Below are 72,089 nucleotides of genomic sequence, written 5' to 3'. Positions count from 1 at the left end.
ATTCCGACGCACGGAGGCCTGAAAAATGGCGCAGTGAAATTTACAACATTTCACTACGCCATTTTTACCGCCATTTTTAATGCCTGTTCAAAGCAGGCATTAAAATGGCACACACATCTTAATCAATGGGCTTTCCCAAGCTTTGCTGCACTAGAGTCAACATTTTTGACCCTGGTGCAGCAAAGCACCACAGTAGCATAAAAAATGTTGATGCTTTTGCCCTAATGACAACCATGGTGCACCCTATTGTAAACACGGTTCAACCATGGTGTCATCAGTTGGGGCAAGGACGAAGCAAGAAAAGTGGTGTATCGTGACCGATGGGCCACTTTGTTGTAAATATACCCCATAGTGCATGAAAGGGCAGCATTCCCCAGCACTTCCTTAATCCAAAGCCTCTTTATCAAAAGTCTGGAAATCGGGTAAGGTTGTGGGGGGATATAATGACTGGGTCGAGGACGAGAGGGACTAAAATTAATGACGATTACCGGTAACTAATTGAGGCATTATCTCTACGTCCCTCGTCCTCGACCCAGTTATTTACCTATGAGGTACACCAAAGCAAAAAGAACAGGTCATAGATAAGGAATAAAGGCCCATATTTATACTTTTTTAGCACCGCATTTGCGTCATTTTTTGACGCAAAAGCAGCACAAACTTCCAAAATATAATTGTATTTTGTAAGTTTGTGCCGATTTTGCGTAAAAAAACGTCACAAATGCGGCACTAAAAAAAAGTATAAATATGGGCCAAAGTGTAGTCCTGATCAAGATATAATGCAATATCACAGCAATTTATTTGCTGATAACATGATCAGAAATGAAATGGCAGGAAAACATAGTTTGTAACACCATTGAGTTCAACACTCCTTCACCAGAATTCTCCCGAGCAATTTCCTTAACCCGTAGGGGCATATTTATGGAAAAGTGTTGCATCATTCATGGTGTGTCACGCCCCATTGCGTCCCCCTAATGATGCCATGTGTGCGCTGCATTTACAAAACTGCGCGCCATGGCGGTCATATCCACATTAGTGTCATAATTTATGGTGCCAATGTGCCGCTTTGCTGATGCAGCAAAGCACAGGGAGGTCCACTGTTTTCAATGGGAGCGTCATCTTAACGCCTGCCTTAGGCAGGCATTAATAATGAGGCTAAAAATGGTGCAGTGAAATCTAGTCAATTTCACTGGGTCATTTTTCTGGGGCTCCCTACGTGGGAACACCCCCCCCTTGCATACGTTATGCTTATCTCAGGTATAATGTGGTACAAGCGTTTACAAAGTGGCGCGAAGCTTGCATTGTACCACTTTGTAAATATGATGCGTGGGAAATGCCACCTTAACGCCACATTTGCATTAAACAAATGACACAAATGTGGCACAAGGTGGCGCTAGGGGCATCATAAATATGTCATGTAGTGTCTTACAAGAGTGTGCTCCAAATCCCAAGTCTGTGCTCTGCATATTTCACCCAGCGCGACACCCTGCATCTCCGCCCAAGAGGCCAACACCCCTCTGGCTGAGCTACCCTTCAATCCCAAGGGCAGAGGGAGATCACAACTTGAACAAGCAAGTCGAATAGCCTCCTTTACCAATCGACTCAAGGTTATCCTGGATGCCTTTTTACATCTTCTGAAGGCCAAAAGAGATAAACAGAGTCTGTCTTTCTAAACTCGCTGGATCTGTCAAGATGAATGGATAGAGCGCTCTTAGCATCCAACAAGCTCAACATCTGTTCTTCAGAAGGAGAAGGAAAGAAAGTTGGAGGAATAGGTACCTGAGAAGAGTGAACCTTACAGTAGAATTGATTTTGGGAAGAAACGCAGGGTCTAATCTGAGCACTGCTGCGTCATCTAGAAGTGATAAGAATGGATGATGACAGAGTAAAGCAGCAGCTCCCCCAACCTTCTAGCAGAGGTGATAGCAACTAACAATAGAACTTTAAAGGAGAGACATTTGAAATCCACCACCTAAAGGGCACAAATGGAGGTCACTGGAAAGCTTTAAGGACCAGAGGCAAATCCAAAGGAGGAACCGAAGAGCAAGGAACGGGCCTAGAAATTGAAAATGTTTTAAGCATCCTAGACACCAAAAACTCTGCTTCTATAATAAAATTTTCACTGTTATGAAAAGCTTGGATGGCATACCATTGAGATTTCAAGGTGGGCAGAGATACATTATTTCCACAGCCATCCAAAAGAAACTGGAAGCTGGAGGGGGCAGAGCAGGGCGCAGAAGAGAGCACTCGTGCAGAATCCCATGTATTAAAATTCTTCCAATGTTTAGAATAAGCAGCCAAGGTAACTCTTATGGGTTTCAATTATTTGTGGAGCTAAACTTTGCTTCTCAGGATTCAGCCTCTCATCTTCCTGGTGAAAGGGCGAGATGAAGATGAAGAAGAGGGCTGCAAGATTTCAGAGGAGAAGGAGATAGAGGAAGAATCCAAGGAGGTTGAAGGGCTATTGTCTTCAGAAGAGGGAACCGGGTTGTCCTGGGTGAAAATGGAACTACCACCTGGGCCTTCTCTTGAAGAATCTTTCATAACAATGTTTGTGTCAAAGGGAAAGGAGGAGAGGCAAATATAAGCTTCCTTGGCATTTGATGGCCAAAGCACCCACTCCCCAAACTCTTCACTCTGGAAATATGGAGCGAAACCTCAGGAGAAGAGCATAGATCCTGGAAGCAAAAAGGCTGTGTAAGGATCCCCAACCCTCTTGCAAATCTCTCTGAAGGCCTTTTTGGACAGACGGAGGCTATGAGGGGAGGGGAAATATCCACCTCAGGAGATTTGCCTCTAAAATGTTGAGAAAAATTGCAAATCTTTAGAAAATTAGGAGACAAACACAAATATCTACATTTATAGAAACATATACAATTAAATCTCTTCTTGGCGCTGGGTACTGTCAACTCAATCTGGTTACTGGAAGATTTAAACGGTTATCTTCAATGTTGGAAATTGCAAACGACGGTAAGGAATCAGCAACAGGATTTGAGGTTTCAAAATCAGTTTTTCTTTCACCAGCGCAAGTCAAAGACCAATGAAACACAGGCCTGAAGTGAGAAGATTCTCTGGTAAGGGGCTTCTCGGGTCAGTGGCCAGTCACCATGTGTCCTTTAGTAGACACTACTTGAAAAGGTTCAGCATCGTAAAAAGCATCACATTTTCATTTCCTCAGCTGTCGAGCGATCACTAAATCTCCTTTTCCGAATGAGAGGTCTTTCTCATGTCACCTCTTGTCTGCATACAGCTTCACTTTCTCTTTTTGAACCGGGTCCCTCATACAAATCAAGTTTTCATTTGTATCTCTCTCAATGGTCCCTTTGGGTAGCTTGGTTGCCATTGCTTTTCCAAACATCAAAGCCACAGGACTTTCACTTGTGGTCGAGTGGGGTGTTGAACGATAAGCTCGTAAAGTAGAGTTCAATACTGTTTTTAGACTGAGCTTCTCAAGAGCTACATGGTGAACTGCTTTCTTTAGCGTACTCATAAAATGCTCAACAAGTCCATTGGCCTGTGGCCACAAGAGTGTGATTTCTTTTATTCTTTACATTTGGATGGTGTAGTATTGTATGTGTCAACTTAGGTTATATTTTATTGTAATGCTTATTTTATACTCAGGACATATGTTCATTTATATCAAATGTTGTAGTTGGTATGGTCTGGTTACCCCTGCACCAGCTTTTGTATTATCCGGAATGCTCCAGGGTTCTCTGCTGTTGGAGCTAGAGGAGCTGTGTGCATGCGTGGCTTGAGTTTCTGTTATCTTCATCTCTTCAAAAATAAAGAAGAACTATTCAGACTGCAACTTCTTACTTCGCTTAAAGGAATTACTACACTTTAGCGACGTTTTGGACTTTGAACTAACAATGGATTAGCAGGAAACTCCAACACGCTCATGGGTCTTGTCACACTATAAGGTACTGTGATTTTTAAACTGTGTGACGTTTATTTGTCTTACCTGCATTTTTTTCCTTATTTTTTTAAGAAAAATAAAAACTCAGTATCTTTTGATGTGGTTTTGTACGTGTTATTTTTCTTTACCGGCTCCCTTTCCATTGCCGGGACAACGTGTTTGTTTGCACGAGGATCTATGCGCCTTGTTTCCATGACAACGCATTTTCCTCTGCTGAAGCTTCATGTCCGCTTCTTAGCAACCTCAAGCGTCTCACGTTTTGTTGCCGCGCTCTTCGATCACAAGCTTTACTAGTGGCTGTCATTTCTAGGCAAGCGCATGATTTGAAACTTTCCTCGCGGCTTTGTTTCAATTCAGCACGCGCCACTAGAGATATTATCATGAAGCTTTCCTGGCAGATTTATTTCATTTGAGGATTTGCCGCTTACAATGCTTATAACAAAGCTTCCCTCACTACTTTATTTCGCAGCTGCACATGCAGTTTGTGATTTTAATCTCTCGTTTTCAGCATCGTAGAAGAGCACTTTTGAAGCATTTGAATTTTTCCCTGTGACTGTATGCTTTCTTTCAAAGCACCCTGCTGGCTTCAAATATTGTCCTTTGTTTGTTTGCAGATTTCTCCGGCTCCTCTGGACTTTACAATCCATATTACTAGACTCATGTTCATTCATTGTTTTTCCATTTTCATTTAATTTTTAATGCTACCATCTAAGATCTGAGTATACTTTTTTTTTTGTCTGTTCTTCTTCATCATCTGTTTTTGGAATTATGCAAAATATTACTCTGTCGCCGTTCTTTTTGTCATTACCAGGAGATCCACCTATTCCATGGAACAAGCGGAAAAAAGTATTCCTTACTTATATTCGTGTTTGTGGCAGCAATTTATCGGCGGACAGAAAGACCTCTGTTCTACAACATTGTTTAGGAGCGGAAAGACAGGAGTTTTTGGAGACTTTACCTTCGATCATTACTCCTGACGGCGCAGACGGAGACACTACTTTAAATGAATTTGAGATAACATTGCTTAAATTGGACAGACATTACTTACCTAAAGTGTCAATTATTCTTCAAAGGTATTATTTTGGGAAATGTAAACAGAACAATACTGAAACTGTTGAGGACTTCGTAACTAACCTAAGTAAATTAGCAGCTCCATACAAGTTTGGAGATACTTTAGATGAACGCATCGAGATCAATTCATGCTAGAGTGCAGAAGTGATAAAGTAAGGGAAGCTTTGTGGTCAAAGGGGGATCCCACTCTGGAGGACGTGTTGATTGTGGCTAAACAAATAGAGCCTTCTGAATCTTGTATTGCGGATCTAAGGAAATCAAAAAATGTATCTCATGCTATTCAATCCTTGGATGCTAAGTCTAAACCTAGGGGGAATACCAGTGCAAAATCAAAATTATTGTGTTTCAGATGCAATTCTCCATCACATTTAGCCAACAACAGAGATTGTCCTGCTTTTAATGTGGTGTGTAAGAAGTGTGGCAAGAAAAGTCATTTTGCCAGGTGTTGCAATCTTTAGAAAAAAAAATTGTGAAAGTGAATGAGGTTGAGTGTGATAAAGAGGATGATGATGGAAAAAGTTTTATTTTACAAATAGTTAATGATGTAAATTGTATCTCTAATGTTTGGTGTGAGTACCCTATCGATATTGTGGAGGTTGATGGTGTTAAAATACCAATGATGATGGACTCAGGGGCAAAGTTGACTTTAGTTTCGGATACTGATTATACTAAGTATTTTCGGAACAAAGTGATTCTTCATGCACCTGATGCTACACCTTTCAGTTACGGTGGGAAGCCTATAGAGTTAAAGGGCTACTTCGATGCTAGAATTGTTTTCAAAGGGAACACAATTGAAGGGAAGGTGTATGTTCCTGTTGTAGATGATACCATAGTGAGTTGGCCACATCAAAAAATTTTGAGAATTATACTAAACCCCAACTCTGTACCCCAAGTACAAGTGCAGAAGGTTTGTAGTTGGGGTGAAGAATTGATGAACTAATTTCCGGATGTTTTCAATAGTAAGGTGGGCTGCATTAAAGGGTATAAGCATCCCATTGTACTAAAAAAAGATGCTGCACCAGTCGCGTGTAGGGTCAGAAACATTCCCTTCAGTATTAGAGATAAAGTAAAAATGGAACTTCAGAGGCTGCTGTCTGAAGGCATAATTGAGAAAGTAGAGGCAGATGAATGGATCGCTCCGATTGTGGTTGCAACAAAAAGTAATGGAGACATTAGACTGTGTCTTGACTTAAGCAATCTAAACAAGGTAGTCATTGAGGATAGGTTTCCTCTACCTAATATAACTGAGATGGTTAGTTCTCTGGTGGATGCCAAGTACTTCACCACCTTAGATCTGAGTTCAGCATATCATCAAGTGCAGTTGTGCGAAGAGTCCAAGCTACTCACATCTTTTATTACACCCTTTGGGGTGTCCAAGTTCAATAGAATGCCTTTTGGACTCTGTTCAGCAGCATCGGTATTTCAAAGACTAATTAATGAAATTCTAGGTGACATTGTTGCTGTGAAATATTTTCAAGATGATGTTCTTATTTTCTCAAGTACCATTGAACAACATAAAGAATTGGTCAGGAAGGTGCTCAATACATTTCGATTAAAAGGAATTACATTAAAAGGCACCAAATGCAAGTTCTTCAAATCGGAAATTTCGTATTTAGGTCACATAATAACAGGTGATGGAGTTAGACCTAAGGAGGAGCTGGTGAAGTCTATTCTTGATTTGGCTGCTCCTGAAAATAAGGATGAGGTTCAAGTTTTTTTTGGGATGGTAGAATTTTACGCTAGGTTTATACCTGATTTGGCTAAAAGGAGTTGTTCTATTAGGAGTTTGCTCAAGAAAGGTATTGATTTTATTTGGGATTCGGAATGTCAAAAGGAGTTTGAAGACTTAAAATTTGGTTTGTCTTCAGCGCAATCGCTTAGCAGTTTTCAATCTGGTCTTCCCTGCTCTATCACTACAGATGCCTCAAAGAAAGGTTTAGGTTGTGTCTTGAAGCAATTGAATAATGGCAAAGTGAATATTATTGCTTTTGCTTCACGAGGTTTGCGAGGAGCGGAATGTAAGTACTCAACAATTGAAAAAGAAGCCTTAGCTATATTCTGGGCTGTCAAAAAATGTAAGCAGTTTTTTTGGGGTACTAGCTTTGAGGTACGAACTGATCATAAACCTCTACGTGAAATATTTGAGAAGAAAGGCTTGGACAATGTCTCTGGTCGTATATGTAAATGGATTGTTGGCCTTCAAGATTTTCATTTTAGTGTGAAGTATGTTCCTGGATGTGAGAACAGGACTGCAGATTATTTGTCCAGGATGAAGAAGAAAGAGTTGGATGAGTGTGAAAATGATAAGTCGTGGTGGGTGAATGAGGAAGTTAACGTTTGTATTGTCACAGATGGATGTGTTTCTGAGGAAGAGTGGAAACAAGAGTTGAATAATGATGAGGAATTACTAAAGGTCAAGGACTTGCTGTCTGCTGGATTATGACCTGGTCATACTGTGGAATTTAGTGAACAATTTAGGAAAATTTGACATGAGCTTTCTATACAAAATGGAGTGGTTGTAAGAGGGTGTAGATTGATTCCACTGTGTAAGCTACGTGAGCGTTTAATTGATCTGACACATAGTGGCCATCATGGTATATGTAAAACTAAAGAAAGAATGAGGTGTGTGTATTGGTGGCCGGGTATGGATCTAGCGGTTGAAATAAAAGTTCGTGATTGTGTGGAATGTAAAATGGCAGAGAAGACTTTAAAACTTAAGACACAACCTATGGTGTTGAAAGAAATCCCTAAGGAGGTGTGGGAGGAAGTATCAATTGATATTTTGGGTCCTATAAGTGGTGGAACACTTTCCAAGTATGTATTTCGTTCTCATGGATGGGTTGTCACGGTGGCCTGAAATATTGATTACTTCTGAAGTCACTTCTTTGAAGGTAGTAAGGTTTTTGGCGGTGTGTTTGGAAGGGAGGGTAATCCAAGATATATTTTATCTGATAATGGCATACAATTCACGTCTAAATTAATGTGTGAGTTTTTGAAGGAAAGGGGAATCATTCACAAAAAATTTGCTTTATATCACCCAGAAACCAATGGGATGGTGGAACGTGTTAACAGGACGTTGAAAGAAACCATTCAATTAGCAAAACAGTTAGGAGGTGATTGGGAGAGCATGGTTAAGCGTAAAGTTAAAGATTATAGGTTTACACCTCACACAAGCACCGGCCAGTCGCCTTTTGTCATCTTCAGAAAACGCGTTCCTCACACTAAAATAGATCCACCATGGATTAAAGATTATACTAAGGAGCAATTTGACTATGAGAAGCAAAAAGAAATTGCTGTGAGCAGAGATTTGAGTTGTCAAAAGAAAAGGAAACTTGTGTATGATGTACGCAAGTCTGTGAAAGAAATACATGTTAATGTGGGTGATTCCGTCAAAGTCAGGTTGCCAGGTAAAACGGACAGTGGACAGTCTCACTACAGTAACGTTTTTAAAGTTATCAAGCTGTTTAAGGGAGCTGTTAAGGTGGATGATGGACGTATTTGGAACCTTAATAGGGTTGTCAAGCTAAAATAATATGTTTTTTGGTTCATTCTCTCTTATATTTTACATTTTGTTTTGTGTGTCTTTTAAAGGGGAAGGGTGGTGTAGTATTGTATGTGTCAACTTAGGTTATATTTTATTGTAAAGCTTATTTTATACTCAGGACATCTGTTCATTTATATCAAATGTTGTAGTTGGTATGGTTACCCCTGCACCAGCTTTTGTATTATCCGGAATGCTCCAGGGTTCTGTGCTAGAGGAGCTGTGTGCAGGTGTGGCTTGAGTTTCTGTTACCTTCATCTCTTCAAAAATAAAGAAGAATTTTCTATAACTATTCAGACTGCAACTTCTTACATCACACAAAGGGATTACTACAGATGCCCCCAAAATTCTTTAAATTCTTTGCTGTTGAAGGGTGGACCATTGTCAGACTTCACAATGGCTGGCAAACGCCATGTTGCAAATATGCCATCAAGATTTTCAATTACTCGCTCGTGTGTCTAGATGAGAGGTCTTAAACCAAAGGAAAACGTGAATATTCATCTATTATCACCATTAAATGATGTCCATTGGCAAGTGGACCAAAAAAGCAATGGGTATTCTCTCCCAGGCATGTTTAGGAAGTTCTGACATGTTTAAATTATGCTAAGTGACTTTGGTTGGCAAGCAATTGCATTTGTGACAAGCCTTGAGTTCCTTTTCCACTCTTTCATCTCGGTATAGAATCCAAACTCGGTCTCGGAGCGCTCTCTTTTTAGCAACATTACCATGATGCCCTTCGTGAGCCACTTCTATCACCTTTTGTCGTTGAATCTACGATATAGTAGCTGGTGTACTTGACTTTACAATTAAATTGATGTAGGCCTCAGCTGTTTTGGATGCAGTGCCATGACCTTGAATGGGCACTCCCGAAAAGTAGTCAGCAGGATTGTGATCCTTTCCTGGTCGATGGACAATTGTATAATCATACTCTTGCAATCATATTCCCAATCATTCAATTTGAGGAGGCATCTTGGCTTTTGAATTGCCGAAGACAGTCAGCAAGACTTGATGTTGAGTCACAAGCGTAAAAGGCTTTCCGTACAGGAATACATGGAAATGTTCACAAGCCCATACTACAGCCAAACTTTCCTTTTCAGGCTGTGAGTGCATTCTGTTTGAGATAAACTTCTACTAGCATAGGCCATAATATGTCTTCTTGCATTTGGGCGTCCACTCTGCTGTGCAAGTATAGGCCTTAACCCAACGGGGCTAGCATCAACTCCAATCTCGGTATGGAACCTTGGACTGAAGTACGCCATTTCTGTTGCATTTTCTATGATATGTTTTATTCTCTTGAAACTCTTTTCACATCCTTGTGATTATTTAAAAGAAAAAAACATTCTTGGTTAGTTTTCGTAATGGAGCACTGATAGTGACAAAGTCCTTTATGTATCGTGAGCATTAGCTGGCCGATCCCAGAATCAGTCTTTCCCATATGGACATCCAGTAATTCTGTATAGTTGTGCAATCCCAGACTACATGAACAATATCACAACAGCTCCAACATGTCAAGGCCAGGCACATCCTGGCTCTTGGAAGGTACTCGGGGTCCAAATCCATTGATGTAGAATCCTAAAACACCCTTGGTCCAGCCTGGCTTCTTTTAAACCTCTGTCATAGTCTAATCAGAGGTGCTGGAAGTAGGGCTCCACTCACTCAGCACAATTTATATGCTCCGGCCATTTGAAGAGAATATCCACACCAACGCATTTCACACAGACCAGTCACAGAGGGACTGGTGCTAATTTATTAAGAGAGCGCCAAATTAAGCAGGGGTAGTTCCTTATGTTATGCCCCGTTTTTCACAAAATTAGAAATTCAATCAATCAATCAATAATTTCTAGAGTGCACTACTCACCCATAGGGTCTCAAGGTGCTAGGAAGGGTCCTCAGAGATCAGTTGAAGAGACAGGTCTTGGGGTCCTCCAAGAACTGAGGCAGCGATGGCGACTGTCTGAGGTGCGGTGGTAAGGTATTCCAACCTTTAGCTGCCAGGTACGAGAAAGATCTTCCTCCAGCCGAGGACTTCTTTATGCGGGGTATGTTGGCGAGCGATTATTGAGACGAGCGGAGAGGTCTGGAAGGGGAGTACCAGGTGATGCGGTGGTTGAGGTACATGGGTCCGCTGTTGTGGAGGGCTCTCTATGCGCGTGGAATTAGGAATAGTGCATAATTTGTGCCCACACATAGGTTGAGCATCAAGTACATAAGTGATGCATTTGCAAACTACAATGTTTTATGTGCACATAGTAGGACATACAGTTTGTTTTCCTTTTCCTTGGGTTCTTAATGAGCCCTGCATGATTTTTTTTAACATATGACTATAGGGTAAATTTTCCTCTTCAACCCCAGAGCCCCTCCCTTCAACCCAGGAACATTTACTTTTACTTTTCTGGCAGCCACTAGTTGTTTAGTTCAGCATTGCTGTTGTGAATGGCAAAAAAGACAATATAGTAAAACAGCCCTAGTATAAGAGAGAAGGGTGATTAGGACTCGGAGGGCTGAAGAAATTATATAATTTTAAGAAATAATGGTGAGTTAGGTTGATGGATACCTTGCTTCATTTCTTCTCATCTCGATCTGTTTGCATGTGAAAGGGACCAACAAATATTAATGCTCTGCTCCACTCGTACAGGATGTTTTGTTTGTTTGTGTTGAACATATTTCTTTATTTTGACAATTCATTTGAGCCAGCATTGTGCTCTCGGGTCTCCTTGGGGTCTGTGCGAGAAGGGGCAGTTGTTGTGGGTACACTAGTACATCCATAAGCTTGATTACAGTACTATGCTGTTCCTTGAAACATTCAGACTTATTGGGGAATATTCATTACATCCTTGACTATCAAGTTTGCAATAACCAATGCTTGTTAAATGTCTCATTTATTATAACCAATGCTTGTTGAATATGCACATTGTATTCCACCTATTCCAACTGTAACTGCCAAAACATGTGCTCTTCCCAATGTGATCTGTATTGAACATCTGTCACAAACAGGAGAATAATTGCTCATTTCCTTAACAAGCAATCAACTGCCAAAAGGCATATGTGCACATTTTATTATTTAAGGATGCTTGTGAGCCTGAGGCCTTGCTTGGCTTCGTACCTATTGCTCTACTCACCTGTTTCCAGTCAAGTTGAGGTCCTTGTCCTCCAGCCCACCTTCAGTCGAGTTCCAGTGCAAGTCAAGTTCCTTGTCCTCCAGCCCGCCTTCAGTCGAGTTCCAGTGAAAGTCAAATTCCTTGTTCTCCAGCCTCCCTCCAGTCGAGTTCCAGTGTTCCTCGTTCTCTGACCAGCTTTCAGTCGCGTTCCAGCATTTCTCTTCCTCCCGACAGCCTCCATTTGAGTTCCGGCAATCCTCTCCCTCGGTCAGCTCCCTGCGGAGTCCCAGCTCTCCTCTTCAGTCTTCTGCTGACAATCCTGTATTCCCTGTAAAAGAGAGAAAATAAGAAAGGTGAAAAAACCCAGTTTGGGATCTTCTGAAATTTTCAAGCAAGTAACTACATATCAAGGTAAAGTAAGATTAACCGCTTAAATGAAACAAAACAAAGCTCTGCCTTTTATATAATTTATGACAATAAGAACTAGCGTGATTTATTGTTGGCTTGGGAATCCAAGATACCGCTAACAGACATTAAGGAAAGACTTATTTCCTGTAACAAGCACTCTCCTGAGATTTAGGAGATTGGAAATAGAGCATTTCATCAGAACTATTATTGGCAAGAGATTACCCCAGAACACAAAGAAGCCCTTTAGTCAAGTTGATTGTTTTTGAGTTTAGACATTGCTTCAGAGACTTTGAAAGTATTGTAAAAAGAGGAAGAGACTTGTTCAGCCTTATAGAAACATATGCACAATGTGTGAACAATAACTGGCATTATGCAATGTACAATAATGTATGCAAATTCAATGTATCGATGAAGTAATTCTTTTGCAGCCCAGAATCCTACAAAACCAAGAACCCAGTATTTGGAGAAATCAGAAGTCCTGACGCCCAAGACGACATGCAGTCCAGGGTCCAGCAGTTCGATTCTGCAGTCCACAAAGCAGAAGCTGGTATTTTCTCTTCCCAAAACCCCCTTCCCCTTGAGGACTTGCGAGAGGTCAATGTACTCTTCATCGCAGTCATGTTAGTCCTCACTGGGATTGGGGCATTTTCATCACTCATCGGAATGCCTGGAATTCAGAGGAGTGGCTCGCATAGAACAGCAGTTCTGTGCAGTCAATTCCTTATTAATAATTCATGTTGCATGTGCAGTTGAAATAAGTTTATACAAACAACAGCATTGTGGGACAGCCCCTATTCAGGCACCTGCTGTTAGTGCGCCCCACTGTGTCTTCAGCCTTCTATAACTGCTGGTCAAAAAGGAAGTGTAGTTTGTAAGAGTGTAAAAGTTCTGACATGTTTTACGCTTTTGTGTTTTATGTGCATGCCAGCATGCGCATAAAACACAAAAGCATAAAACATGTCAGAACCTTTACATGCTTGCACACTATGTGATGCTGCACAACAGTAAGTGCAACACTGATAGTTACAAGGTCAACTGACATAAATAACCCCTATCTGCCCGGTACCAATTGCAGCACCAAGTCACGAGCCCTCTTTGAGTTATTAACCTTCTGAGACACAGGCAGTGTGTTTCGGATGTTTATATTTCTAGCATTGGGACTGGGGAAGGAAAAGTCCTTATGTAGGTCTGCGGATGATTTGAGTTGCCCCTCCATTAATAGGTCTTTGATTATCATTATACCCTTATCGCTCCCAGGGGCACATTTATAATCCCCCAGCAGCACAGTAACGTAATTATTTTTAACGTTAATGTGGCCCAACGAGGCTGAAATCCCTGCGCCGTATTTACAGAGAGGCACAATGGATGCATTGCGCTACTCTGTAACCCTTTGCGCTGCATTATGCCTGCGCCAGGCATCATGTATGCAAAGGGGGGCGTTCCCCCATTAGGCGGGGCGAAAAAATGGCGCAAGGAAATCTATGAGATTTCCAACCGCCATTTTTTATAGCACTTTTAACACCTGCTCAGAGCAGGCGTTAAAAGGGGGCTTCCATTCCTTAGAATGGGCCCCTATGCACTCTGCAGGAGTAGCGCCAACAGTTTGGCACTACTCCCACAGAGTACATCAATAGCGTCACATTGAATGACGCTATTGCCCCCTACCCTGCACCACGGTGTGCCGTATTTTAAATACAGCGCACACATGGTGGCAGTAGGGGGCGCTAAGGGGTGCAGGGAAAGTGGCTCTGCACTCGGTGCTGCACCACTTTCCATAAATCTGCCTCCAAGTGTTCTAGGATTTGTGTTCTGCCAATCAGTATAACCACACTTTCCAAGATAGGGGCCCAGTGGAGAATTCTACAGTGAGAACCCAATTCAGTGAGTGCGCTCTACCAGGCGTTTCAGTGTGTTATCAAACTCACTTTTTCCTTTTCTGCCTGTCCCTGGTATAGGGTGTATATACATACTGTCTGATGTACAACATCACCTTCTCAATTCCCACCAGCAGGGGTTTATCTCTACTTGTAGACAGCAGGTGTTTTAGGTGGAGAATAAATAGTTTTGATGCTTTCAATCTAGGTCTTGCTTCATCCCATATAAAGGAATTTATTTTCTTGTCTAGGGAGTGGAGTAAACCTATTGCTATTTTTAGAGGTATTATGGAAAATATGTAACTCAGACAGGGGGCCTATATTAATTTGTATTGTTTGTATCCTTCTCTGTAGAGAAAACTGCATCTTGGTTATGTCACCAAAATTAATGTCAATGTATCTAATAGGGATGTTAGATAGTCCCAACACATCATCCAGGCCCTTGTTTAGCTCTACTGCCAGGGATTTCAGCAGAGAGTGTTTCCATTGGAAAAGGGATAAGCCTAGATCTATTTACCATGCTGCTGTCAGCTTATAGCAACAATATCTGTTCTCCTGGCAGTGCTATAAAGCTCTATATATCTCTATTTTCTCTGATGGCTGTAGCAAGTGCTTCTAATGGTACCAAGAACATGAGTGGGGAAGAGTCTGAGAGCTCCTGGACACCCCCCTCCGTGTGACAAGTAGTGCTATATAAATCGATTTTTAGTTTGTTTTGTTTTGAGAGTGAACACGTGACCCTGTGTCTACCTGTAACTGGGTCATGTCATGGTCTGATATGTCATGTTGAAAAATGGATGGTTCCATCAGTCTTTGTAGGAGAGCAGCTGATACCAGAAGAAAGTCGGTACATGAGCCTGTTCCATGGATACACAAGGCAAATGTGTAGTCTCTTCCGTTGTGTGTAGCACCCTCTAGGGGTCTGGTAGGGTAGTGCAGGGTCAGTCTTGATATCTTGCAGAACATGTCTCTCTTTGGTCATGGGTAAGGCTGGCCTGTCTGATCCATCCTTAGAGGGCCCAGGGCCATATTCCTGTCTCCTCCTATCATCACCTTTGTTATACCTACAACATAGAAGTCCTCTGATAGAGCAGAGAGGAAATCCCCCTTGCCACCTATTGGCGCTTAAACAGACCCTATCACAAAATCCAGTCCATTAAGTGAGATCATCACCTGGTGTCTCTTGGGGTCTGACTCTGCTTTACACACATTCCCAGGCAGGGACTCGCTAACTATGGTAACCTCTACTGACCTGATTACATTTACAAGAATCACTGGCCACAACAGCAAATATAAATGTGATAAAGTTTATGTAGGAAAATAGCCTGTGAGTGTGTGTCAGTGTGTTTTTACTGTGTCACTGGGATCCTGCTAGCCAGGACCCCAGTGCTCATAGATAAAAACCTATATGTCAGTGTGTGTTGACTTTCTCACTGGGATCCTGCTAGCCAGGACCCCACTGCTCATAGTTTGTGGCCTAATGTGTATGCCAGTGTAGTGCCTAACTGTGTCACTGAGGCTCTGCTAAACAGGCCGTCAGTGCGTACGCTCTCTCTGCTTTTAAATTTGTCACTGTAGGCCAGTGACTTGATTTACCAATTTCAATTGGCATACTGGTCCCCCCTTATAAGTGCTTAGTATATGGTACTGAGGTACCCAGGGCATTGGGGTTCCAGGAGATCCATATGGGCTGCAGCATTTCTTTTGCCACCCATAGGGAGCTCAGAGAAACCCTTACACAGGACTGCCACTGCAGCCTGCGTGAAATAACGCACACGTTATTTCACAGCCATTTTAACTGCAATTAAGTAACTTATAAGTCACCTATATGTCTAACCTTCACTTGCTGAAGGTTAGGTGCAAAGTTACTAAGTCTGAGGGCACCCTTGCACTAGCAAAGGTGCCCCCACATAGTTCAGGGCCATTTCCCCGGACTTTGTGAGTGCAGGGACGCCATTACACGCATGCACTACATATAGGTCAATACCTATATGTAGCTTCACAATGGTAACTCCGAATATGGCCATGTAACATGTCTAAGATCATGGAATTGTCCCCCCATTCCAAATATGGTATTGGGGAGCCAATTCCATGCATCCCGAGGGCTCCACCATGGGCCCCCAGTACTGCCAAACCAGCTCTATGAGGCTTGCACTGCAGCTACAGCTGCTGCCACCTCACAGACAGGGTTCTTCCCTCCTGGGGTCTGGGCAGCCCAGTCCCAGGAAGGCAGAACAAAGCATTTCCTCTGAGAGAAGGGTGTTATACCCTCTCCTTTTGGAAATAGGTGTTACAGGTTTTAGAGGGGTAGCCTCCTGCAGCCTCTGGAAATGCTTTGAAGGGCACAGATGGTGCCCTCCTTGCATAAACCAGTCTACACCGGTTCAGGAACCCCTTCTCCCCTACTCTGGCGGGGAACTGGACAAAGGAAATGGGAGTGACCACTCCCCTGTCCATCACCACCCCAGGGGTGGTGCCCAGAGCTCCTCCAGTGTGTCCCAGACTTCAGCCATCTTGCTTTGCAAGGTGTGGGGGCACTCTGGGGGGCTCTGAGTGGCCAGTGCCAGCAGGTGACGTCAGAGACCCCTCCTGATAGGTCCATACCTGATAAGGTAGCCAATCCCCTTCTCAGGGCTATTTAGGGTCTCTCCTGTGGGTTCTCCTCAGATTCTGCTTGCAGGTTTCTTTCAGGAATCCTCTGCAACAACGTCAGCATCCTCTGACCTCGGATCAACCGCAGCCTGCTCCAAGAAACGCTTTCACTGCAACAAAGTGTCTACAAGAGACACTTTTCTTCAGCAACCTCAGCTCCAAGTCAACAACTGCACCAGTTTCCACAGTATGCATGCTCTGGGGACTCCCTGTCTGCATCCTGCACCAGAAGGACCGAAGAAATCTCCTGTGGAGTGACGGAGTCACTCCCCTGCTCCAAGCAGGCACCTTCCAAGGTGACGACCGGTACCCTGGAACTCCTCTCACAGCAACGAGCGTGCTCCTAAGGACCCAGAGGGTGGATATCATCAACAAAGACTGTCCTGAGGTCCTGCTCATGCAATTTGGAGGAGGTAAGACCTTGCCTTCCCCAAGAACGACTGTACCCCTGTGTTTTGTGTCTTGTTCGCCTCCTGAGGCCTCTGTGCACTCTTTGCAAAATTCCTTCTTGCACAGCCTGGCCCAGGTCCCTAGCATTCCACCCTGCGATGCTCAACTTGCTGAGTTGTTCTCCGGCGACGTGGGGCCTTCTTTTGTTGTGCTGCATCAACTGTGTTTTGCACCTCCTTTGAACCCAGATCCTGCAGCTTCTGGGGGTGCTGGCTGGCATCCTGAGGACTCTCTAATGTGCTGAGAGCCTTCTCTTCCTCCTACACAGAGTTGAGGCCCCAGGACCCTCCTGAGTCCATCCAGAGCCATTTTGATGAAAAACACACTTTTGCCGTAGCCAAAGCTTGTTGGCGCCTTCCAACACAAAATCTCACCTGCAACAATCTTCACACCGTGAGACATCTTTTGCATCATGCAGGAACCAGCTGGCATCTTCTTAGGGTGCATTTCTGCTGTCTTCGACTAACCAGGGACTCTTCTTTTGCACCCTCTTCTGGGTTGGCAGGGGCTCCTGTCCTTCCTGGAACTTCTTTCGACTTCTGGACTTGCTCCCCTTCCTTTGCAGGTCTTCAGGTCCAATAATCCAGCAGTTGTTCTTTGCAGACTTGGTTGGCTGATGCAAAATCCCCAAAACGAGGTATAGTGTGTCCTAAGGAAACTTGCAGTACTTTACTCCTGCTTTTCTGGGATCTGGGGTGGGGTAATTTACTTACCTTTACTGTATTCCTACTCTCCCAGCGATTCGGCACACACTACAATTGTCTAGGGGGGAATTTGTGATTCACATTCCACTTTTTTAGTATATGGTTTGTGTTGCCCCTATTTTCTCCCATTGCATTCTATTGGATTTCCTACTATTTGCATTGTTCTATGACTATTTAATTGTCTAATTTTGGTACCTAGTGTATATATTGTGTATAATACTTACCTCCAGAAGGAGTATTGCCTCTAAGATATTTTTGGCACTGTGTCACCCAAATAAATACCTTTATTTTTGGTAACACTGAGTATTGTCTTTACTTGTGTATACGTACTGTGTAATTATAAGTGGTATTGCATGAGCTTTGCATGTCTTCTAGTTCAGCCTAAGCTGCTCTGCTATAGCTACATCTATCAGCCTAAGCTGCTAGAACACTACTACATTCACTAACAAGGGATAACTGGACCTGGTGTAAGTACCCAAGGTACCCACTACAAACCAGGCCAGCCTCCTACAGTTCAACATTATATTATTTAAAAACATGATATTGAACCCTAGAATATGTGAGTATCATTTCTATAATAAAAATGCATAAACCCCAAAAACAAATGTAAATATTTAGTGTCACAAAGAACCTCTGAAGCCAAAATATAGAAACTCTTAAACAAACCATAACTAATGTTACTCATGACCCACAAGAGGCCCGGCACGTGGAACCCTATAAGATTCCTCACTAAAGCCTCACAAATTCAGCGCCGGAGCGGTGCAGTCCCTCTAGTCCAGACTTTGGGGCTCCCCTATTGGAAATGTTACTTTTAGAATCCAATCGGGCCCACTTAACATTCCTGAAACATTATCATAAGAATGGCAGACAACAGATCTTTTAAATGCTTTATGTGAGCTTTAAAGTCAAGATGCGGACTATACCATCAGTACATTAGCAGCAGAGTATATAAACCATACGTATGGAACTCAGTACAGATCAGTATAAAATCCGGAGTAGACCTGCCTTCTAAGAGGGGGAGTAGGGTCTCTCATAGCGGCGTAACAAAGGCCCCCGCAGGCCCTGTGGTGCGGGGGGGGGGGGAGGGGCGAGCTGCAAGGGCCTCCCTCAGAACAGTATCATGGGTGGCAGGCCATTGACTGGTTCGATGGGGGAGCCCCCCCTAAAGTTACTTTGCAGGGGGGCCTCCTTAAGTTTCCTTACGCCACGGGTCTCTCTCTTGTGAGAGAAATGCGCACTCATACAGTGCTTTGGTCTTTGAGTTCACACATTCTGTGTGACACGTGATTCATGAAGGTTAAGAAATAGGAAACAGTGTAAAGGGAACGTTTTCTTCACAGAAGACATTCAGTGAGTTTCCCGCCACCAGTACATTATGGGTGGATCATTCCCACAGTCCTGGTTATACAGTTCACCTGATACCAGCCGACGAACAGAACCAGCACCGGCAGGACCTGTCCCTGGCTTAGGACATCCGGAGACTTTCGGAAAACTTTTTCTTTTTGTGCTGACAAATGTGAAACTATTAAAGTGTATTTTAGAAGCGGAATCAATGATAATGTCACGTGACATAGGATGACGCTTAAACACATGGAAGGCAGCGTAAACAGGGTTCAATATTAGCAATAAGTGACATATAGCGCCTGGATGGTATTAATAGTACATTGGCGCTCACCACAGTAATATACCCACAAGTAAACATGAAACATTCTAAATAAAACACAGAACTAAAACAAAACCCAAATATAACTCTGATCCAAATTAAGAAGCCTATTTTGTGTGAAGGCTCTGTATATACTGTAAAGAGTGTATCGAGAGCCATGCGGGCTCTCCTTGTTTGCGTAGCGTGCTCTGCGTGTACGGGAGGGGCACGGAGCACGGGGTTATAAATAAAGGAGGAACTGCGATGACGCAGTTCCACGCGTGTCTGCAACCAAGCACTGTCTCCGTGTCCTTTGTGAACACACGCACGTTTTACCAAAACTACATTGGCGACGAGCGGGATGTCGAGGCATCACGCGGTAAACATAATGACGACGTAAGGCCCCTGCTGGGAGGAGCAACATACCGTGGGAGTCGTGGTGCGTGTCGACCGCAGAGCGAGGGAAGACGAAGGCGACCGGTAGAACCGGACCGCCTCGCGGCGTGTGAAGAGGAAGGCGGGTCGGCTTCCCTGAAGAGGAAGTGCGGGTCGGCCTCCTGGTCACGAGAGCCAGAAACGGTGAGCCGCGCCCCGCCCCCAGACAGCGAACACCACGCGGAGCTCCAGCGCTCCACCTCAGGGTGTCTCCTCGCTGCCGGAGAGCAGCTGAGACTGACGCGTGTCGAGTGCTCCGCGTCTGAGCGTCCCGGTGCTGCTAGGGAGCAGCAGGAATTGACGCGCGTTGTCCCCGAGGGAGGGGAATTTCCGAATCAGCTGCCTGGAAGGCGTGTCTCCAATTTAAAGCGAGGAGACCAGGTTGCTGAATGAAAAGGAAAGGTGCTTGAAGAAGACACTTGGTCAGGAAAAGAAAGGAAATGAAAGGAGGGAGGAGCCTAAATAAAAAAAATATATAAAATACAAATAAAATAGGCAGTCAAAAAAAAAAGAAAGAGAAAGAGAAAACATCAACCCTTGCATATAACGGGAGTGAGAGGGTACAGACATGAGTGCCCCACCACAAGACAATGCCAATCCTCCACCGCCACCAGGGAACCCCCAACTCCCAGCACAGCTGAACAATAGTATTTACTGCTCACTCACTTCGTTACCACCATTTAGCCAACTGATTGATCCGGCTACTGCTGCACCCAGGTGGCGCTTATGGATAAATCGCTTAGAAAATAACTTCTGTGCCACCCGGGAAACAGATGGGGCGGTGCGGAGGTCTGTAATGCTGATGGGTGGAGATGAACTACAGGAGCTTTTTGATTCTCTCCCTGATACAGGGGACAAGGATGACTTTGACGTGGCAGTAACTGCTTTGAACAGGCATTTTGATCCTCAACTTAACTCGGATTATGAACGTTTCAAACTGAGACAGGCACAACAGACCGAAGTTGAGTCGATGGACATGTTTTATGCTAGGTTGAGAAAACTAGTGAGTTTGTGCACAGGACTCAACCAGCAAGAGGAGATCCGAGCGCAGATCATCCAAGGCTGCCGATCCAATGCCTTGAGAAAGCTTATTCTTCGACAACAGGGTATGTCCCTTGATGACATTCTGATTCTTGCAAGGTCACATGAACTGTCTGCGGTGCAAGCAGATGCGATGGCGGCCGTGAGAGGTCAGTCGTTAGCTGCAGCGTCATCGTCTAGGGTAGTCCAGGTAAAAGAGGAACAAGTGGATGCTGTCCAGACACGCCAGGCAGCACAGCGCAAAATAAACCCTGCCAAACCCAGTGATAGGGCTTGCGGAAGCTGTGGCTATGAACACCGACCAAATATGGGGTGCCCGGCAAAAGGACAGTCCTGCAACCGCTGTGGCAAGCCGAATCACTTTGCTAAAGTGTGCAGATCTAGGAGGAATAAGCCAGGAGAGCAGAAAGGACGAGATACGAGTGTGAGAGCTGTATCCAAAAGTACGGAGGAGGTAAGGGACCAAGCAGTGGCGAGTGGCCCGGTCTTTGAGGAAGACGAGGAAGAGGACATTTTCGTAATATCCTTCACAGAAGGGAAGCCACGGAAAGCGAGACCGCCGCCCATGAGTGATGTTCACGTCAACGGCACGCTTGTCTCCGTACTCATTGACACAGGGGCATCTGTCAATGTCATGGATGAAACTCTTTTCCAAAAACTCGTACCTACCCCGCCACTTACCCCAACGGCTACCAAAATATATAACTATGGAGGGCGAGATCCCCTTCCCCTTAAGGGAATAGTGGAGGTGGCTGTAAGCAGTGGGGACAGATCTACAGAGGCAAAGTTCTATGTGGTGGCCGGGGATCGCGGCACTCTGTTAGGGTGCCACACGGCAGAAGAGCTAGAACTGGTGTTCTTTGCACGACAAGTATATGATACTCAAGTGGAACGCCTTCTTAACGAGTTCCCACAGCTCTTTGACGGGTTGGGACGGCTGAAAGGAAAACGCATCAAACTGCACATAGACCACAGTGTGGTTCCAGTGGCACTGAGACATCGTCGGGTGCCATTTCATCTGCGACCTGTCGTTGAAAAAGAGCTGCAGCTGTTGGAAGACCAAGGTGTCATTGAGAAGGTGGATGGGCCTACGCCATGGGTGTCACCGTTGGTGATCGCGCCAAAACCCAAGCAGCCCGGAGCGATTCGCCTCTGTGTTGATATGCGCCTGCCAAACAAGGCCATTCGAAGAGAGAGGCACATAACGCCCACAATGGACGATATTATCGCTGATCTGAACGGGGCGCAGTGGTTCTCAAAGTTGGATCTTAATGCGGGGTATCATCAGCTGGAACTAGACCCCGGAAGTAGGAACATCACTACCTTCTCAACACACATAGGGCTGAGAAGGTACAAGAGACTAAGCTTTGGAGTGTCCTCAGCCGCTGAAGTAATTCAGAATGTGATTAGAGAGACGTTGTCGGGACTACCGGGATTAATCAACTTAAGCAATGATATATTGATACACTCCAAGACGACAGAGGAGCATCATCGTCATTTAAGAGCAACGTTGAAACGGCTGACTGAAGCAGGGCTAACACTTCATAAGAAGAAGTGTGCCTTCTATCAAACCTCAGTAGAATTCTTCGGCTAAGTGTTTTCGAAAGATGGTCTGCAAGTGGACCCCCGGAAGGTTGAAGCTATCCGTCAGGCTCCTGTTCCACAAAATGTCACGGAAGTTCGCAGTTTCCTGGGGATGGCCACGTATTGTGGAAGGTTCATACCCCAACTTGCCACCATGTCTGAACCTCTCTGATGACTCACGAAAGGGCAACACCGTTGGGACTGGACTCCAGAGGCCCAACAGGCGTTTATGGGTATTAAGGATGCCTTGCTAGATAAGGCGACTATGGCCTACTTCAACCCCAGCAGGAGGACTGAAGTGGTGGTAGATGCAAGCCCCGTTGGGCTTGGAGCCGGTCTCTTGCAGGAACAGCGGTATCAAGAATGGATCCCAGTTGCATATGCCAGTTGGGCGTTGTCGGCGGTTGAAACCAGGTATGCGCAGATTGAACGAGAGGCCCTAGCCATTCGATGGGCATGCCGCCATTTTCATTTGTACTTGTACGGGCACGAGTTTCAGGTAGTGACTGACCACAAACCTCTAGTGTCATTGTTTGCGGGGAGCCCCCGTCTTGCACCTCCGAGGATTGAGCGATGGACAGTTCTCCTTCAGCCCTATAGGTTCACGGTTGTTTATCGGCCTGGTGTGAACAATCCGGCAGACTATCTGTCCCGCCACCCTTCTCCGCAGGTGTTTGATGCTCGGCAAGAACAAGATGAGGAAAGTACGGAGGGTTTTGTCAGCATGGTCGTACAGTCGGCGTGTCCTAATGCTCTTCTCGTAACTGACATTGTAAGTGCTACCCAGGACGATGCGATGTTGAGTCATGTCAAGGAAGCTTTGAGCCATAAACGATGGAAGTATTTCCTAGAGAAGACACATGTGTCCTGCCCTGATCAGAGGATAGCTATGCAAAGCATATGGAAGGTGCGTGATGAGCTGTCTACCGATAAGTATGGTTTGGTTCTGAGGGGACGAAGAATTGTGCTTCCACAATGTCTCTGGTCCAGGGTGATTGATCTGGCTCATCAAGGACATCAAGGGGCTGCTAAAACTAAAGCGAGATTACGTGCCAAAGTGTGGTTCCCAGGCATGGATAGTCAGGTTGACGAGATGGTAGGGAGGTGTCACTCCTGTATCATAACATCGATGGAACCTCCGAGTTGCCCTGTGGTGACCGAACCGCCCACTCTGAAACCTTGGGCTAAAGTAAGCATGGACTTTGGGAGCTTTCCAGATGGGAGGTTGACTGCTGTTCTGATTGATTCCTATACTAAGTTCCCAGTGGTTGAAGTGGTATCGTCAACGGCGTTTGAAAATGTGCGGCCAGTTTTGCAAAAGACGTTTCCTTTGTTTGGTCTGCCTGATGAAGTTTGAACTGATAATGGTCCCCCGTTCCAGGGGCAAGAGTTTAGGTCGTATCTTGACAGTTTGGCAATTCGTCATCGCAAAATAATGCCCTACTGGCCTCAGGCGAACGGGGATGTGGAAAGGTTCATGCGAACTCTGAACAGGGCTCTAAGGATTGGAGTGGAGCAGAAGGAAGACAGTGAACAGTGTTTGCATCAGTTCCTGAGTGCTTATCGTCAAACGCCCCATAGCACTACTGGTTGTGCTCCCTCTTCCTTGATGTTCAAAGTGTCTCCCCGTGACTGTATCCCATCAGGCCCTTAATGGAAACCTCCGGTGTTGGATGTTGAAGCCACTCAAAAACGACGAAGAGCTACTAATCAAAGGGCGAGTGACCAACGACGAGCTAAGTATCGAGGGTTTCAAGAGGGAGATCAAGTGGTAGTAAGGTGTCGGCGAGGAGGAGGAAAGTTTAGAACACCATTTGAGCCCGAGGTGTGGGAGGTCATTGGTGTGAAGGGATCAATGATAACTGCAGCCCGAGGAAGACAAAGAGTGACACGAAATGTGTCACATTTTAAGAGAGCTGGCGTGAGGGAGTCGGCTGGTGAAGAAGCAGAAGTAGATGATATCATAGATGGTCCATTCACAGTGGCCCAAGAGACGGAGAGCGTTACTAGGCCAATGCTGACTGAACAAACCAGGCCTGGTTGCGTTTCTGAGCATGAAGGTTTGTGCACCAGAAGTGCGAGATATGACTTACGCCCCAATCCTGTACCGAGCAGTCAGTTGAAAGACTTTGTCTGTCAGATGGACTGTTTGTAACATGGATTCCGTTGTTGTCTAGTAATGGTTGAGCAGCTGTCGGAAAAGGAAGTCGATAGCGGAAAGAGATTTACAACCGTTTAAAGTACACAGTGTTTGCGATCATGGGGATAAGGGTGTTAAGGGGTTTGAAGTGCTTTTCGTTATTAGCTATTTATATTGTTTCTATTTTGTTTAAGTTTATTTTATATTAATCCTTCTCCATGTGGAGTAAAACATGGGGGGGATGTAAAGAGTGTATCGAGAGCCAGGCGGGCTCTCCTTGTTTGCGTAGCGTGCTCTGCGTGTCCGGGAGGGGCACGGAGCACGGGGTTATAAATAAAGGAGGAACTGCGATGACGCAGTTCCACGCGTGTCTGCAACCAAGCACTGTCTCCGTGTCCTTTGTGAACACACGCACGTTTTACCAAAACTACACATACCTCGTCAGGGTAGTAAGCACTATTTAAATACAATTACAATATTATAAAACAACTTAATCCCCTTTATTAACGTTTGGATTGCAACAATAATAAATGAAAATATATAAGCAAATTCTGTCGCTACTCAGCCATTTTTCCTACAAGTTAAATTGTCTGGCAGGTTTGCAATTTAGCAAACCCTTGAGTTTGTGAATAGAAAAAAGAAAGATGCGTCAATGGGCAGCGCCTGGGCCACTTCTGGTGCCATGTAGTGCCTTAACAACACCCTACACACCGGCGCTAGATAGCTCAGTGGGTGGAGCGGAGGCCTGGAGTGAAGAGCTGACATCCTCAGGTCACAACTCCGGCTCCCAGGACTTTTCCTCAGTCTCCTCTGTTTCCTCCGCTTTCCAACCCCAAGCAGCTCCTTTCTCAGCCACTCAGACACCTTGGCTTTTCCCGCCTCCTCTCTCCCCCTTCCCAGTCCAGCTCCCTCCTCCAGCTGGGGGGGAGAGTGTCCCCTCAGTCCCTTTGTGCAACCCCCCCCCTCCCATGAGACAGATCCGGGGCCCCTGGGCTGAAGAGCGGGGTCGGTGCTGCTTGTTGTGAGTGTGGAAGGTGATGCTGCTGGGAGCTGCTGAGAGCGTCTGCTGGGAGGTGAGAAGGTTGTGTGAGGTGTTGAGGAAGAGCCGGTTTGTGTGTGTGTTTTGTGCAGTGAGTGTGTGTATTTGTTGAGGCTGTGGCTGCCTGTGTCCATGTGAAAGAACCTGGAAATGAAAACTACACGTACACTGGCTGCTTTAATTTTCCTGTAATAGGAAATGGGATCCTGAGTAGCCTGCTGACCAGTTCTTATTTCTATATTGGGTGGTGGTGGACAACCTGCGCCTGCTCCCTGGTGGTCTAGTGGTTAGGATTCGGCGCTCTCACCGCCGCGGCCCGGGTTCGATTCCCGGTCAGGGAACGCGCAATTCCTTACACTTTTTACTTCTACACTTACATTTCTTATAGGAAACCTTTCATTTTACACTTTTCATGGATTCAAACACATTAGGAAAGCTTTCAATTACAAATGCTTCATTACCACTAGTTCTTCTTTAATTGACTTTTCTCACAATATCACACAGCTTTCTCACAGCTCTTTTTTTCACTCCAAATAACATCTGAAAGCACTCCATCTTGCTGTGATCAGCTGAGAGCTCCAGAGCTCCAGAGCTCTTGCTTGTCCACATAGTGACTGCAAGATGTCTCCAGGGGGCACATTTCCCTGCTGCACCAGGAATACCCTTTGTAAGTGTCAGCGCAGTGTGTATAAGATTGGGGTTGCCTCCTTTCTTAGAACCTGAATTTCACAGCTTTTCTCAATATTTTTACCAGCCTGGAATTAAACGTACAGACGAGGTAGTTCAAAAAACACAGCCAGGTGGCAGCCCTACTAAGGAGGAAGTCCTGCCCCAGGACAGCACAGACCAAACCTTCTGCCTTCTGGCTGGACTTAAAATGTCCCTTTAGCCCCTGCCCCTTAAGGCCTCTGACGGCGGGCACCTGCCTCAGGTGACTTCGGTCAGAAGGCCACTCCTTACTTCAGGCGCCAGCTGTCCCTTCAGGAGCCTCAGGGGAGGATAGCCTTGGCCGCGCCACACGCTGACCTTGACGGCAAGCGCTCGCATGGATGTCACCTAGGGGTCACCAGGGGTCGCAAGGGGCAAGCCAGATGTCGCAGCGGGCCCCTCCCCCATATGGGATTCCCGGTCAGGGAAGTAATCTTTTTCTCTTCTTACTTCTATGTAGTAAAAGCCAGGGAAGGTTTATTTTTATTTTTTATTCTATTAGAGCATACATTTTTTTCTTTTAAAATTGGAACTGTTTCATTAGATGTATTTCTTCTTCACCTGAGTTGTCACCAGTAATAACTAAACATTTCAGGGACAGTCACAAACCACTGACAGAAGAGTGAGTGACTGCTGGTTCACGAAACTTATCATTGGTTTAGTGCATTCAGGAGACTTCATCTGAAAACTTTTTGTGCTGATTAGTGTGAAACTATGAAAGTTTATTTTAGAAGCGGAGTCAATAATAATATCACGTGACATAGGATTACGTTTAAACAACATGAAAGACAGTGTAAGCAGGTTTAAATATTAGCAATAGCTCACGTGAGTGATTTTTATTAATAGCAAATTACCGCCCCCCGAATGATTTCATCATCACTTCAGTTCTTTATTATAGTGCATCTTTCATTCACTTCGGTTCTTCTGTTTGGTCTCTTGCAAATCCCTCATCTTATCATAAAGTTCACTTTGCATCTCCTCGCCTTTGACATCCGTCTCTTTCGGTTTCTTCCTCTCGTTGCTGCCATCATCTTAGTCCCACAAGTTTTCCCTTCAATGATGAAAGTCCTTTGCGACATTTCAAGGAAATAAACACACGTGCAATACCGACTAATGTGACAAACATTGGTGCTAACAGCAGCTTCTAAACTCCACCATCTGCACCACCAGCCATTGGCCCATCTACCCAAACCTGTTCCCGACCGATCCGAAAAATGATCTGGATTCTTCCCATGCACCTGTCTCTTCTGCTTCAGTTAATTCATGCCTTATGTGTGTAATACAAATCTCAAAAGGGGGGAAAAGGGGAGGGGGAAATACTAAAATCTATATTTTTTAAACTTGCCTATCTTCTGTCTCTGGCTGCCCTGCTCCTCTCTCCATGGAGTTGGTGTCCCAGCACTCCCTGGGACACCAGCACAGACTCCCACTCAATCCTGGAGCTGCTCTCATTCTTTACCTTGCATGAGAGCAGCGTCAGGATTGGTCTGAGCGGCTTGGTCTGCTGCTCAGACAGTGCACTGGAGCCTGTGTTGTTTCTCCAACCCGGCTGCGCAACACAGCCAGGGTGAAGAAACCCAAGTGTGCATGTCAGTTTGCCGGGCTAAGACAGCTGGCCAAACTGACATGCGCACTTTTAAGTGCACTCACTCCCCTCCTCCCCCCACCCATGGCCCAGCCCCGCCACTCCCTGCCAATGCTGGATCAGCCAGCAGCTGAAAAATAAAATGATAATTAAATATTGTTTTATTTTTCAGCTGCTGGCTCTGAGCCAGTGGGCGACGCTTGTGCGCCATTGCGAAGGACCCGCCCCTATCGACCATCAAAGACTTTGCAAACTCCGTATTTCTTTGGGAGGAGCAAATCCAACATAAGATGGTTTTGCGTAATCATAGCCCGTATTCCAAGCATTTCATTAATCAGTGTTAAAGCACGTACAGTGTTAGTAGCAAGCTGTCAGCCAAGGCAGACATTTTTCTAATCTTTATATCATTCAGCGCTACTCCTACAGATGGTATTAATGCTCCAAAAATATCAATAAGAATCTACTTAAAGCTTCCTCTACTTATTTTAATATAATTATCAATAGGAGAATCTAACTAATTAATTTTGTAAATTTGAAGAAAACCTAATGCAGCATAGAAACTTCCTACCCAATTAGGTGGTCACTGAAAATAAGCTGATTGACCAAATACATAATATAGGTCTTTAATGCTAGCTTCTACAGTGGAAAAGGACTTTCCATTTACTAAATAGCTGTGTCCACACTCACTGCATCCTAATTTCTCAACTGTCTCATTTCCCTCTGGCTGACATACTGTATACAGTGCTCCTTTTCTTATTCACTTCAGGCTCAATTTGGGAGGAGTTTCCTTTAAAATCTCCTCTCCTTTCCCAATAATACGGACAGCATTCATTTTCTCTTCTCTTTCTTCATCTACTCTTATCCTTTCATTCAATTAATCTGTGAATATTCTTTTGTCTGCGTTAATTTTACAGGCTACATCGTGCACGTTATGATCAGTAATGATTTTGTTAGTTAAAGGAGTAAACAATGTCATTATTAGAAATGGGGTCTCTAGTTAGCGGTGGTTTTCACCTTGTCCAAGTAGGGACCCTCACTCTAGTCAGGGTAAGGGAGTCACACAGCTAAGATAACCCCTGCTCACCCCTCTGGTAGCTTGGCTCAAACAGTCTGGCTTATCTCAGAGGCATTGTATAAAGTATTTGTATAGACACATAGTAACACAGTGAAAACACCACAAAAGTACTCCACACCAGTTTAGAAAAATAGCCAATATTTATCTGAGTAAAACAAGACCAGATCAGCAAAATCCAACATTCACAAGTAAAGATACACATTTTTAAAGATTAAATGTAGTTTAGCACTTAGAAACACAATAGCTCCAACTGGGGCTATCACAACGTTTTGACAGGGTCATCTCCAGTCTGACGCCACTCGCGAGGGCGGGCCGGTTACGGAGTCCCACGGACCCCGGTAACAGTACCTTGGAAAACTATGAGGAAACAAAGACGTTACACAGAGTATGGGAAGTGAGGCTTTGCTGGACCTGGTGCGACATTGGTTCCTTACCGCCACCGGGGAGTTGAGGCTTCGGTTCCTTACGGTTGTATGGGAGGTGATGCGGCATTGGTGGTAAGGCATCAGTTCCTTATGACATGGTCGATGAATCAAGCAGCTAAGACGTGAGGTGTTGACTTCGTGTGTCGCGATCACGCCACAGGTGCTGCGGCAGAGTCGGAGTCGGGTGCCATGAATGTCAGTGACATGGCGCTTGAGACTCACATTGTGGCAAGACTTTGAAGGTGCTGCAGCGGCGCTGGGCCTGCGGTGGAGGTCGCAGTCATTGCACTCAGCGAGGAACATGGCTCTGGTGCAGGCAGCGGCACGGAGTCACAGAGCAGTGCCGATCCTGATGTCATTCTGGACATCGATGCACTAGTTTGTTTTTGGTTGCACCAGAACTCACTTGCAAGGGCCCAGGAACTGGATTTAGCACCACCTGTCAAGTCACGACGCTCAACAAGAGAGCCCATGTCCTGGTAATTGAAGTCTTTGATGGCCCTGAGACTCCCTAACAGGAGGGAAGCTCAGTTCAAGTGCATGGAGATCTTTGGAATGCAGGATGTAGAAAGCAAAGTCCAGTCCTTTCACTCGCAGGACAGAAGAAGCAAGCAGCAGGCCAACACAACAAAGCGACAAGGAGAGTGGCAGTCCCTCCTACAGCATCCTGCTCTTCTTCCTGGCAGAATGTCCTCAGTTCAAAAGTTTTCTAGCTATGTGGTGTCAGAGGTCCAGTACTTATACCCATTTCTGTCTTTGAAGTAGCCAAACGTCAAAGAGAAGTCTTTGTAGTCATCCCATTTCTGCATACATGAGTCGGGCCATGCATATCTCGCAACATAGCTGACAAAAGAGAATCTGGTAGCCCAGGCTTTCCTTCATTGATACCTAACTATCACTAGCATCTTTTATTCATCCCATTCTTTCCCAGTTAAACATTTCTATTTGTGAGGCAGCATGTTATTGTTCTTTTAATTCATTAAAAATGTGTACAGTATTCATTAACATATTTGTCACTGTTTCGTCTTCTACATTCTACATTACATGGTTCATCTAAGTGAAAGGTGCTGGACTCAAGAGCATATCAGTTACCACTCATGACAACATCATTTCTGCTCTTGTGTGCGGCACACTTCACAACAGCAATCTCCTTTGGCAATTGTAGAGCATTCAGTAAATTTGAAGTGTACGGTAAATTTTTTATAAGACTGCAAACAGAAGTTAAAAATGCCTTTTGTGACCATAGCTGGCTGAAATCATGCACAACTGCAAATCGGTGTAAATGGTGACTCGTGAACCTTCTTTGATATAGCAGGCTCTGGTAAGAGTGATTAAAGCGCCCAATTGTGCAGAAGTTACTTTGCGCAAGTAATCAATCAATCAATCAATCATTGGATTTATAAAGCGCACTACGTACTCGTGAGGGTTTCAAGGCGCTTGGGGGCGGGGAGGAGGGAGCTGTTGTTACTGGTCGAAGAGCCAGGTCTTGAGGAGTCTTCTGAAGGTGAGTAGGTCTTGAGTCTGTCGCAGGTTGGTGGGGAGGGTGTTCCAGGTTTTGGCGGCGAGGTATGAGAAGGATCTGCCGCCGGAGGTCTTTCTTCGGATGCGGGGGATGGTGGCGAGGGCGAGGTTAGTGGAGCGGAGCTGACGGGTTGGGGTGTAGAAGCTGAGTCTGTTGTTTAGGTAGGCTGGTCCGGTGTCGTGGAGCGCTTTGTGAGCGTGGGTAAGAAGCTTGAAAGTGATCCTTTTGTCCACGGGGAGCCAGTGAAGGTTTCTCAGGTGGTGGGAGATGTGGCTGTGGCGGGGTACATTGAGGATCAGCCTGGCGGAGGCGTTTTGGATGCGTTGGAGGCGTAGTAGGTCTTTTGCTGGGATGCCTGTGTAGAGTGCGTTGCCGTAGTCCAGCCTGCTGCTGACGAGGGCCTGTGTCACTGTTCTTCTTGTTTCTGTCAGGATCCACTTGTAGATTCTGCGGAGCTGCGGAGTGTCTTGTAGCAGGAGGAGGAGACTGCTTTGACCTGTTAGACAAGGTGAGGGAGGAGTTGAGGATGAAGCCCAGGTTGCGAGCGTGGTCGGACGGTGTCGGTGGGGTTCCTACTGCTGTTGGCCACCAGGAGTCGTCCCAGGCGGAGGGGGTGGGTCCGAGGATGAGGACCTCCGTCTTATCCGAGTTCAGTTTCAGACGGCTGTTTCTCATCCATTCGGCGATGGATTTCATTCCCTCGTGGAAGTTGGTTTTGGCGGTGCGCGGGTCTTTGGTGAGTGAGAGGATGAGCTGGGTGTTGTCGGCGTAGGTGAGAATGTTGAGGTTGTGCTGTTGGGCCACTTGTGCGAGGGGGGCCATGTAGATGTTGAACAGCGTCGGGCTGAGGGATGAGCCTTGGGGGACGCCGCAGATGATGTCGGTGGCTTCGGAGTGGAAGGGGGGGAGGCGGACTCTCTGGGTTCTGCCGGAGAGGAATGAGACGATCCAGTCGAGGGCTTTTCCTTGAATTCCGGTTTCGTGGAGGCGTAATTTCAGGGTGCAGTGGCAGACTGTGTCGAAGGCGGCAGATAGGTCCAGGAGGATGAGGGCTGATGTTTCGCTGTTGTCCATTTGGCATCTGATGTCGTCTGTGGCGGCGAGAAGGGCGGTTTCGGTGCTGTGGTTTCATCTGAAGCCGGACTGGGAGGGGTCTAGGATGCCGTTGTCTTCGATTTGGCTGGTTAGTTGTGTGTTGACGAGTTTTTCAATCACCTTTGCTGGGAAAGGGAGCAGGGAGATGGGTCGGAAGTTCTTGAGGTCGTTGGGGTCTGCTTTGGGCTTCTTGAGGAGGGTGCGGATTTCGGCGTGTTTCCATTTTTCAGGGAATGTCGCTGTTTCGAAGGAGATGTTGATGACCTTCCGTAGTTGGGGGACAATGGTGGAGTCGGCTTTGTTGTATACGTGGTGGGGGCAGGGGTCTGACGGAGATCTTGAGTGGATGGAGTTCATGATCTTGCGTGTCTCTGTGTCGTTCACGTTGGTCCAGGAGGTCAGGTGGTTTGCACAGGTCGGGTGTTCGGGGGTGGGGTCTGGCGTGGGAGTGGCGTCGAAGCTGTTGTGGATGTCGGTGATCTTCCGGTGGAAGAAGATGGACAGTGCGTTGCAGAGTTCTTGGGATGGAGGGATGTCGATGACATTGGCGCTGGGGTTTGGGAGTTCTTTCACGATGCTGAAGAGCTCTTTGCTGTCGTGTGCGTTGTTGTCCAGGCGGTCTTTGAAGTGGGATCGTTTGGCTTGCCTGATGAGTTGGTGGTGCTTGCGGGTGGCGTCCTTGTGGGCTGTGAGGCTGTCAGGTGTGTGTTTGGGGAGCCATTCCTTTTTTAGCTTCCGGCAGTCACGTTTGGAGTTTAGGAGCTCGTCGGTGAACCAGGTGGCTTTTCTTCTGGCTTGGTTGTCGATGGGTTTTTTGAGTGGCGCAAGGGTGTTGGCGCAGTCGTTGATCCACAGGGTGAGGTTGTGGGCGGCGGTGTCTGGGTCGGTGGAGTTGGGGGTGGGTTCTGGGCGAGGGCGTTGGTAAGCTGGTCTTCCGTAACTTTGCTCCAGCATTGGCGGGGTGGTTGTTGGGTGCGATGGTGCTCGGTATGTTTCTTGTAGGTGAAGTGGATGCAGTGGTGGTCGGTCCAGTGGAGTACGGTGGTATGGTTGAAGGTGACGTGGGAGCTTGATGAGAAGATGGGATCAAGCGTGTGGCCGGCGATGTGGGTTGGTGTGTTGACGAGTTGTCTGAGGCCGTGGTTGGTGAGGTTGTCGATCAGGGTAGTGGAGTTGGTGTTGTTGTTGTTCTCCAGGTGGAAATTTAGGTCCCCGAGGAGGATGTAATCTGTTGAGGTGAGTGCGTGGGTGCTGGTGAGGTCGGCGAGGGATTCGCTGAATGGTGCTCGTGGTCCGGGGGTCTGTAGATGAGCGTTCCTCTGAGAGTGGTGTTGGGGTCGGTGTGGATGCGGAAGTGTAGGTATTTGGCGGTCTTGAGGGAGTCGTCAGTGTGGGTGTCGACCTTGAGGGAGGATTTGTGGGCGATGGCTATGCCTCCTCCAATTCCGTTGTTGCGGTCCCTACGGATGATCTTGTAGCATTCCGGGATGGCTATTGCGATGTCGGGCGCCGAGGCGTCGTTTCACTTCTACTACTCCGCTTAATGTACATATGTCGTATGCAGCTCTTAGGATACCCAGTCGATCTCTTAGGTATGAACCATCAACAAAATAGTATGGTCAGGATTTGTAAGAGGAACATCGAGTATATCTGGTCTTGGTTTTGTGCATAATTCAGTTACTTTGATACACTCATGATCAAAGTCATTCTCATTCTCTCCCTCTGGAGTAGGCGATAGAGAAGCTGGATTTCGTGTGTTACATCATCAGATAGAAACATACTTAGATGCCAGAATAATTGCCAGAATAATTCTCTCATAGTCGGTCACGCGGCTGTTCGTCATGTGCTGTGCTCTAGAACGAGCAATGAGAATCTCAATTTAGTGAGATACCATGACCATCAAAGGATAACCCATCACAATCCCTTCTGTTTTTTTTTTTTTTTTTTAATATATTTTATTGTTTTTTAACCTTAAACAGTAAATTCCCCAATTTTAAGCTATGAAATCCCCCTCTCCCCAAATTGCACTTAAATCAACGCATTATGTTCCATAGCTGACAGTTTTTGATGGGCTAAGCAGTACAACGTACGCATCCAAAGTTTTATGTTGCCGGTGTGGGGGCTGTTTCTGATTCAGAGACTGAGGCTGTTGGGTCATTTTCAAGTGCTGGGTCGTTCAGGGTGTTTCAAACTCTCCAGTATTGAATCACATTGTGTTGCGCCATCTCTTGGTCTCCGTCCCTGGAGCGCTTCTCTTAATAGCACTGTCCCCTCAGTTTCTGCCCATTTTTCTAGTGCTTCTTGCCATCTTTTAATCTGCGGGCCCGCTGGGTCTTTCCAGTGTGAGGTGATTTCTCTTTTGGCCAGAACAAGAGCCAGATCAATAAATGTATTTGACATTTTGTGAGCTGCGGGGCGCAGGAAGTCTCCCAATAGAGCCACCAGCGGAGACAGGGGAATCGACCTGTCAGTGCTGGCGGAGGTTCTCCGAAAGATCTCTGTCCAGTATGAGCTGAGTTGTGAGCTACTCCGTAGCATGTGTACCAGTCCTGCAGCTATTTCGGCACATCTAGGGCATCTTGCTTCATTTGTGTTGTATATTTTAGTTATCATTTGCGGGGTTAGCTTGGCCCTATGATAAATGTATAGATTTATTAATTTGAATCTGGCATTTCCAGACACCGAATAAGTATGAGAGGTGATCCTTGCCCTTTGTGCATCCTCTATGGGTGTGTTTAATTCAGCTTGCCACTTGTTTCTAAGTTTGCTTAGGGGTATGCATGTGCTGCTTTGTAAGGATTTGTATATTTCTGAGATCACTCCTTTTTTCTCCCCGATTGTGCAAAGGATGTCACAGCCACTGTGTGTTGGAGTTCGAGAGCTGCAGTCCCCCAGATTTGCTGTGCAATTCTGGTGATCGCGCTATGTGTGAGGAACAGTCCAGATGGGAGATTGAACTGATCCTGGAGCTCTGAGTAGGTGCGGAGTCTCCCTTTGTCATATATGTCGCCTAATTTTGTGATGTTATGTTCCACAAGCTTATTAAGGCCTTTAAGCATTTGGTCCCCCATAGTATATGCCAGGCAATCTAAGGGCGCCTCTGGTGTGTAGGGGGTCTTTGTGCTGGTGCGTCTTAGATATTGTTCCCAGCAGTGTCTAATTGATTCCCACTCTATGGGTAGCTGCAGCTTTGGTTTCCTGGGATTTAGCACTACCCCTAATACTTTTTTAGATGGGCAGTTCAGTGGGATCTGTAACTCCTTCGCACCTCGGGGTTCGCTGATGAGTTTTGCTAGCCATTGTAGTTGCCCTGCCCAATAATACATTTCTAGGTTTGGGGCAGCTAGACCTCCTTAAGCTGTGGTTCTCTGCAGTAAATTTAGTGCAATTCTGTGCCTACCCGATCCCCATATAAAGCTCGCGAACAGAGATGCTATACTTCTGAATACTGCTTTTAGGATTACAAGTGGGACAGTGGAGAAGTAGTATAGCATTCTGGGCAGCACTATCATTTTGAGATGGGTGGTCCTGCCGGACACCGTCAGTGGTAGCGTCTCCCAGAATCGCATGCTAGTTCTGACTCCTCTAAGCGCTCTATGAATATTTCCTTCTAGGAGGTCTTCCGCGGTGTGATATATGTTTACCCCTAAGTATTTAAATGTATTAGGTGACCAAGGCAAACCTCTTGTTTCGTTCGGTTTGATTGTGCCTCTGTGCGCGGGGAATATGGTGGACTTCCTCCAATTAATTCGAAGTCCGGAGGCTATTCTGTAGCTCTCTAACATCGTTATTGCCCCGGGTAGGTCACCTTCCAAATCTCAAAGGAAGAGCACCATGTCGTCAGCATGAAGGGCGATGTAATGTGTCCAATTATTAATAGAAATGCCTTCATAGTCCCGCCCAGTTCTAGCCATTTGAGCCAGCGTCTCTACTGCTACTGCGAAGAGGAGAGGGGATATGGGCAACCCTGTCTAGTTCCCCAACCTATCGAGAAAGAGTCAGATATAGTGCTACCCGCTTTCACTCTAGCAGTAGGATTTGAGTACAATAGCTTAGTCCAACGTGTAAATCCCTCCCCAACCCCAATTTTAGCATGGCCTGTTCCAGGTAGTCCCATCGTAGGCAGTTGAATGCCTTCTCTATATCTACAGAGATGATCACTGTCTGCGGCATTTCCGGGGGTATGGAATGGAGAACAGATACCAGGCGCCTAATATTTTGTGCTGTGCTGCATTGTGGGATAAAACCGGACTGATCCTGGTGGATTAGCGATGACAAATGGAGCAAAAGTCTGTTCGCTAATATCCGACTTAGTATTTTATAATCTATATGGAGCATGGACAGTGGGCGATAAGAGCGGCCTGTCGGGTTTTAATAAGGGAATCATAATGGCTTCATTAGTAGATTGGGGCAGGCTATTATTGTTCCATGCTTCCGTATATATTGTGCTGAGGTGTGGGGCTAACAGATCCTGATATAGGAGGTAGAACTCAAGTGGGAGTCCATCAGATCCTGGGACTTTGCCTTTAGCCATGCCTTGGATCGCTGTTTTAATTTCTGCAATTGTAATTGGGGCTGCTAAGACTGAGCTGTCCTCTTCCCCAAGTTTGGGGAGGGCGAGGTCTTCCAGTTCTTGTAACTGGAGGTTATTTAGTGTCTCGGGGGGGTGCATATAGTGTTGAATAGTAGTTAATAAAGCTTGTATTAATCTCTTTTTGACTGTGAACATTGGTGCCTGGGGTTTCTTCAATTTCCACTATGATAGTTTGTTGCTTGGGTGGGTTAGCTAGCCACGCCAGTAGGGCACCTGCTTTGTCCCCCTCCGAGTGTTGTTTAACTAGATGCTGTTTGTAGTCATAGCGTGATAATCTAGTGTTCACCTCCGTTATTTTGTTTTTGGTGTCTTTCAACAGGGGTACCAGATCAGGTTGTGTAGGGCGTCTACACTCGAGGTCCCTAAGGGAGTCCTCCAGTCTGCAGAGCTCATTTTCCATTGATTTCCGGACTCCTATGTTCTCGTTGATACAGGTGCCCCTTATAACTGTCTTGAATGCTTCCCATTCAATGGATCTGGAGGATGCTGTCTGTGTGTTTTGTTTAAAAAACTCTATTATGGTTGTGTGCAAAAGGTGTTTGAGTGCCTCATCCTCGAGCATTTCTGCCCTCAGGCGCCATGTTGGAATTGTCGCTCTCACTCTTCCCCAAGACAGCGACTACACAAAGGGATTGTGATCAGATATTGTACGACTCAGGTATTCAGCAGAGATCACATCATTTTGAATTTCAGGGGAAACTAAGAAAGTGTCCAACCTGACATGTAGGTCGTGTACCGCAGAGTAATATGAATAGTCCTGAATATTTGGATTGAGCTGTCTCCAGCTATCTTCTAATTGCCAGTGTTTTTGCCAGTCTGCGAACGATTTGGCAGTTTTTAGAGTTGGGGAGTGTGTGAGAGGGGGGTGCAATCTGTCCAGGTTAATATTGGCTATGCAGTTAAAATCCCCCCCAATCAAGTTAGGGCCCGTCAGACGTGAGCCTATTTCAAGTGACAGTTTGTCGAGGAATTTCCCCTGGTCTTGATTGGGTGCATATATCCCGCTTAATGTTATTTCTCTCCCTTCTAATCTCCCGGATATCACTACATATCTTCCATCCTTGTCTATGATCTTGTGTAGGACCTGAAAGGGCACCTCCAGACGGATCCAGAGCAATACTCCCCTTGCAAATGCTGAATAGCTTGTGGCAATTATTTGGCCTCTTCATCATTTCTTAAGAGCGTTAACTTCCTGTTCCACCAGGTGGGTCTCTTGTAATAAAGCTATGTGGATCCCCCTGCGCTTTAAATGGTTGTACACTTTATATCGTTTGGACATGTTCTTTAGGCCTCTAACGTTCCAGGTTATTATTTTATACTTTGTGGTCCCTATTTTGGTTACTTAGCTTGTGGTGGTAAAGATGGGTACATAATCTATTATGTGTATGCGTGTGTAGTGGTGGTGTATTTTTACTGCGTGAACTGTCGGCTACATAAGTGATAAGTGCGTAAGTAACTCCCTGTACTAACTTGAAAGACTCAACTCCCAACTCCCTCTCCCCAGGACCGGTGATCGGAACTATTCCTGTCCAAACTATTATAACTTGTCCTAAAATCCTATAGGTGGGTGGCGTGCCAGTGACCGAGAGCCTACACTCCAGACCCGTTCCAGGGCCCAGCGTGGTTAAATTAAGCTGCCCAACAATCTGTTACACAGGTCGTGCTGAGTGTGGTCCCTCCGAGTAATTAACTTCCAGTTAGCCAGACCATGCTGGTTTGGCTTGGCTCAGCTTTCCTTTAACGCCAGTTCTATCAGTGGAGGGTCAGATAATTTCTTCCAAGGATATCGGGTTACTTTTGGTAAGCTGGTGAGGGTGTCGCGTGACGAGGTCGATGAGCCCCCGCAGCTCGAGTCGTGATCCGAGGTGTGTCCAGAATTTTGTGATGTGGGGAGGAAGCCTCCGCTCAGTGCCGCAGATGCGTCCACTGTCTCGTGCATTTCTTGAAGAGCCTGGTGTCTTGGAGGAGCAATCTCTTTGTTTCGTTTAGAGGATCTGCTGTGCTTTCTGGAGATTGTACTATGCGTCTCGCTGCGGGGGCCCGGGGCTATTATGTTTTTGGATTCCAGCCATTCTTCGACTACTTGTGGGGATGTAAAGAAATGTGACTTCCCTTCATATTCCACTCTAAGTTTGGCCGGGAAGAGCATGGCATATTTGATCCCATTTTCACAGAGGATACGTTTGGGGTTATTGAAAGAAGCCCTTTGTTCCTGTGTTCCTTTGGTGAAGTCCGGAAAGAGCATAACATGCTGATTGTTTAATGTAATTTCGCCTTTCAGGCGCGATGTAATCCCTGATTTTATAGTGCAGAAGTTTTGCCACTATTGGGCGAGCCCTTGCCCCAGGGGAGGAGGTCTTCCGGGCACCCTGTGGGCTCTTTCTATGGCAAAAAACAATGACAGACCTTCAGGAGGTATTGTGTCTTCGATCCAGTTTTCTAGGAAGGATTCCATACTTGCTGCCGCTGCTTCCGCTCCCTCTGGAATTCCAATCAGTCTTAAGTTACTCTTGCGAGCGCGGTTTTCAGCGTCTTCCGCTCTTGTTTCTAGGGCCTTTACGCGAGAGGTAATTTCCAAGAGTTCTTTGGTAGATGACTTCTGAGTTGAGGACATGAGCTCGAGCACCTTTTCATTTGTTCCCACTCTCTCCGTGAGTCTACGGTGGTCATCTCGCAGCAGGGAGAGGTCCACCGTCAGGTTATCTATTTTCTGTTCAAGTGCTTCTCGAGATTCTCTGATGGCCTGAAGCACCGTGTCGAGGGTTGTTTCCTGGAGTGTCGTGCTCTCCTGGGAGTTTATTTTGTGGGACTGGTCCGAGATCTGGGTGCCGATGGAGTCTTCCGGGCCCTGCCCCTCTTGTCTTTTGGGCTTCCCCATCATCGAGACCAGGTGCCTGTTCACTAATGTGGGTGGTCTCGGCCACTGAGGACCAGGGCGTCGTGCACCATCCACGGTATAGGTCCTTTTGGCCACTCCTGAAGTTCCACGTCTGATAGCAGTGGGGGGAGATCTAGTTCCTTAGGCCAGTGATCGGCACTCCCCCCTTCTAGCACTGGCCAAGTCCCGGCACAGCGTTCAACGCCTCCAAACAATGTGGGGTCGGATGTTCAGTACCCCTCCGCTACTCGCCTTCTCAGCCGGGGGGGCACGTGATTGTTTTTGGGCCCCCCCTCTTGTGGCGCTATTCAGTGTACCTGTGAGTGTTCAGGCCCGAAGGGAGCACCCGTAGGGGAGGGCGCCTAGCACAGGGCCAAATGTGTGCCACTCCTGCCGCCCCCACCTCCAGGACAGTTGGTGGTGACCTGTATTTTCCCCTTTCAAAGTTCGGCAAGGTCGCGGCTCGGGGGACCCCCACCGGGTCAATGACGAATTCGGGTGCGCAGGCCGAGCAACCCGCGCCCCCTCTGTCATGGCTTCTCCCCTTTCCCGCGTCCCCACCTCTGTACCTCGCACGACGTGGGAGCAGGGGGCCCCTCCAGTGTCACCAGGCTACCCGGCGAGATCCGCTCTCACTCCAACTCTTCCCGTCAGACCGGGCCCCGGTCCGAGGCAAACCGCGCCGGGCCGCCCGCTCAGGCGTGCCGGCACGTCTCCACCCGATCTCGCCCTCACGATCCCGCCTCTTCACCACACTACGCGTAAGCGGGGGTGTCTCCATCGCTGCTGGGTTGATCTGGGGGTGCGGGCTGGTTTCCCTCACTCCAGACGGGCTCACGGCTTCCCTCCTTCGAGTCCGAGGGTCAGCCGATCCGAGGCCCGGAGGCAGCCGCCATTTTGATTCCTCGTAGTTGTCGAGGACGCACACTGTTTTCTCCGCAGCTGTTATTCTTCGCCCCCCAGCATTTTCGCCGGATTTGTCGGGCGGTTTTCCGCTTGCTGAAGCGTGTTTTGCCGTTCGCTTTAGGGGCTTGGAAATGCTAGTATTTCGGCCGGCCCCGTTCGCGGCTCCGGAGCGTCGCGCTAGGCGTGCAGCTTCATCGGCTGCAGGCCACGCCCCCCTCCCTTCTGTTTGTTGAATGTTAAGTGTCTCCGCTACAACCACATTGAGATAACCAGGCAAAGCGTCAGCCACCGGATCAAGAGTTGCTGAAAAATAACCAATGGTACATTTGGTATCATTATGCGCTTGAGGTAGTACAGACAGTATATACTCATCTTTTTCGTGACAACAAAGCACAAAATGTTTTGTATAGTTTGGCATTCCAAAAGCGTGTGCACTGCAACGTAAATGTTTAGGCTCTTGGAAGGCTTCCATGGATTCATCCTCCTTTACTATCGGGTCATTGACATCAGTGTGCGTCAGCCATACCAAAGTCTTCGCAACTAAAGAAATGTTTGGTATCCATTGTCGGCAGTAGCCAACTATTCCCAATAACATTCTCACTTCTCTCTGAGTAGTTTGGAATTTTATGTCAAGATCCGTAGGCTAACATTATGCAGAAATTCCTTTATTGCTACTACTCAGCAGCCATTATGAAGTCACCAGAACTCACAACATTTTAAACATTCCAAAGACTATAAAGCTCCTTGACACCCAGCCCACCTCCTTCATTTATTGCTGCTGCTCAGAGAGATAAGTATAGCACTTTTGACCTTTTTTAAAGTGCTTTGTTTATGCTTATTGAGGATTTTTATTGTTATTATGTACTGTGTATAAGTGCTTTTTAAATTAGCTTGTTCATCATTACTTGAGTTTACTATTTCACTCTGTTGTTTATCTTTTGGTTAGACATTTGTGTGGGTGTTTTCAATTTATTGATCCCTGCGGTACTGATCTCAGGATTCTGAGAGGATCAGACCTCAGTCTGATCTGACGTGCCGTGTGCGAATCAGGAGTGCCGCTCGGCTCAGGCGATTTTCCCTTTGTTTTGGCGGAGGACTGAAATTAATGTTTCCAATTGCTTCCCTTGGCTTGCGGCACTGTTTCAACAGCGCAGCGCAGGGAGCTCGCAATATCAAAGTGTAGGGGGGATTCACGCGATCCTCCCTTGCTGCAGACCTCCTCACAGTGAGTTGCATAACGTAAGCACCCGGGGCACGGCAGGCGGTTCTTGGCCTTTTGATCTGATCATGTTGCTGTGACTTGTTTGCTGAAAGTAGCGCACGCACATCAGCCACCATTTTGGGAAAACATCCAGAGCATTTACTCACCTTTTAGATGTCCTGGTCATCACATTCCCCTATGGTTTTGACCCCTTTGGGCTCCGTATTTTCACATTTGTTGTTTGTAAGGAGATTCTATGTCAGGACCGGAGGCTGCGTTTATGCTTTCTCTTTCTTTTACTGTTCCAAACAGCAGCCAATAAAACAACAGTAAAACAAAAACATCAATACCCATGATGCTCAATAATATTGTCACATGGCCCAATCAGAACACAGGACCTTTGAAATTGAATATTAAAGAAGGGGGTAAGGTTCCGAAACAACAAACTCAATTCTTGGGTTTTGTGGTGGATACAGTGGATGGTATGTTAAAGCTACCAAAGGAGAAATTGAAGAGAATAAGGAAGACGTTAAGAAATGTTCTAAAAATTAATATCTTTTCTCTGAGGATGCTAGCTCATGTTGTGTGTCATTTATCTTCTATAATTCAAGCTATCTTTCCTGTCCCTTTGCATTATTGGGCTTTACAGAGGTTGAAGGCGAAACATTTAAGAGATGGTTTACACTATTAAAAATGTGCATGTCTGACTTTAAAAGCAAAAGAGGAATTGACATGGTGGTTGAGGAATATCGAGGCATGGAATGGATGCACAGTTTTTGAAGAGAATCCAGACTTGATTGTGCAATCGGATGTATGTTTGGGAGGTTGGGGTGCGAGATGTGGATCAAAATGCACTGGATAGAACAGGAAAAGAATTTGCATACAAACTGTTTAGAACTTTTAGCAGGACCCTTCTGTGTGAGATGTTTTGCAGAGAAAAGCGTCAAGTGTTCTGTACTGCTGAGAATGGACAATGTCTCAGCAGTGAGATATGTCAACAAACTAGGAGGTGCACATTGAAGGGGCTTAGCAGATTTGAGATATTTTGGGAGTATTGTCTTCAGTGAGGTCGGAAAGTTCAGGCGGAACATATTCCAGGTCTACAGAAAGCAGAGGCAGATTGATTGTCAAGGAATTTTCTAGATTCAAGTTATTAAATGGTGGATCGAAATGTTTTCAGAGAGCTAGAGAGGTTGAGGGGTCCATTTCTGGTAGATGTTTTTGCAAACAGATTAAAAGCTCAGCTGAAAAGATTTTCAGTTGGAGGCCAGATCTGGAGGCAGAAGAGGTAGATGTCTTCCTTCAGGATTGGAAAGGTATTTGCCCATAAGCTTTTCCGCCTTTTGCAATGATAAACAGGGTAATGGGCATGATACGCAGATAGAAAGAGAAAGTTGTGGTAGTAACTCCATTGTGGAGGTCCCACGCTTGGGACCCGATCATGTTGAAGACGAGTGTAGTTTATCCCCTGTTGCTCCCTCAGTTTCCAGAAATCTTAAAAGGGCCACAGGGAGCCATTCACTACCTAGTAATTTCCGACCAGTTAATACTGGTGGCGTGGGATCTTTCAGGAGAGTTTGGAGGAAGCCAGGCCTTTCATCAGAGGCTTCTAGACTTATCAAAGAATTGTGGGCACCAGGAACTAGAAAGAGGTATAGATTGGCATGGGACAAATGGGTTTGCTGGTGAATGGACAGAGATCTGGATCCCGTTTCAGTGGATGTAGCTGAGATAAATGTTCTATCTCAGTTATTTGAGAAAGGCTTGGCTTACAGAACAGTAAACATGTCTAAGTCGACTATTGCTGCCGGACATTTTTTGGTCAAAGTGCTATCTGTAGGTCAGGATATTATGGTGAGGAGACTTTTGTGCAGTATTAGAATTGCTAAGCCACGAGGGCTGAGATAAACTTCCCTTTGCGATGTTGCCAAAGTTCTGAGGTTCAGTGAAAGTTGGAAATGTAAGGAGAAATTAAGTGTAAGAGATTTGTCTTTCAAGCTGACAATGTTGCTGTTTTTGGTCTTTTTTAGAAGAGTGTCTGATGTACAAGCCTTGAAAATATCTCAAAGATCTTATACTCCAGAAGTAATATGTTTTCATTTAAGGCACACAGCTAAGACATATTCCACTTGAACTTGTTATTCACATTTTGAAGAAAGAAAGGACTTGAGTGTGGTTAATTGTGTGAAAGAGTATGAAAATAGAACTGAATGTTTGAGACAGTCTGGAGTGACTCAGCTTCTCACTTCACTTAAACAACCACATAAAGGGGTGTCTGCACCTAGTCTAGCTAGATGGGTGACAGAATTAATGTACAGAGCTGGCGTAGACGTGAATGTGTTTGGTGCCCATTCAGTGAGAGGAGCTGCAGCTCCAAAGGCTTGTTTGTTGGAGGCAAGCTTGCAGGATATCCTATCTTGTGCTGACTGGTCATCTGTTTCTACTTTTCAACACTTTTATTTCATACTAATAGATAATGCAGCAAAGTCATTGATTGCAAAGCTTTGACCTTGCGTACTGTCAGCCTCTGGGTCCTGACATAAAATGTAGATTTTCATCAGCTTTGGTGAACAGAAAATCTGGATTTTATTAAAGACCAAGAGGCGAGTATTATCCCTCCCTGTTGTCTATCCCTCTCTAATTTGTTTGCTTTTTTCTGGCAGGTCAAGATTAAGCGGACGTGGACATACATAGGATTTTGACGTGTAAGGAGGATTCCGTTTGGAACAAGTTCTGCTTCATGAAGTAACCTTGCAGCTTCAATAAAAGAAGGAGGTGGACCGGGTGCCAAGGAGTTTGATAGTCTTTGGAATGTTTAGAATGTTGTGAGTTCTGGTGACTTCATAATGGCTGCTGAGTGGACAATAAAGGAATTGCTGCATAATATTAGCCTCTGTGTCTTTAACAAAATCCAGATTTTCTGTTTACCAAAGCGGACGAAAACCTACATTTCATTTTAAGGACTGTCTCTATTCGTTCATGAGACACTTGTTGCGCTCCTTTGATATTTGGTGACCTAGGTACGTGACTACCTCCTGATAGTGCTGAAACGTCTCAGGCAAAACCTAATGTCCATTCAGAGCTAACTGATTAGGTAAAGCCGTGGTGTCTTGTCTGCAAGCTTCCTTTGTCATTGACACAATCAGTAGACCATGTATTGGATTAGAGTCGAGCTACAAGATAACTGCAAAGTCACTAAATTATTTTTAAGAATTTGAAGGACTCTCTGTATAGCCTTGCGGGGCGCAGCATCACACAAGGGTTTTCTCTTGGGACTGAAACGCGAGGAGATACTGGCTCTCTTCGAGCCACAAACAGAGAAAAATGCCTGGCAAAGATCAATGACCGTAAACTACTCTGTGCCTGAGGGAATATGAAACAATATCACAGCAGGGTTTGGTACCCCAGGATAGCATGGAATGACAATCTGATTAATCTTTCGTGGGTCTTGTACAATCCTCCATTTCTTATTCGATTTTTGTAAGGGCAATATAGGTGAATTGCACAGACCTCCAATTACTTATTTCAAGATTCCTTTTCTCTATGATAATCTCAATAACAGGGGTGATTCCTCAATGGCGTCTGGGGTCATTTTACATGGGCAAATTTGAGGGTAAACAGCATTAGGATTGAACATTGCCTGGACTGACTGTTCTGAGGAACTGCTCCTCTGCTCGGCTGCCTGCTGGTCTCTGCCCTGCTGAGGACAAGGACTTGACCCCTTTCACTTGACCCCGAAGTGACTCCAAGGACTTGCTAACTTGCCTCCTGTTTACTGAAGTCCCCGGAACACAAAATACTTTTTGCAACTCTGCTGGTGCTGCTGGACACTGTCATCTGTGAATCCTACCCTTACCTGAGGTGCCACAGAAGTGGGCTCTGTAGCTGTTTTCTGCAAAAACGGATGCATCGTCACCACTATGCCTGTCGGAACAGATGCATCGCCCTTCGACGCAGAGGCCGTTCAGCGACAGTTGATTAACAGCTTGCACGACCCAATGACGACGCTCTGCTGGATGACGGCGCATTGCCTGATTCCAATGGAGCTAAAGATGCAGACCCGCCTGCATGGAACAGGTCAATGCATCGTGTCCTCGACGTTGATGCTTTGCTCCATCTGAGGTACTTTCTTCAGTGGACCCTGCTTGGGTTCTTCGGGTGGCCTTCCCTCCATCGCGGTCGGCCTGAACTCCAGATTAGCAGCAGTCCCCCGTGACCTGAAGTAACCTTTTGACAGCTAGTGACCTCTAAGCACTATTTTCAGTTTATTCTTTAAAAATATCATATCTCGACTTCTATTTATTGGGGTTTTGTCATTTTGGTCTTGTGTTGCTCAGATAAACATTCTCTATTTTTCCAAACCCTTGTAGAGTATTTTTCTGGTGTTTTCATTGTGTTACTGTGTGTGTATTGCCCAAATACTTTACACATTGCCTCTTAAGTTAAGCCTGCCTGCTTTATGCCAGGCTATCAGAGGGTGAGCACAGGTTAATTTAAAGTGTGTGTCTGACTTACCCTGACTAGAGTGATGGTTCCTGCTTGTATAGGGTGCATACTCTGACAACCAGAACCCCCATTTCTAACAACAAACATACTGCTAATATCGAAAGTTTGGATCCTAAGTGGGGCATATGTCACTCTTAGCTATTGTTCTTTACTGCTGTCGCACAATTTGGAAATGGGAGCAGCAATTTTAACGAAGTGAGTTATTGTGCTAGTAAGAAATGAAGTTAGCCTGATAATGTTAGTACTGATGAGATTGGTTTTAACTTTGAGTTTTTTACATAATTTGCAGCCCAAAGTGATTGTGGCCTGTTTCTGCTTTTTTAACTCTGTCTCTATGATCCAAGACTACAAATTCTCTCTGCACTTGCACTTTTATTGTTTAAGTGGATCCCCTCCTCTAAGCATTTGCACTTATTAATGAGGCTGTTGTAGTTTTTAGGATGCATTGCATAACTTACCCTAAAACTTTCAAGGGAAGGCTGGTGGTATCTTCTGAAACAACAATAGTCATCAAGTATAGCAACCGACTTGTTAATTTGATTCTGTGCATAATTGATTTGATTTTATAATTAATTTTAATCCCGGCGCCCTCTATTCATAGCTCCAAGCAATTATGTTGTAGTACTACTCGAGCAAGATTTGTGAAGAATTACGTATTACTGACCTTTGAGTTATGTTTTTTGTTTATGTGTGCACTACTGTGATCATGTTTGCTTTGTTTGTACTTTTATGATCTTGGTGATTGAAATAAAGTTATTATGATGATGACACAGCACAATCATATACCCTTAGCTCCAAGAAACAACCACACCGCACATCAAGGCTGGGATCAGAAAACAACAAACACAACATCCTGTCATGAGCCGGATCAGACTCTGACCCAGCGGCGCCCGGTGCGCTGCACAAATGCCCGGAACAGGCGGTCGCCGCTTTTTACATCCAGAAGGATGAAGGATCAGGGCTATGTGTGACTGTCTTAAAGACGAGAGCCCTGAACGTAAATCATGTAAATCTAGAGAGTTTACATGGAAAATCCCCACAGGTAAATCTACACATGACAAGGTTCAAAGTGCAAACCACGAAGGTTTATTTAAAACATAAAAATCAGTGCAGAATACAGAGAAGGGAATTCAAAACGTGCAACGTGCAAATAAATGTAAGATATCATTGGCAGCGGGAATTGAACCCTTCTGTGATCCATTGTCAGGCCTGGTCACGGTCTAGCATGAGGCAAATGAGAGCCACGGCGCATGCGTCATGCTGCTCAGTATAGGCCAGAATAAAACATTTGAAACATGTTCCAGTTGCAGATTGATAAACAGACTAACCTGGAGTCTGCTCTCTAAGCGGGATGTGAAAGAACGTGGCTCATTTCCGACACTGTGAGTTTTTTTACACTTTTGAACAGAGAAACTGAACAGGTTGTGTGGTTTGATGAAGGAAGTTGCATTATATAACCCAACAGTACAACAGAAACCACATCACATGGTCACATGACTTTCCCTCTACATCTAATGAGTAACTCTGCATTTGTCCTACAGAGAGAACAATTCCACATTCAAAACTATACACAGTACCTCAGTCCGGCCTCAGGAACCGGCCTTCAGTTGTGTACAGTTGTAAATCTGTCCTCTCCAGTAACATCATGAACATAAAAATAATACAATATAATAATGTTGCAGTGCAAACAAGGCCATAGAGCTACTGAATTTTGTGCAATTAATCAAGTAATGAAGGTCACATTTGAGGCTTTTCATGCACTGTCGGGGGGAGAAAAGAATGAGCGTCAGGCACTGAGTCTCGCACATTTGAAATGTGCAGTTTGAACACACGCGTAGGGCAAGACCAAGGTTAACATATCTGTTATATTAAACACAGTAAAAAGACTACATTTGTTACTCTTTAGTATCAATTAAAACACATAATGATTAATTGTGGAGTCTGCTCCCACAACTGCATAACAACAGCTGAGCCAATAGTACTGCATGACCACAGCAGAGATAATAACACTGCATGACCACAGCAGAGATAATAACACTGCATGACTACAGCAGAGTCAATAACACTGCATGACCACAGCAGAGATAATAACACTGCATGACCACAGCGGAGAGAATAACACTGCATGACTACAGCAGAGTCAATAACACTGCATGACCACAGCAGAGTCAGTAACACTGCATGACCACAGCAGAGATAATAACACTGCATGACCACAGCAGAGTCAATAACACTGCATGACCACAGCAGAGTCAATAACACTGCATGACCACAGCAGAGATAATAACACTGCATGACCACAGCAGAGTCAATAACACTGCATGACCACAGCAGAGTCAATAACACTGCATGACCACAGCAGAGATAATAACACTGCATGACCACAGCAGAGATAATAACACTGCATGACCACAGCAGAGTCAATAACACTGCATGACCACAGCAGAGATAATAACACTGCATGACCACAGCAGAGTCAATAACACTGCATGACCACAGCAGAGATAATAACACTGCATGACCACAGCAGAGATAATAACACTGCACGACCACAGCAGAGTCAATAACACTGCACGACCCCAGCAGAGATAATAACACTGCATGACCACATCAGAGGTAACACTTTATAACCACAGCAGAGATAATAACACTGAATAACCACAGAAGAGATTATAACACTGCATGACCACAGCACAGTCAATAACACTGCATGACCACAGCAGAGTCAATAACACTGTATAACCACAGCAGAGTCAATAACACTGCATGACTACAGCAGAGTCAATCTCACTCCATGACCACAGCAGAGATAATAACACTGCATGACCACAGCAGAGTCAATAACACTGTATAACCACAGCAGGGATAATAACACCGCATAACTACAGCAGAGTCAATAACACTGCATAACTACAGTTGAGCTATTAACACTGCATGACCACAGCAGAGTCAATAACACTGCATGACTACAGCAGAGATATAAAACTGCATGACCACAACAGAGTCAATAACACTGCATGACCACAGCAGAGTCAATAACACTGTATAACTACAGCTGAGATAATAACACTGTATAACTGCAGCAGAGATAATAGCACTGCATGACCACAGCAGAGTCAAAAACACTGCATGATTACAGCAGAAACAATAACAGTGTATAACCACAGCAGGGATAATAACACAGCATAACTACAGCAGAGTCAATAACACTGCATAACTACAGCTGAGATATTAACACTGCATGACCACAGCAGTCAGTAATACTGTATAACTATAGCAGAGGTAATAACACTGCATGACCACAGCAGAGATAATAACACTGCATGACTAAAGCAGAGTCAATAACACTGCATGACCACAGCAGAGATAACAACACTGCATGACCACAGCAGAGATAATTACACTGAATAACTACAGCAGAGATAATAACACTGAATAACGACAGCAAGGATAAAAACGCTGTATAACTGCAGCAGAGATAGTAACTGCATAACTACAGCACAGTCAATAACACTGTATAACTAGAGGTGAGATAATAACACTGCATGACCACAGCTGAGATAATTACTCTGTATAACTACAGCAGAGACAATAGCACTAAATAACCACAGCAGAGATAATAACACAGTATAACCACAGCAGGAATAATAACACGGTATAACCACAGCAGAGTCAGTAACACTGCATGACTACAGCAGAGTCAATAACACTGCATGACCACATGAGAGTCAGTAACACTGCATGACCACAGCAGAGTCAAAAACACTGCATGATTACAGCAGAAACAATAACAGTGTATAACCACAGCAGGGATAATAACACAGCATAACTACAGCAGAGTCAATAACACTGCATAACTACAGCTGAGATATTAACACTGCATGACCACAGCAGTCAGTAATACTGTATAACTATAGCAGAGGTAATAACACTGCATGACCACAGCAGAGATAATAACACTGCATGACTAAAGCAGAGTCAATAACACTGCATGACCACAGCAGAGATAACAACACTGCATGACCACAGCAGAGATAATTACACTGAATAACTACAGCAGAGATAATAACACTGAATAACGACAGCAAGGATAAAAACGCTGTATAACTGCAGCAGAGATAATAACTGCATAACTACAGCACAGTCAATAACACTGTATAACTAGAGGTGAGATAATAACACTGCATGACCACAGCTGAGATAATTACTCTGTATAACTACAGCAGAGACAATAGCACTAAATAACCACAGCAGAGATAATAACACTGTATAACCACAGCAGGAATAATAACACGGTATAACCACAGCAGAGTCAGTAACACTGCATGACTACAGCAGAGTCAATAACACTGCATGACCACATGAGAGTCAGTAACACTGCACGGCCACAGCAGAGATAATAACACTGCATGACCACAGCAGAGTCAGTAACACTGCACGACCACATCAGAGCTAATAATACTACCTAACCACATTAGAGGGCTCCTTGGACTGATATCTCTAAGAGAGAACCGTGGTGGCCCCAGGACAGGAGACACCCCATGGGCAGGGAGAGGTGACTTCTATTTATAGGATGCTCTAGAGAGTCTGACAGACCAAAAATAACAAACACAACAGAGAGTGAGCACACAACTAGGGAAGGGTGAGTGTGAATGATAATGCCCCAGATCAGTAGACGCCCCCTGGTGGTGAGGGAGAATATTGCACCTGTCTGTGCTCCATAAACCCTGATCCCCTTACACACTGCAGCAAACACCCTGACCCGCATCATCTCATATCAGTGTTACTGTGACATCACAACCATTGGTGTCTGTCTTCACCTGAGTGATGTGGTAGTAACATGCAAAACGCTGCACCTCTGCCGCGGAGCCATAAATAATGTGAAAAGATCCCGATAGGAGAAACACTTTTATTTATTTTCCCAATAAACCTCCCCCCCTCCACCCCGACTAAGTACTGGTCCTTTATAAGCTACACAGACGCAATGTGTGATCCTCGCACACAATCTGTGTGATGGATGTATCTGTGTCAGGAGACTCTCTGAGGAAGCCTCCTCCTGTTCTCTGGGATTCCCAGGCCATATCTAAGGTGAGTACAAACAGGGAGGGTGCCTGACACGTGGTAAACACAACATATACCATGTCTAACTTGTAGCTGTCAGCTGGCTCGTTGGTCTAGGGGTATGATTCTCGCTTAGGGTGCGAGAGGTCCCGGGTTCAAATCCCGGACGAGCCCTCTTTTCTTTTCCTAAATTTACTCACTCTTAAAGTCACTTTTCAAGAAATAGAAAGTAGACAATCAGGAAACAAACTACTTTGAAATAACCTCTGACGGTTGTGAACTTCAACCCAGGACCTGCTGCACTAGAATGAGAGCCCCAGACCAGCGGTGCAGCTGCAGAAACAGCTGGAGGGGGGTCCACCCTGCCACATCAGCATTGGAGGGGGGACTGTATGTTACATGCGTAGAATCCTACAGCAGGGGATGCACATCTCGTGTTAAACCCACACTCTGGGGGCAGCAGGGTGAGCCGTGGGGGTGCACAGGAGAGTGAGACACTGGGAACTGTGAGGGGATTGTGAGGACCCCAGCAGCCGGGCCCAGACCCCACTCCCCTGAGGGGTAAGAGGACGGTGTGTTCCATGGAGTGTCTGCTCGTGAGACGCACATATAATGCATGACCCTTACTGCCCTGTTCTGTACTCCTGCCCCCCCTGCGAGTGTCTGTACCTATACACATGGACGTACGGGGGCACCGAAGGGGCAGGAGAGAGTGCAGGAAGAGGTCAGACACCTGTGAGGCTGGTGACACCGGGAGGTGATGCTGGAGTCAGCTGGTGATCGATGTCTGACGGGCCAGACACCAAACTGACCCTGGTGAAAAGGGGGTCGAAGTGGAGGGATTGAGTGAGGTCTGACGGGTCAGACACCGAACGGGCCCCGGTGGGCTGGTTTCTGATGTCACGTGATGCCTTCTCGGGAGTCTCTCCTGGAGCCTTCGATAGCTCAGTGGGTGGAGCGGAGGCCTGTGGTGGAAGAACTGACATCCTCAGGTCACAAATGCGGCTCCCAGGACTTTTCCTCAGTCTGCTCTGTTTCCTCTGCTTTCCAGTCCAAAGCAGCTCCTTTCTCAGCCCCTCGGACACCTTGACTTTTTCTGCCTCCTCTCTTCCCCTTCCCAGTCCAGCTCCCTCCTCCAGCTGGGGGGGGGGGGGGTGCGGGAGAGTCATCCCTCAGTCCCTCTGTGCAACCCCCCCTAATGAGACAGAGCCGTGGTCCAGGGTGAGCCGTGGGAGTGCACACGAGTGTGAAACGTGTGCACTCCCACGTGTGAGGGGATTGTGAGGACACCAGCAGCCGGGCCCAGACCCCACCCACCCTACACGTCTGTGTTACACACATGGGAGGTAACAGCAAAGGCGGACCCAGAGCAGGAAGAGGTCAGACACCTGTGAGTGCTGTTTTTGGCGTCATGTTTAACGCCTACTCACAGCAGGCATTAAATGGACGCACCCATTGAGCCCAATGGGCCTCCTTGCACTTTGCTACTCTAGCGCCAACATTTTTTACGCTAGTGCAACAAAGCGCCACAATAGCGTAAACAAATTGATTCTATTGTCCTAATGTGCGCCATGGTGCGCCACATGGTGTCGTTAGGTGCCAGTGGGAGGAGCACAAGAAAAGCAGCGCATCAATGCTGGTGCGCCACTTTCTTGTAAATCTGGCCCTTAGTTTTAGCGCCTTGTCACTGTTGGAACTCTCCAGACACTCTCTCACAGCCCCTTCCAACTCCAGGGGCAACAAAATGCCTCAAACGAGCTAACTCCACAATCTTTCTATGTAAAGAACCAGGACCACCAATCTGGGCCACTCTCAGACAGTTCATCCGTAACCAATCGATGAAGTTTCAATCCTTTCACTAACGTCTTCTGAGATGTATCATCCTTCAAACACCTGACCACCTCCACCAATATGAGGCCCCCCTGAACTACCCTCTTCCACTCCTCCTCCTGCATCCCCCATCAGTAACAGTGCACACTCCAACCTTAGGGCAGTGGCCGCTCTTCCGCTATGGGCGCAGGAGCGTCGCGCCCCTGCCAGCAGCAACCACTGCAAATCCTTTAACAACGAAAGGATAATAAACTAGAGTTTATTATCCTTCGTACAGTTTATTATCCTTCGTTGTTAAAGGGGCGGGGCATTGGGGATGACGAGCACTGAGGGGAGTGCACTGTGCACTCTCCTCTGCGCATGTGTGTTTGGCCCGACGTCTTGAGCCGGCCAAACACACATGCGCACTGTGCTCTCTCCAGCCCAGCACTGTGTTGCCGGTGTGGAGAGAGCAGACACAGGCCCCGTCTGCCTGGGATTGCCTGGGTGCTCCCAGCCAATCCCAATGCTGCTCTGAGCAGCGTCAGGATTGGCCGCAGGGCAGGCTGGGAGCCTGTGCCTGCTGAGGAGACAGAGGAGCGGCAGAGTGGCATGGCATGGAGCAAAGTATTTTTAAAAAACATTTTGATATCCCCCCCTGCGTGCCGCCCCGCCCCCCTGTTACCCCAGCGAGCTGTGACTTACCTTTATTCTCCAGCCCAACATGTGCCTCAGCAGAGTCCACAGACAGCTAGCCTCTTGTTGCTATGGTGTGTGTATTTGTAAAGCACACTATCACCCACAAGGGTACCCTGGCATTGAGTAGCTGTGTGTGCTTAGCCCTGCCAATGGTAGGTTGGATGATTGAAAAGCCAGGTCTTCAGCTTTTTGCAGAAAAGAAGAGAGGAGGCTCTGACATGGAGTGGGGGGCCGTTCCATACTCTAGGAGCGATGTAAGTGAAAGTCCGTCCTCCTGATTTGGTTCTGTGGATGCATTGGATGTGTACAAGTCGGAGTCCTGCATAGCGGAGATGTCTGGGTGGTTGTAGAAGAAGATGCAACTGTTTAGGTAGGTGGGGCCTAATCTGTGTAGTGTCTGGAATGTGTGAAGAGTTTGAAATAAGCACATTTGTATATTATAAGCCAGCCAAGCTCCCTTAGGTGTGTGTGATGTGAGTTCTGTGCTGAAGGTTGAGGATGAGTCTGTCTGCCGAGGTTTGAATGGTTTGTAGTCTTCTGGTAAGTTGGTTGGTGATCCCGGTGTAGAGGTTGTTCCCGTACTCCAACTTGCTGGTAACTAGGGCGTGGGTGAACGTTTTTCTAGTATTGCTTGGGAGCCATTTGAAGATCATCCCCAGAATCTTCTTGGTGTGGAAGCAGGATGCAGTGATGCCGTTGACTTGTGCTTTCATGTCCAGTTTGCTGTGAGTGATTATTCCAAGGTTCCTGCCATGGGTGCTGGTTGTGGGTCCGCATTCAGCTAGGCACCAGGTCGAGTCCCATGTGGAGGTGTTACTGCCAAAGATCACTATTTACATCCTGTCGGTGTTGAGCTTGAGGCCGATGGCTTTCATCCAGTTAGTGACTTTGGTATGATTTTGGTGATGCAGGGTGTGAACTGGCTTTTTGTGCTTGGGGTCTTGTCCGAGAAGAAGAGTATGAGGTGCATGTTGTCGGCAGACGAGAGGATGTTGATGTCACGAGCATGGTTATGTTGGCAAGAGGGAATCATGTATGCATTGAAAAGGGTGGAGATGTGCAATGAACTTTAAGGCAACCCGTAGGACAGTTCACAGGATTCCGAGGAATAAAGTGCCAGGCTGACAGCTTGTGTTCTATCTGTTAAGAAGGAGCAGTGTCAGCAGATAACGGGTCTTGATGCCATCTCATGCGGATGCCTGATGAGGATGGGGTGTAAAATGCTGCAGAGAAGTCCAGGAGAATGAGGCCTGCCATTTCCCCCTTTCAAGGATCGTCTGGCTGTTGTCTGTGTAAATGATGAGTGTTGTTTCTGTACAGTGGTTGGGCCTGAATTTGGACTACGTGACATTGAGGAGACGGTGGTTGCTGTGGAGATCAGTGAGATTTTGTATAAGTCCTTTGCCTGCTATGGTATGAGGCAGAGGGGTCTATAGTTGGAAAGCATGGCTGGGTCAATGGGTGGTTTCTTGAGCAGGGGAATGATGGTGTTATTTTTCCAGGTGTCCGGAAATGTGACTGAGTCCATGGAGAAGTTGAGGATGGGTGTTAGTGCCTCGCTGTTTGGTAGGAGTCCTTTGGTGAAGATGTGGTGAGGGCAAGGGACAGATGGGGCCACAGAGTGGATGATCTTCACTGGAGCAGTGATTTTGACAGTGTTGATGAGCCATGAGCTCAGAATTTATTCTTTGTCCATGCTGGAAAATTAAGTTGCGATGGTGACGGTGTCCGGTTGAGGGCTGCATTGCTGTATATGGAGGTGATTTTGAAAAATTCTGAGAGCTGGTTCCATGGGTGTTGTTAGGGGGCGATGTTATTGGAGATGATGGAAAGAGCAGTGGAATCTTTGATGGTGGCAAAGATTTCTTTGCTGTTGTTAGGGCTGGCATCAATGCGATCTGCAAGAGCTGTGTGCTTGGTCTTTCATATCTGCTGGTGGTGTCATCTTAGATCTGATTTGTCTTTATCTGTGGTGTCTTGACTTGCTCTCCAATTGCACCTAAGTTGCTTGCGGTGGTGTTTCAACAGCCTGAGTTCCTGTGAGCACCAAGTGGCCTGTGAGTTGCACTTGAGAGGAGTTAGAGTGTGACACATTCAGTGATCCAGCTGTTGAGGTTCTTGGTAGCTTTCAGCACATTGCAGGTGTGCTCAGGCAGATGAGTGAGAGGATGGAAGCCCACTCCTCTTCTGTGATGCTTTTCCAGCTGTGGCTGGTAGTTCTGATGGTGGTAGGTCTGACCCGGTCCGGGATGGGTATGCTGAAACTCACAAGGACATTTTTTTGTCCAGATCATGGTTGCTGGCTTGATGACGGCGATGTTGCTGATCAAGGAGAAAATTGGTTCCAATAGGTGTGTAGTGGTGTGGGTCAGTGGTAACATGCAGGGTGAGGCCAAGGTTTTCTAGAAGAGTCAGAGGGTTTGGAAGGGTGCGGTCTTTTAGGTGAAAGTTAAGGTTTCCCGAGATGATGAAGGAGCTGCCATTGATAATTAGGGGGTGCCACGTAGTCGTGATGTTGCTGGTGATATTGGTGGTCTGTATACAAGGATTAGGCCCAAGGAGATGTGGACTGTGACGCATATCTTGAGCATGAGGTGTTTCATGTAGCTGGTTGGGATGTCAGCAGAAGGTCCATACACAGTGGGAGGAAGATCACAAGGTATGGCTTCCACCAGGCCCAGTGCCCTCCCCTCTACAGGTGGCCAATCCCTTCACTGCACACAGCTTTAGGAGATGATCAACCCACAAGCTTTCCTACGTGATGTCGCTTTCCCTTGAAAGCTAGTTTGCTGATGGAGGTTCTGCAGTACTAAACCCTCTGGAGACCGATTTGCATGAGCTTCACCTGTCACCTGGCAAATGAGTTGGCCCCTTAATAAGTGAAAACTGATTCCAGAGCAAGACCAAAACCTTGAGTGTGTGGAAGTATTTGTGCAGGATGAACATATGGGCTTGTTGCACCTGGCCCTTTTTGCAGGGTCATCACTAATCTTTTTGCCACTTTCCTCCTAATTCTTCTGATCAGTTTGTGTTGGCTTTAGGACTCTGGGCACTTTACCACTGCTAATCAGTGCTAAAATGCATAGGCTCTCTGTGTATATTGTATTGTTGATTGGTTTATTTCTTATTGGCATTTTTGATTTACTAGTAAGTCCCTAGTAAAGTGCACTAGAGGTGCCTAGGGCCTGTGAATCATATGCTACTAGTGGGCCTGCAGCACTGGTTGTGCCACCCACATTAGTAGCCCTGTTATCATGGCTCAGACCTGCCCCTGTAGTGTCTGTGTGTGCAGTTTTAAACTGCCAATTCGACCTGGCAAGTGTACCCACTTGCCAGGCCCAAACCTTCCCTTTTGGTACATGCAAGGCACCCCTAAGGTAGGCCCTAAATAGCCCCATGGGCAGGGTGCAGTGTATTTAAAAGGTAGGGCATGTACTGGTGTGTTTTACATGTCCTAACAGTGAAATACTGCCAAATTCGGGTTTCACTGTTGCAAGGCCTATCTCCCTCATAGGTTAACATGGGGGCTGCCTTTAAATAACTTTAAGCGCACATTCCCTTTGAGGGCAGATAGAAATGTGGAGTTTGGGGTCTCTGAATTCACAATTTAAAAATACATCTTTTAGTGAAGTTGGTTTTTAGATTGTGAGTTTGAAAATGCCACTTTTAGAAAGTAGGCATTTTTCTTGCTGAAATCATTCTGTGACTCTGCCTGTTTGTGGATTCCCTGTCTGGGTCAGTTTGACAGTTGGGCTGTTCACACCTCTCCTCTAGACAGTGACACAAAAACGGGTTGGGGGTGTAGCCTGCATATCTTGATGAGCCATCTGAACTAGAGAGGAGGGAGGAGTTGTTGCTTGCACCTGAAAGGACTGTGCCTGCCCTCATACAATGCAGTCTCCAACCCCCTGGTGAATGTCTGGGGCCTGGCCCTGACAAGGAAGGACCTTGCAAACACTTGAGACTTTGCTTTGAGGTTTGCCAACCTCAAAGGCAGAAAGGGGTATAAGAAGAAGACCCAAAACCCCAGACTTTCAGAATCTTTCTGGAAACAAGAGGGACCTCTTCCATGGAGAAGAGCTGAGGAGCTGGAGGAGTACTGTCCCTTTGCTGTGTTGCTTTGCTGGACTGGCCTGCAGTGGCTGCTTCTGCCTGAAAAGAGTGCAAAGGGTGAACTTTGCTGTGTGTCCTGCTTGAGAAAGTTTTCCAAGGGCATGGAATAGAGCTCGCCTCCTGTTGGAAGTCTCAGGGACACCCCAAGGCTTCAGTTTCCTCGACCTGCAGCACTGGGAATTGTGTGTTTTGTGCTGTTCAAGAAGAGAAATCACTGTGAAGCCGGCAACAAAGCCGCTTTCCTGCACAGTGACCTGCCCCGCTTTGCACCGCAACGAACCTCGACCCTGGTCTCACCGATGCCGTCATCAGTCGACTTCACGGAGCCTCTGCTTGCATCGCAACCTGTGGGCCCCGCACTCTCACACCGCAGCCTGGGACTCCCCGACGACGAAGCTCCTGCTGACACCAGCGCCGCTGCCTACACCGTGGCCTGTGGACACCGCTTGTGAAGGTCACGAAGCACCGTCCCGTCCCTCACTGCTGTCTTGGGCCTACCGACGACAGCGCTTCAGCAACAACGCCGCCGCTGCCTGCACCATGACCTGTGGACAGCACACGTTGCACCGCCCCGCTTCAAAGCGTAACCCTGGTCTCACTGACGCCGCTGGATGCCGTCAGCGAGCCACTGCCTGCACCGTGACCTGTGGGCACTGCATGTCGCATCGTCCTGCTTCGCACCACAGCCCCGACGCCATCCACTCCAGCGCTCCTAACTTCATCAGCCCAGAGTTCAATTTGCAATGCGTGTGACTTCAAGGGCCGGACGACTCCTGCACCGACTCTGGAACCAACAGCACGACGTCTGCGACGCCGCTCTCCGGAGCTTACCGTGAGGATTACGACTCCCTACAAATCCCAGGTACTGTTTGCGGGTCTTCCCGACACCATAGCTAGCCCGCAATGCTGCGGCCAGCCTGAACTGTTGGTTTTGTTGATTACGACACCCTGATAGCCCCAGGTGGAGCTATTAATTTCAAGGAACTGTATTTTGGAGTAAATCTCACATTTTTATTACTGTATGTTAGATTGTTATTGTATTTTGGCTTATTTTAAATAGATACATATTGGCTATTTTTCTAAAACTGGTGTGGTGTCCTTTTGTAGTGTTTTCACTGTGTTACTGTGTGTTATGTGCAAATATTTTACACATTGCTTCTGAGATAAGCCTGGCTGCTCGTGCCCAGCTACCAAGGGGGTGAGCAGGGGTTATCTGAGCCGGTATCTCCCTTATTCTGACTAGAGTGAGGGTCCCTACTTGGGCAGGGTGCAGACCGACTGCCAACTAGAGACCCCATTTCTAACAGGGCTGTTTCCAGGAGTGTGATTAACTTCAAGGGGCCTCCGCTGTCACAGGCAGATCTTACCTGAGGGGCAGTGGGAAACTGTTTACTGTAAGGCAGACAGGAACTGCTGCAGACGTGGGTAGGATGACTGTCCCGTGGAAGACAGGACAGAAGAAGGGCTGCATCTGCTGTTGAGATACGTGAGGGGACCTGGAGGGCTAAATCGACTCTCACGTATACCCACGACTTGCACTAGACACTTTCTTTTACCTGTGTCCTTCTTTTTTGTTCATTGGTTGGGGCGGTTGGATCTTATGAGGACCTATAACAAGGCATCTGTTAGGACGGAAAGGCTCCCTGCATAGTTAAAGATGTTTAACCCTGGCCCGAGTGCCCACTTCTATAATGCTGTAGAGGGTAAGATGGAACTGTGCCTATTGGGCCCTGGGGACTCGCTGCTAATGGTGCTGCAGCACCACAGACACTTTTAACTAATAACTAAAGAGTCAAAGGGGAGCTCTTGAGTACAGGTTACTAGTACGTATTCCCTGGATGCAGCCACCAGTGAATTAGGAATAGAACTGAGCACGTTACATGGTGGAGGGCGAGACAGCGATTTGCCTGACAAGTACTAGAGCCCGACCTCAAGGCGAGTGTGTTTTTTCATATAAGTATGATTAGTATTTTGCATGTGTAGAGTTAAGCATAAAATACTTCTTATTATAATTGTTAGTATTGGAGTGGACATGGATTTATTGTTCTAACAGTCTGCACTTTTAGTTATGAGTTGTGTTCACTTACCTGTTTTTACACTGCTGCTCCTGAGGGAGCTTGTGACTGCTCGTCCACAGATACCACTGAGAGTTAAGTGCAAAAGAAGAACTTGGCCCAGTTTCTCAGGACCCATAGTAGGTCGGACACCGGTACATCAGAAGTAAAAGGCCTCAGCCACCATTGTTGGACCCAGGAGCCCCTGTGTGCCTGTGACCTTCTGACAGGTGTTCCGACAGTATCTAGTAACGCATCTGTTTTCGACACCAAGAATACGACCCCATGTAATAACTTTAATATTTCTAAGGAGTGTCTTCGGGTTATTTTTTATGAGAAAATCAGTTGGCAGGAACTAGCATGTTGTTCCACTTTAGTGTTTGAAGGGAGTTTGAGGAACATTAATTCTGATGTACTAGGACATATACAAATGGGTTCTAACTAGTTATTGATAATAGTCGCTACTGGTTTGAGTGGAGCCATCATTTGATATCACACACGAATATAGAAGGGTTTAATAACTTTCATAGGAGAATGCTGTATGTGGACTCACCACTTGGGGTGTACAATATGGCTTTGGTACATTTTACCCGTTCTCTCTCTTGTTTTGTGCTATTTGTTGAAAAAGAGGTTCTTGAGACGGCACACCCCTATATGTCCAAATTGTCGCCTACGTTGAATGCCAATAGTACTAACCCATGAGCGTGCACACTATATTTTGGATAGATTCCAATAATCCATTTAACATGAGAATCTATTATAACTAACTGTGCATGTTACCATATTCTACAATGGCCTCTAGTTTACATTAGATACGAGGGCTGTAGCATGGATTCCTTCCCTTTTGTTATTGTTATCAGTTGGAGGAGTTTTGTTTTTTTAAACAGCGTTTCCTTATATATCCAGGATGGTGCTCACCCTGAACGTTGAGAGTACAAACCGAGCAATGTACACACTTTATTCTTGATATATCTATTTGATAGTTGTGTGACCTGAACCCCAATAATCACCTGAATGCCAATATTTCAAACACCCCAATTTTCACCCAATTAATTTGGCTCCAGAATCTCCAATAGCTCTAGCCGTTAGAGACTACGCTCCTCATGGAGAATATACATTTCAGCCGAATAAAACAAAATAAACAAGGAAGCATTGTTAACTGAGTTCTAAGTAAAAAATGAGGCAAAAATAGATTTATTACAGAATTATTAGTAAATACAGTACAGGGAAAACTGCATGAATTGCCTTGAAGGCCCAAATGCACTAATACAGAGTCACACAACTTAACACCACTTAGACAAATCTAAGGAAAATCCCAAGTCAAACACATAAAGAGGGCTGAGACCATCCCCATAAGAAAATGAAAGTCAAAATGACATCAAAAATGAAAAATCTCCCCAGCAGCAACAGTCCTAGAGACAACTATAAAAATGAGCCCCCCCCCCCCCCCCGGATCCAAAAGCCCACGAGTTTCTCTGCACAAATCACACATTCAATTACTAGATTCTGTACATTCAGCTTGGGATGGTCATGGTTTGGCCACTCTGTCAAATCAGGAACAGCTGCGCTATATTTTAACCCTTTAGGATTCACCCATTTCTTAAGGTAAGAGGAATCTTCCACCTGCTCTCGCAGCACCTGCACTCCGGGAATGTTCAGCACAGAATGAAACATTCCTTAAACAATGGGTCATACCATTAGCAGCCTTCACCGGACTTCCAGCCAAAGCCCTTGGATATGACACTTTGGGTACATGATGGAAACTTCATTCACAACACACACTTCCTAACACAATTGTTCATCTTTGAGTCCGTGACGTCATTCTTCCGATGCTCTGCGGAAACGAGAGGAAAGATGGTTTGCAGCAGGACTCTGATGCGGAGGAGGGGTGAACAGGAGCAAGATGAGCTGACACCAGGAACGTCATCCATATTAACATAAATGGAAGAACGTCTCACGTGAAAATGTGGATAACTTCTTCACGCTATTAATTATACTTCAAAGTGACTCAGTAAATGTGTTTTAAGTGCATCATTAATTCATCAATTAGGACTCTATGCATTACTAAAACCATCAAATTTCAAATGTAATCTTTACCCGATATTACACATTTGCACATTTAAAAAAAGCTACTACAACCTCCTCCCAGATTATTTTTTTTTAGTAATCAATTAACCTAATTTGAAACCTTTCCTTAATCAGCTATTAGTCTTTTGAAGTCTTCAACTTTTTAATTAATGAAACATTCTCTTCCCTTCATTACATCTGTTTGATTACTTGATCCTGGTAATCACCCAGTTCAAAGTCCACTCATCTTTTCCTTTTTCTTCGTATTATTCTCATTACTTATACTCTTTTATTAATAATATTCTAATCATACTTTCTATTAGGATTACTAATAGAAATAGGGAAATTGCACAAATCAATACTATTATAGGTGTTAAAATCTCTTGCTGCACTCCATCACAAAAACTACTTAGCCACTCACCTAATATTCCAAAACCACTCCTTATTTCCCTTACCCAGAACACTATAGTGTCCCATTAACCTTGATCTTCTAACAATCTAATCTCAAATTAGATATGTCAGTGATGTAAGAGTCAATCATTCCACTATAATCCGGTATGTATGTACAGCACTTCTTCATCTTTATTACTTTATAGACACCGCCCTCTTTCACCAAGAGTTTACCTAAAGCAAGACAGTTCTGCATCACCATTGCTCTAATTGCTAATATCTCTTTATTCACTAATTTATAAGACGCTGGAGCAAGGAAGTAGCCAGAAAATTAAATTACCCCCCAGTTCGAACTAAACCTCTCATGGCACCAAGCAAGCAAGGCAAGTGATCCCAGTGTTACCTAAAAGAGCTCCCTGGTCTCTTCCATCCAAGCATCTAGCCATTCATCCATTCACCCTTTAATCAACCCGCTGATAGCCACTATTTCACATTTACATTCTGTCATCCATTATTTCTTTCATCCATCATTCAGTCTTTCCCAAATCCATTCATCCACTCTGCCATCAATTGGTCTGTCCATCCATCCATCCACTCTGTGATACAGCCAGCCAATCTACCATCCATCCTTCCATCGATCCAACCTTCCGTCTACTCATCCATCCATAGCCATGCATTCACTTTGCAATCAATCCATCAATTTTTCCATCCATTTATCCACTCTGCCATCCATCCATCTATCACTCAGCCATCCATCCATTCATCCACCTTGCCATCTATCCTGTCATTCCATTCATCCACCCACACATCCATCCATCCATTCATCCATCTGCTCTACCATCCACTCCACCAAAACACATTTTCCATCAAACTAGAGTTTCTGCCATCCACCCATCCATCTTCATACAGCCATCCATCCATTTGTCCATCCTCTCTGCCATCCATTCACTCATTTTGTACCTGCTGATCCATCGTTCCCTTTACTCTGACATCGTGTCACCTGTTCGTCCACTCATCCATCCACACCTTTACTCTGCCATCCGTTCACCTGTCCATCCATCTATTAATCCCCTCATCCTTTCACCCACTCTTCCATCTTCCCACTTATTCATTCACCCACTCATTCACCCACTCATCCATACATTCTTCCTTCCATTCAATATTCCTTTCATCATTCTCTCTTCTATTTATCCATCTTTCCTTTTTCCTTGCTCCTGTTTACACTTCTGTTGACTTTGTTGTCGGAGATGGCCCTTCTTAGGGGATTTCCCTGAATTGATTTGCTTTTTCTCCAGGGCTTTTGCTGACTCTCTTTGCATGGCCTTAGGACTCTGGGCACTTTCTCACTGTACTGCAGTGGGAAAGTGCACGTGCCTACCTACACCTGCTAGGAGGGGGCGCTTATGTGATTGGTTCAGGTGCTATACCCCGTAGTGCCCAGTAAAACTGTACACCACATACCCAGGACGGGTACAGCTCTGGCTCCTAGTGTGCCATCCACTAGGCTAGCATTTGAAGCATGTATTGGGCCTGTCAATGTAGGCCTGTGGAGGCGCAGTTGTGCTTGGGCTTCAGTTGGCACAACTAACTTCATAGACAATGCTGAGTCGACCCTCCAATACCCCTTGAGCACCCCCAGAAGGGCGGGACAGGTGGTAGACGGAAGGATAGGCAGGCACACATGGGTGTCCCATTCCTGGTAGTGAAGAACCCCCACGTGTGTTCTCCCTACCTAGGGGGGTTAGCTCTTCCCATAGGTTTTTACCTTATTCCCTACACAGGGACCTTAGGGCCCTGGGCCCTTTCCTACTGTCAACACAGTACAGCAGTGGGCGTGCTTTCCTACATATATGAGGAAGTGGCACTGGCCATTGTGTGTACGCATGCCCACTGGCACGCCAAACATGTGATGAGTCTGTCATAGCAGGCCTGGACGTGCACTTGCCCAATGGCGTGTTTAAATATGTATCCAGCATGTCGTAGCAGGCCTGGGTGTGTGCACTAGCACATATGGTGCTTTAATCCTGTATCCAGCATGTCGTAGCAGGCCTGGGTGTGTGCACTAGCACCTATGGTGCTTTAATCCTCTATCCAGCATGTCGTAGCAGGCCTGGGCGTGTGCACTAGCACATATGGTGCTTTAATCCTGTATCCAGCCTGTCACAGCAGGCCTGGGTGTGCGTCTAGCACATATGGTGCTTTAATCCTGTATCCAGCATGTCGTAGCAGGCCTGTGAGATCGCACTAGCACCTAGGGGGGGGTTTGAATATGTATCGAGCCTGTCACAGCAGGCCTGGGTGTGTGCACTAGCACCTATGGTGCTTTAATCCTGTATCCAGCATGTCGTAGCAGGCCTGGGTGTGTGCACTAGCACAGATGGTGCTTTAATCCTGTATCCAGCATGTCGTAGCAGGCCTGTGAGATCGCACTAGCACCTAGGGGGGGGGTTGAATATGTATCGAGCCTGTCATAGCAGAGCTAGTTGTGTTCACAAGCACATATTGTGATTCTAAACATGTTTCCCACCTGACTTAGCAGGCCTGTGTGCGCCCTTGCTCCTATGGTGCTTTTACACATGTGTCCAGCCTGCCAGTGCAGGCTTGTATGTGGGCGAGGGCACTGATGCCCAGAGAGTGCAGAATACCCAGGGGTGTTTTCACTGCATAGAGAGCTGCTCTGTCGTAGGTTAACAAGGGGGAGTTACAATTACTCCTGGTTGCAGCAGTGGATGCAGCAGAGCAGCCTCACGCTGTTCACTTTCATTGGATTCGTCCTGACAAATCCCTTTCTATGGTAAAGGTGGTTTTGACAACAATCATAGAGAAAGGCCACTTCTAGAAAGTGGACATTTCTCTGCCCTAAAAAACTTTGGAAAAAGGTGTGAAGGGCTGGGGAGGAGTAGCCTCCCCCAGCCTCTGGAAATGCTTTCATGGGCACAGATGGTGCCCATCTCTGCATAAGCCAGTCTACACCAGTTCAGGGATCCCCCAGCCCTGCTCTGGTGCGAAACTGGACAAAGGAAAGGGGAGTGACCACTCCCCTGACCTGCACCTCCCCTGGGAGGTGCCCAGTGCTCCTCCAGTGTGCTCCAGACCTCTGCCATCTTGGAAACAGAGGTGCTGCTGGCACACTGGACTGCTCTGAGTGGCCAGGGCCAGCAGGTGACATCAGAGACTCCTTCTGATAGGCTCTTACCTGTGTTGCTAGCCTATCCTCCTTCCTATGTAGCCATACCTCCTTTTCTGGCTATTTAGGGTCTCTGCTTTGGGGAATTCTTCAGATAACGAATGCAAGAGCTCATCAGAGTTCCTCTGCATCTCTCTCTTCACCTTCTGCCAAGGAATCGACTGCTGACTGCGCTGGAAGCCTGCAAAACTGCAACAAAGTAGCAAAGACGACTACTGCGACCTTGTAACGCTGATCCTGCTGCCTTCTCGACTGTTTTCCTGGTGGTGCATGCTGTGGGGGTAGTCTGCCTCCTCTCTGCACTAGAAGCTCCGAAGAAATCTCCTGTGGGTCGACGGAATCTTCCCCCTGCAACCGCAGGCACCAAAGAACTGCTTCACCGGTCCTCTGGGTCTCCTCTCAGCACAACGAGCGAGGTCCCTTGAACTCAGCAACTCTGTCCAAGTGACTCCCACAGTCCAGTGACTCTTCAGTCCAAGTTTGGTGGAGGTAAGTCCTTGCCTCCCCACGCCAGACTGCATTGCTGGGAACCACGTGTTTTGCAGCTACTCCGGCTCCTGTGCATTCTTCCAGGATTTCCTTTGTGCACAGCCAAGCCTGGGTCCCCGGCACTCTAACCTGCAGTGCACGACCTCCTGAGTTGTCCTCCGGCGTCATGGGACCCTCTTTCGTGACTTTGGGTGAGCTCTGGTTCACTCCACTTCGTAGTGCCTGTTCCGGCACTTCTGCGGGTGCTGCTTGCTTCTGAGAGGGCTCCTTGTCTTGCTGGGCGCCCCCTCTGTCCCCTCACGCAATTGGCGACATCCTGGTCCCTCCTGGGCCACAGCAGCATCCAAAAACCCTAACCGCGACCCTTGCAGCTAGCAAGGCTTGTTTGCGGTCTTTCTGCACGGAAACACTTCTGCACGACTCTTCACGACGTGTGACATCCATCCTCCAAAGGCGAAGTTTCTAGCCCTTGTCGTTCTTGCAGAATCCAAAGCTTCTACCATCCGGTGGCAGCTTCTTTGCACCCACAGCTGGCATTTCCTGGGCATCTGCCCACTCCCGACTTGATCGTGACTCTTGGACTTGGTCCCCTTGTTCCACAGGTACTCTCGTCAGGAAATCCATAGTTGTTGCATTGCTGGTGTTGTTGTTTCTGGCAGAATTCCCCTATCACGACTTTTGTGCTCTTTGGGGAACTTAGGTGCACTTTGCACCCACTTTTCAGGGTCTTGGGGTGGGCTATTTTTCTAACCCTCACTGTTTTCTTACAGTCCCAGCGACCCTCTACGAGCTCACATAGGTTTGGGGTCCATTCGTGGTTCGCATTCCACTTCTAGAGTATATGGTTTGTGTTGCCCCTATCCCTATGTGCTCCCATTGCATTCTATTGTGACTATACATTGTTTGCACTGTTTTCTATTACTATTACTGCATATTTTGGTATTGTGTACATATATCTTGTGTATATTTGCTATCCTCATACTGAGGGTACTCACTGAGATACTTTGGCATATTGTCATAAAAATAAACTACCTTTATTTTTAGTACATCTGTGTATTGTGTTTTCTTATGATATTGTGCATATGACACTAGTGGTACTATAGGAGCTTCACTTGTCTCCTAGTTCAGCCTAAGGTGCTCTGCTAAGCTACCTTTTCTATCAGCCTAAGCTGCTAGACACCCCTCTACACTAATAAGGGATACCTGGGCCTGGTGCAAGGTGTAAGTACCCCTTGGTACTCACTACAAGCCAGTCCAGCCTCCTACAAGTAGTCCTTCATGCAAAGCAGTCCAGATGAGTTTTTTGTGCAGCCAGGCAGTCCCTCTGGCAGAGTACACTTGTAGGCCCAGAAGTTTCTGATTTAGTAGGGTCACAGACCCAGTATATATACCTAAAAGTTCCTTTGAGTGGAGGAAACTTCAAAGAGTGTTTTTGAAGTTTCAACCCAGGCCTGCCTGGCAGGAGCCCTGTGGGGGTTATCAGTCCTTTGTGTGAGGGCAGGCCTCTGGCCTTTGAAGTGTAAGAGAGAGCCCCTCCACCCTTCCTGCCCAGGGGAACCCATCTGTAAGCAGCTGAATGCAGATGCAGCTGAGTGTCCTGTGTTTATGGCTGTTTGGGTGGAATGCACAGGGGGAGCTGCCAACCAGCACAGAGGGCACTGGGATTGGAGGCAGGCTGTAAGGCACAGATGGCAATGAGGGCATAGAAATGCCCACTTTCTAAAAGTGGCATTTCTAAAACAGTAATGTAAAATCCAACTTCACCAGTAAGTAGGATTTCTCACTACCATTCCAAGCATACCAAATATGACAAAGCTACTCCTCTTAGATATCCTATGAAAGGTGCAAGCTTCACAGTAGTGAAAAATGACTTTGGGAGTTTTTCACTACCAGGACATGTACAACTTATAAGTACTTGTCCTGCCTTTTACTTACATAGCACCCTGCCCCATGGGTTACCTAGGGCCTACCTTAAGGGTGACATATTTATGAAAAGGGGAATTTACGGCCTGGCAAATAGTTTTAAACGCCAAATCGAAGTGGCAGTGACACTGCACACAAAGGCCTGGCAATGGCAGACCTGAGACATGGTTAAGGGGCTACTTAGGTGGGTGGTGCAATCAAAGCTGCAGGCCCAGTAGTAGCATTTAATTTACTTGCCCTGGGTACATCTACTGCACTTTGCTAGGGACTCATAGGTAAATTAAATACGTCAACTGAATATGAGCCAATGTTACCAGGTTTTAGGCAGAGAGCACATGCACTTTAGCACTGGTTAGCAGTGGCAAAGTGCCCAGAGTCCTAAAGCCAACAAAAACTAGGTCAGAAAAAGAGGAGGAAGGCAAAACGTATAGGGTGACATTCAGAGAGGGCCATTTAGCAACACAATGATAAATAGGATACTCGCTCAAGTCAGACATCAACAAGCCACCCTTTTCCTTGTGGCTCCCTTTTGGCAGTCTCAAGATTGGTTCTCTTTGCTTCTGGGGCTGACCATAGACTTCCCAGTTCTTCTCCCGTCTTCTCCCATCCTCCTTCTAATCCTTCTGGCAGTCCTCACAATCTGGTATTGGACAATTCCCTCCGGCTTTCAGCTTGGACACTAGCAGGTCTGCTGAATCTGAACCCTGCATTCCTCCAGAGGCTTCACAATACATTAACAAATCATGGGCCCCAGGAACGTCGAAGGCTTACAAGTCAGCTTGGTCTTACTGGGAAGCTGGTGTGTGGGATAATGTATCAATCCCCTTTCAGCGGATATAGCGTATGTTGTTACCTTTTTCGTAGCTGAGGCCTGCAGTGGAAAAACATACTGTACCATCAATCATCACAGATCGGCCATTTCTATCAACCATCTTTCATCAGTGGGCAACCAGTAGGAGAACACCCACTGCTCTGTCGCCTATTAAAGGGAGTAACATTTTGTAATCTTCCTACTCCAAAATACGATACTTTTAGGGTTGTGAATGTTGTTTTGAAATGTTTCTGTCATGGCCAGATAATGATGCCCTCTCTCTCAAAATCTTACAATGTTGTTGTGTCTTATTTCTATGAAACGATTGTCAGATGTTAGAGCATTGGATATTACTTCTCTACAGTTTTCTCCTACAGGTTTACTTCTCACAATCCACAAACGTACAAAAACAAACCTCACTTCTGTATTTCCTGATAAGCCTAATCTCTCTGTGGCACAATGTTTGTAAGAATATGAACAGCATGCAGACAATCTCAGAACATCCTCTGACTCCCAGCTGCCCTTTTCCTCCCCGACGCTTGCTCGCTGGGTTAAGTGGGTCATGTCCCTTGCGGGTATTGATGCTTCCATTTTTGGTGCCCACGCTGCGAGGGGTCCTATGGCTTCCAAAGCTTTTTGGGCGGGCTCCCGTTTGCAGGGTATACTGCGATCGGCTGATTGGTCTAATGATTCTGTTTTCCACACTTTCTGCTGTAAACCGGTTCGTGCTGCATCTTCAGTAGTAATTAATATGCTTTAAAGAAGCCTAATAGGAGCCTCCAGTCTGTCCATAAAATGTAGATTTTCCTAGTAATTTATGAGAGAAAGTCTTAATTTTATTAAAGACACAGAGACAAGTATTATCTCACCGCAACTCAAACTTAACTCGTTCTCTGTTTCCCACCCTAACAGCGGGTCCTGCACAACCACAGTTGTCTGCCTGAGGATCTGTCACCTGATCCTGGAGCTTCGGGCCTTTTTCTTCTTCAGCTTCAGTCTCACCTGGACTCCAAGATTCTCCTTCATCCAGCTTGTTGCGACCTACGTTTATAAACTTTTGCCAAGATGTATTCACGTTTTCTTGAACCATTGCTATTGTGCTTTCAATTTTACCTTTGTTTAATGTTTCTATTCAACCTCTCGCACAAGAAAAGAGGACTGTTCGCAGTCAAGCTAGATGCTACACTTTGGGCTTGAATGCTATTGGTCATTATGGTGACTGTGTTTTTTCATCCAATTGGCTACTCTTCTCGTTGCCTGATGGGATTTGTAGTTTATTCTGTTATCTTGACTGCTGCGATGAAACTAAAGCAAGACTAGTAAGCATAATACTCGCCTCCTTGTCTTTAATAAAATTAAGACTTTCTGTCATAAGTTACTAAGAAAGTCTACATTCGTAAGTAGTCCTGGAGACTTCACAATGTGTGTATTTGTAATCAGTCCTGGAGACTACACAATGTGTGTGAATTTGTAAGCAGTGCCGGAGACTACACACTGTGTGTGTATTTGTAATCAGTCCTAGAGACTACACAAGGTGTGTGTATTTGTAATCAGTGCTGTCCCCTGAAACCCCTGCTCACAGGGTGGGGAGAGTGGCAAATTTAAATCATGGAGGACATTCCAGTTAACCAGTAACAAGTGGTTTCTTCTAGATTCATTTGCTGCAGTAGGAGATTCTTGCCTTTTATGAAGTATATACTATGTGATTCCTGTTGCAGCGGAACTGGCTAATTGTGTCTCCAGTGATTTTTCTAGAACCATAAAATGTTGCTTAATCATTTAGGTAAGTGTCCTAGTGATCTTATGCTGATCAGGATCCAGTAGAAACCACTTGCAACTGGTGAACTGGGACTTCCAAGGAATGAAGGAAGGAGCTTGTATGACGTAAGACCAGTGCATGCACATTATATTTAGATGCATTTATTAGGAATCCCTCCATCTCTCTTTACTCTGCAGGTGTAACAGGCTCCATTTCTTTACCTCTATATCTCTTTTCTGAGCCTGTCTCTCACAGTCTCACACTCTCTTAAGTCACTCCCAGTGACTGTATCTCTCACTCTTTCTTAATTCATTCCCAATGGCCCAGTCTCTCACCCTGTCATACTCTCCTAACTCACTTTTGGGGCATATTTATACTCGATTTGCGTCTTTTTTTCACTCAAATTCAGCGCAAAACTAACTCCATATTTATATTTTGACGTAAGACCTGTCTAACGTAAAAATAATGGAGTTTGCCTCATTTTGTAGATGCGTGAACCTACCTTGCGTTAATGAGATGCAAGGTAGGCGGTACCATCTAAAAAATGGTGCAAACCCCATATTCCCATTTTTATCCCAGTGCTAAAATGACGCACGGTGGGAAGAGGGGCTAAATAATGGTGCAAAGCTTGCTTTGCACCATTATTTAATGCCTGGGTCAGACCAGGCATTAGGGAACCTGTGGACCTATTTCCATGGTCGCCCTCCTCAAGCCCCAGGCAGGAACACCCCCACCCACACCAGAGGGACACCGGAGGATGGGGGACCCCATCCCAGGTAAGTAGGGTGAGTATAACTAGGTATTTTTCTTTTTTTATTAAAGTACCATTGGGGGCCCAACTTGGGGTCCCCTGCATGGCACAGGGTGCAATGGCCATGCCCAGGGGACCCTGGCCCCCTCTGCTGGACGTTGGGGTGGTGTGCATGACTCCTCTCTTTTCTAAGACAGGAGTCATGTAGTATGGATGGTTTTCCATCAGAAAATGACGCTAAGCTGGTTAGAGGCATTTTTTTTTTGCCTCTAACCAGCCTAACGTTATTTTTTGGTGCAAAACTCCCTTCTCCTCTATACCGCCACCCCCACCCAGCTAACGTCATTTTTTTATGCTAGCCCACCCTTTGCACCGACTTGCGCCATTCCATAAATATGGCGCCCGGCTGGTGCTCAGGAATGGGGCAAGCCGGTGCAAAACCTTTTGATGCAAAACTGCATTAGTGCAATTTTGCATCAAAAAGTATCAATATACCCCTCAGTGCCTGAGTTTCTCAGTTTCTCACACTCTCTTAACTCACTCTCAGTGCTTGAGTCTCTCACCCTCTCTTAACTCACTCCTAGTACCTAAGTCTCTCAGTCTCTCACACTATCTTAACTCTCTCAGTGCTTGAGTCTCTCACCCTCTCACACTTTCATAACTCACTCCCGGTGTCTAAGTCTCTCACTCTAACTCACTCCCAGTGCCTGACTTTCCCTGATGGACCCTCAGTTGTTGTCACTTTTGCTTTATGATTCTATGCTCAGAGTCTGGACATTTCCTGCCTGTGTTTGTGTAAAGACTGGTGCCTGCCTGTGTCAGTGCCTGCGGTATGAGCAGTGCCTGTGAGTGATGGAAGCAGATGTCCTGCTGTCTGATTGTAAAGGGA

General features: G+C 46.1%; 2 non-coding genes across 2 annotated transcripts; both read left to right on the top strand.

Annotated features, from left to right (window-relative positions):
* Positions 1 to 25,861: 25,861 nt before the first annotated feature.
* TRNAE-CUC (transfer RNA glutamic acid (anticodon CUC)) lies at positions 25,862 to 25,933 on the top strand. Its single transcript has one exon. It is a non-coding gene; the product is annotated as a tRNA-Glu (tRNA).
* Positions 25,934 to 51,250: 25,317 nt separating this feature from the next.
* On the top strand, positions 51,251 to 51,322 carry TRNAP-AGG (transfer RNA proline (anticodon AGG)). The gene has a single exon. It is a non-coding gene; the product is annotated as a tRNA-Pro (tRNA).
* Positions 51,323 to 72,089: the final 20,767 nt, after the last annotated feature.

This window comes from Pleurodeles waltl, unplaced genomic scaffold (assembly GCF_031143425.1).
Source record: "Pleurodeles waltl isolate 20211129_DDA unplaced genomic scaffold, aPleWal1.hap1.20221129 scaffold_67, whole genome shotgun sequence".
NCBI lineage: Eukaryota > Metazoa > Chordata > Amphibia > Caudata > Salamandridae > Pleurodeles > Pleurodeles waltl.
This window is presented reverse-complemented; position numbering and strand designations above follow the sequence as displayed.